Below are 71,445 nucleotides of genomic sequence, written 5' to 3'. Positions count from 1 at the left end.
TATCTCTAAGCACTAAGGGAACTCTCTAGGAAATAGCTTTGGGAATTATCAAGCCTTTAGGGTTTTCTAGCAAAGTGCTTTCTTGATAGAAAACTTGACATCTCTTACAAATGAGCACCAAAGACCTCCTTTTATAATGTATAGGTGATCACTTAGAATTCAAAATACACAACACTCATTTCTCTCATATAAATGAGTATTAATATAGTTTGTAACAACTATATTTCATACCATTTGAATCCTATCATCAAATTGTGTAACAACCCTTTTATTACACTAATAATGTGTGATCAACACATGAGTTACAAGTGACAACAAATTGTAACTCCTCTCCAAGTTACAACATGTAGGTTACAAAAGTGTAGGTTATAAAATCATAGGTTACACATTTATTTACCATACACTTAATATATTATTCACATATATTTATCACATTTTAATCTACTTTATTATTATATTATAAAATAATATAACAATCCCCCACTAGATTAAAATGTGTGACACACTTGTAACACACTTGTAACATTTATTTAATCAATCAAAATATTATATCAAAATATAACATTCCCCCACTTTGATTGAATAAATATACACTTTTAAAGAAGTCTTGCTTAGGTGCATTAGGTAAAATGTCTTTCGACTTGAATTTTACCTTAGTGTAGTTACCACAAAGTTTGATGAAATTTTGGTTGCCGTAGCATTGAACCACTATCCCTTTAATACAAACCGGTGATAACACACACACCCTCGCTAATGCTCACTTGAGACCGCATGTCTTGCTCTTGCACCGTTAATGGCCATGTGCAAAATTCCAATTCATGGACTCTCTAGAGAATACTCCCAATTCTCATAAGAGGCGGCACCACCTCTAGTCCATATAGGTGGAGTTTTAGTGTCTCACCACTCGTTAGACACTTCTTAAGCTTAAGTGAGTTTTCCTAAGCTTAAGCTCCATTAAAAAACCTTTTGGTTTTAACCCTCAATTTTACAACATGTACTCATCCATAGATGGGACAATTGAGTACCACATTCACTCTATTGACTTGTTATTACCTATTGAACTTAAGACTAGATTTTTACTAGTGTTAAGATAGGTTACCATCAATGAGCAAAACGCTAAGGGAGTTTAGGTCCCATCCCTCGAAAATTCATGCTTTAATCTTGTACGGAGATTAAGCGATTTGTTATAACCTCTCACTATTGATTCCATGTGAATCATGCATGCCAAAAATATAGTGTTCATTTTGTGACCACTTTTCTCCTTAAGTACTTAAGCTTTGAAAATTTAATCATAAAAGATTAATTTTCACACAACTCAAATTCTCAATAATTTTGATACCAAGCATATCAAAATTAAACACTAATTTAGACACCAAACATGTCTAAATTACGCTTTATTTTGAGACACCAAACATGTCTTAAACTTTTCACATTAGAGTATCACTCCCACACTTTCACATTTCACTATCAAGGTAATATCTTGATTTTAAAATATAGAATACCACTTTGTCTCTATAATTTCTCTTAAATTTAATTTCCTTCTTGAAATTATTTTCACCAAAATTTGACACCAAATATGTCAATCTTTTCACATATGCACATAGCCAAACTTGATTTAGAATTTGAATTCAAAATCAAAAATATCAACAATGTCTCATCACATTTTGATTAAATTTGTGGTACACCCCCACATTTCTACCATAAAGTGTATATAAAATATCACTTTTGTGTATTTTCCTCTTCAAATGACTCTTTAAGGCCACTTTAAAAATACCATTTGACATTTTTAGTTTTCTCACCAAAACTAAAATATCAAACTCACGTTACTACTCATAAAATAATGTGATTATTTTTGCTCATAATTTTAAGGTTATCTCCTTATTGAGATTAGCCCAAAATTATACCAAAGTTAACAAAATTCTCATCAATTTTGTTCACAACTTTGATCATTTAAGATTCAAAATTGCTTCTCCAATTTTGTTATCTTTTCACTATTTTTGAATCCACATTGATTCACTTTATTTTGAGTCCAAAATTGCTCTTCCAATTTATAGCTCATTTCACTAGTTTGGATCCACTATGATCTTAATTGTTCTTGCTTATGATCACAATGCAAGTCCAATAAAAGTGTAACTCTCATAGTCCACTTTTCCTTATCTCATAATATGAGATGATTATCTCTTATAATCCAATAAAAGATGTAACTTCTCAAAATCCATCTTTTATTATCTCATAAAGTGAGATGTTCACCACCAAATTGAATAAGAATTCAAATCTATTCTTTATTCACAAAATAGATGATAATAATTTTCACATCAATAGTAATAAACACTATTATATTACTATCAACATTATTATCATACTATATAACTCATACATTAATATAATATGCATGTTACTAATCAACATCTTATATGTAACATACACATAATGTCAATATTAAATTCACAAATATATATGTTACATATCTCATATACATGTAACATATATACATATATATCATATACACATAATATATATACATTAATTACACAATTATATATATATATGTATTACATACCTCACATATATATAACATATATATATACATTAATATGCATGATATATATTATATACACATATCTCATATAAATACATAGAAAATAAGTATTTCTACATATTTAATCTCACAATATATATATTATGTCATATCTCATCATATATGTGATACACATAACTCATATACATGTTATATATTATATATCTAATATATATACACATACAAACATGTAATAAATTCAAATATCATATTATATATCACTATATATTATATGATATAAACTCATAATCACATATATGTCACATATATATAACTCATATATATATTATATATATTACTATCATATAAAATAGTAAATCACATAATATTCACCATCATGCTCACCCATGAATGACTTTCACATAAAATCTCTTATCCTTATATTCTCACAATCTTGATTTATCACCTCTTCCATTGAAAAGGGATAAGCTTTTGATTGTTAGAGATTTTATAACAATGGAAGAAAATCAAGATTTATTACAACTCTATTGTAATACAATACAAGGACCAACAAAGAGATTAAATAAATGTTACAACAATATAATATACAATATATATACACTATATATATTATATATAAGAAATGTAGAAGAAGATAAGAACACATGCAATATAAAATATGTATATATATATATAAACACTCACTCACAACCTTGAGTGTAGATTAGTGGGGATCACCATGACTTGAACAAGGTATTACACCTTTGTCCAAAAGCTTATTTCCCCCTATCTCTAAGCACTAAGGGAACTCTCTAGGAAATAGCTTTGGGAATTATCAAGCCTTTAGGGTTTTCTAGCAAAGTGCTTTCTTGATAGAAAACTTGACATCTCTTACAAATGAGCACCAAAGACCTCCTTTTATAATGTATAGGTGATCACTTAGAATTCAAAATACACAACACTCATTTCTCTCATATAAATGAGTATTAATATAGTTTGTAACAACTATATTTCATACCATTTGAATCCTATCATCAAATTGTGTAACAACCCTTTTATTACACTAATAATGTGTGATCAACACATGAGTTACAAGTGACAACAAATTGTAACTCCTCTCCAAGTTACAACATGTAGGTTACAAAAGTGTAGGTTATAAAATCATAGGTTACACATTTATTTACCATACACTTAATATATTATTCACATATATTTATCACATTTTAATCTACTTTATTATTATATTATAAAATAATATAACAGGCATAAGAAAGAACAACCCAAACCACCACTTTAACAAGAGTTTATTTACCAACCTTGGAGAAAAACTTGCCATTCTAACATTCATTTTAGAAGAAACATTTTGAAGCAAGTAATGGATGACAAACTGGTTAACTCTACCAAGACATTGAGGAACACCCAGGTACTTACTAATAAAACTATCATTGTTGAAACCCAACTGATTACAAAAAAACTCTCTATCCCTAGAACTAGTATTAGGGGAGAACAAGATAGAAGACTTGACAAAGTTGATAGCCTGGCCTGTAGCACGCTTATAGATATTTAAAGTCTCTTTAATAACCAAACAAGATTTATTATTAATAGTAGTAAACAAAAGGCTATCATCAGCAAAAAGTAAGTGAAAAATAACTAATGTTGTTCTATAGATAGAAATATATACCAGCAAAATCTCTAGCATGCTCTCTAACATGAATTTCAGCTGAAAGATCTTTTACCACCAGCAAAAACAAATAGGGGGACAAAGAATCACCTTGCCTAATTCTCTTAGTAGAATCAAAACTATCAGAAAAATAGCCATTAATAAAAAACTTAAAGGAAACTGAAGAAATTTACTTAATAATTATAGAAACAAAACTGGAAGGGAAGCCAAAATGGTTAAGAATAGCTTCAATGAAACTCCACTCGACCCTATCTAAGGCCTTCTCCATGTCAAGTTTCAAAGTAGCCCACCCAATATTCCCCTTCTTATGATAGATAGCATTAACAACCTCATTAGCAATGAAAATATTATCAAAAATCAGACGATCCGAAAGAAAAGCACTTTAATTATGAGCAATAAAAGAATTCAGAACAAGCTTAATCCTATTGGACAAGACCTTAGCAACCACTTTATAAAGAATTGAGCAAAGACTAATTAGGCCTAAAATCACGAATTTTTTAAGCATTCTTTTTCTTAGGAATAAGAACAATGACAATATCATTTATTGGAGAAACATCGGAGTCATTATTAAGAATAGCCAAAATAGCCTTACAGAACTCGGGACCAAAAATAGACCAATTCTTTTAATAAAAAAAGAGCCTTTAAATCATCTAACCCCGTGTCTTATCACCAAAAAGATGAAATAAGGCCTCCATCACCTTAGCTTCCCCAAAAGGAGCTTCAAGCAAAGAAAGCTGGGAAGAATTGTGTCTACAAGAAATCCCATCCAGAATGCCAAAAATAGCATCCTAGTTAGCTAGAATGTCTTTCAATTTCCCCAACAATGTCCTCCTCCATACTCAAATGTTAACTACTCTCCGACATAATTTCATTGATGGCATTCTTTTTCTTCGTCAAGGAGGCTTTATTATGAAAATATTTCGTATTTTATCACCCCAAAGCCACCCAATCCGCCCTTCATTGTTGTTTCCAATAACACTCCTCCCTCGACATCAGTTCTTCTAATTTGATTTTCAATATTTTCACCTCATCCATTTGAACTAAAGAAGTATGCTGCACTCAACAATACTTAAAGTTTCTGTGCTTCTTTTATTTTACATACATGCAAAATAAATGATAATTTAATTGTATTTTTGTGTACAGTATTCTCAATTCTTTGAAACTTTATTAGATATCTAGCTTAAATAACAATAATATACATTGTGATAAAAAAAAAATAATCACTCACTTGATCAACTTTTATTGCATAAATATTTCACAATAACAAAAAAATAAATATATTTTTGATATTTCTTCCTTCATCATTTAAGGATAATTTCAATTTCTACAGTTAAATAATCAATTATTCATAATGCAAGAACTCTGTTGAAGTCCATTATCTTCATCATAAATGATCCGCTTGCTCTAAATGATGATCTTCCCATTTATTATTCGTGAGCCTTTCTTTCCCTAATTCTTTTTCCATGTAGATCTACTCTCTTTCATATTTAAAGATGAGCTTTTGTTGTTGTGTTTTACATTGCTATCTATATGATGAGCCCAAAAATTGGTCAATACATATATATATATAAAAAAAAAAAATTGCTTATTTTTAGTTTTAGTTATTTTTTATATGTAATTTTTTTAAAAAAATGGGGGATGGGGGGAGGGGGGCACAACACCCTCTGGCCCCTCCCTATATTCGTCATTACGAAAAAATAATCATGAACCAAGAAAATTCTTATTTGTATAATGAGACTTAGAACTTGGAATGTAATTAGTTTCAAAGATTGCTCCCAACTCTAGGCTTTTTACAAGTTAGTTCCAAAATTATAATTAGAGTAATTTACAGCACAAATACTTAAGTTCAATTAATTCTTAATTGTAAATAAATACTTAAGTTTAATTTTTAGCGGTAACAATACAAAAGTTATAATTCTGGAACTTATGTGGATACCTAGCTATTAATTGTTAAGTAAATTGTCACGTAACAATTCTTAATTGACTAAAGTCATTAAATTTTTTATTTTTTTTTAAAAAAAAAATAATTTAAATATACCACTAAGAAAATGATAATAACTTGATATTTAATGGTCAGGTACCTACAAAGTTCTAAAAATATAACTTAAGTACTAACCGCAAAAAATTAAATATAAAAAATTATTTATAATTAAAAATTAAATTTAAGTATTTATGACGCAGATGATAAGTGTATGAATACATTCATTAATCATGTTTAGAGCATGTAGTAGAACTACCAATAATCTATATCTTATATATGTTGGGGTGCATGTGGAACCACCTGTAATCTATATCCTAATAATAGTTTGATTTCATTAAATTATTTAACTAATTTAATAATTGTGTTTGACTTGTAAAGATTTTAGGAAGTGATCTTAAACAGCAAATTTCATACTATATTGCTAAATATATAACAATTATTAAAAATAGGCCCTAGCATTTAGAATTTCCAAGTATTTTATATCAATTACAAATATTATTATGATATAAAAATTAAAAAATATTATCTTTCTTACACGACCCGTTACCAATAATTTAATTGATCGGTTAATGAAGCGGAAAAATTGAGGACCCGTCAACTTGTTCATTCAGCCATCGAGGTTGAAAAGTCAACCATGCTCCAAACCAATCTCTTTCATTCTCTATATCTAATATCTTTTCTTGTATAATAATAACAATAACACCCAACTTAGATTTACCATTTCACAGTATTAAATCAATCAATCTGTTAGTGGTGGCCAAAAAACATGGGCTCCCCAATTTTGTGGTGGATTTTGATTCTTCAAATGGTGTCAACTTTTTGTGTAAGAAATATATACAAGTTCTGTTCCTCTTAATATGTTCTTTTCTTCTTCTTTGATCTGAAACTGATAAACATGGTAATTACGTACCCAGTGGAGCAATGGAGCAGGCCATCTGTGTTGCTCAGACCCTCCAATCCTTGATCCACATAGTGGAGCAGGCCATGTTGAGAAACTTGGTGGTCTTCCCTCCTATGTTATTGGCTCTCCCTACTCTAAGCATGCTGCTGTTCTCATTTCAGATGTATATGGTAATTTTATATTTTATTTTATCAAGAAAGAATACTTCATTAATCAAAACATGTTAGAATGTGGGAATAGAGATTTTATTTTATTTTATTTTATATTCTCTAACATCCTCTCAAGATGGTGGCTATAGAGATTTTTTGTTTGTTTTTGTTCTGATACCATGTTGAGAATCATGGGGTTCCATTTAGAGTAGAACATTTCTCTTATATATTTTATTATCTTTCCACACATTAACAAACTCACACGCCCACCAAACCAGCAAAAACCTCAACTTACAATGCTTTTACACATATCTATCTACTTGAGTTAACTTCCTCTTATTTACAAAACTCAATGATATAGCTTTTAATTACTGCTATTTATTATATTCCATATTCTTCACCACCAAATTCTTACTTTATATGTTTAATATTGCAGGATATGAAGCTCCAAACTTAAGGTATATATAGTTACCTCTGTAAAGTTTGAGTAGATTACTTTAATACCTGTTAGAATTTGAGATAAGATAAATAAGGTTCTATCTCAAAACTAATTGGCAATAGGAGGAGTAACTCATTCATCTTATACAATTTATTTCTACACATAAACAATGTGAGACTCTCTAACAATACCAAGTCGTGGCTATTGTAAAGGAAAGTGGCTGACAAGGTTGCAGCTGCTGGATTCTTTGTGGCAGTTCCTGACTTTTTGAAGGGAGATCCTTTTGTTCGTGCCGATACTAAAAGACCTATGAGTGTTTGGATTAAAGATCATAGCACGGTTGGTGGTTCCTTCAAGCTATTATTTTGATTCATACTTTGTTGTTGTAAACTATTTTAATACTGTTAAAACACTGAGGCTTGTTCTGAATAAACATTTTGGTTGTTTTAATAATAGGAGGAGGGATATGAATTTGCCAAAGTAGTGATTCAAGATTTGAAAAATAAAGGCTATTCTGCAATAGGTGTTGCAGGGTTTTGTTGGGGTGGTAAGTTTGTTGGGGTGTTCCATTATGAAATTAGATTGTGTTATTTCAATAATCTTGAGCAGCAATGAGTGAGTTTGTTGGTTAAGTTGACAAAAGATAAGTGTTTTGTTTTCAGCCAAGGCTGCCATTCAACTAGCAAAGCGTCACTCTATTAAGGCTGCTGCTATATTACATCAATCTTATGTCACTGTGGATGACATCAAAGGTACTCTTCTGTATTTCATCTTCACCTACATTAACAAAATGGTAAATTGCGGCATAAATACTTAATGTTTCAAATTTTTTACACTTAAATACTTAATGTTTATTTTTGGAAACAAAAATACCTAATGTTACAATTCTCTTACACCGTTACTACCACTTCCGTTAACTGAGAGTTCAAATACATTACATTTATTTTTTATTATATTTTAAAACTTAATATTTTTAATATCAGAATGTTATCATAACAATTTTCACATGATATTGGCACTTCAATTCGATAATCATGTTCCATATACTACACTGGTTCACTCAGTTATGGTAATTTAGTATTTCATTTCTCTTATTTTTTTTAAAAAAAATAAGTAGTATTTAGTTTTTGATATTAAAAATATTAAATTTTAAAATAAAATAAATAAATGTAATGCATTTTGGCCCTCCACGTGTCCATATTTATGAGTTAATAACGGAAGTGGTAGTAATAGTGTAAGAGAATTATAACATTAGGTATTTTTACTTCCAAAAATAAACATTAGGTATTTATGCCGCAATTTACCCTTAAAAAAAACAAGTATTTCTCTTTTATATCTTGACCCCCTAAAAAGTGCTAATCTAATGGTGTGTTTGGTTAGGGAGTAATGAAATGAGAAAAAAAAATTATTTGTTTGTTTGGTTTCATTTTGAAGTATTAAAATATTAACTTGATGCATAATAAATTTTATTTCAATTTCTATTTTCAGTGTTTTAATTCTTAATAACCAAAATGGACCCTAAGTTGCTTGTTATACCCATTATTCACTCACTTAAAAAAAAAAGGTTAACAAGTATTTACATTTTGTTGTTAAATTTTAGCTTATTTTGAATTTGATCTGATGTTTATGCTTAGAAATTAGATTTTGGTGAGGAAATAAATACTAAGAAAAATATAGAGGAAAAAAAAGGTTTAGAGAATAAAAAAAGAATCAATTTTTCATGTTTGGTATGAAAATTTTTGTTAGAATCAAATCTTTCATACAATTTTTGTTTCCACTCCAACTATGAGATTTTTTTTAATATATTTTCTTATTTTTTTCCCCACAAAAATTCAACTTCCAAACAAGGTAAGTAAATTTTTGGTTGAACTTCAAAATTCACTCATTAAAATTAAATAACAAAATAACCAAACAATATATTAGATTCAGTTGAATATTTGTCACCACTGAAACTCCAATTTTGGCATTCTAACTTAACTTGACTCATTAAAATGATCTTAACTCAAAAAATAATAATAATTCATGATTCAAATGCTTTCAGAGGTCAAGGTTCCACTGGCAGTACTTGGAGCAGAGTTTGACCATCCAGAGATTGTCAAACAATTCGAGAAAGTCTTAAGAAGAAAACCAAAGGTACGATATTACTTTTACTTTTCTTCTTTCTTGTCTGCTTAATCATGGCAAGAAATTTTCTTCATTAATGGTGTTTCATTTTGTATATAGATCAAGTCTTTTGTGAAGATATACCCTGGAGTTCGACATGGATGGACTATAAGATATAATATTACAGACACATATACTATTAAGAAGGCAGATGAGGCTCACCATGACTTGATACAGTGGTTCAGTAAATATGTTAAATGAATATTTTTGTAATAAGAACATCAAATGTTCTTTTGCTAAAACTACTAAAAACCAAGTACTTGATATCTCCCAATAATAGCTACAACTTACAAGTGATTTATGTATCCATATTTTTATTTCAAAGACTTGGTTTGGTAGTTTCATGAATGTTAATGTGAAGTTTATACTTATTGGATGGTGTTGAGGAATGATCCCTATAATCACAGTCAGACACAAAAACAAAACCAAAAAGAACTAAAAAGGAAAGCAATAGATCAATCAAACACAATTATAATGTGATTGTTCCAATTCCAAGGCAATGCAGCAGCAGTGGCCTTAGCCCAATCTAATGTCTCATAAGTGACTACACCCTCAAAGTCTCTCCAAGCATCATTTTACTCGATTACAAGAATGTCTCACAACTCTTTCTCTCTACAACTCACTCTGTGGTAGTTGGTACATTAAGATTACATCTCTAAGTTAATTAGGTTTAGGGATATTTATAGGGAATACAAGAGAAGAGTGATAAGGGTAAAGATTCTAAAAGAATGAGTCTTTGTACTGATGTGTTGGTTATATCTGGTTTAAACTAACAAATGAGTCTCCAATCTGAGTAGATCGATCTAAGGGGTTTAAGTTTGCTGAAGTCGCATGTAGAACAACAGTACAAGACAAACCAGAGAAAGAAAAGAACAGAGGAAAGAATGCAAAAGCTTGATTGTATTGAATGAGGACTTAGCCTTTATATACAGAGTACATACAGTAGGAATCAAGAAGAAAACAAACTAACTACCTTAACAGAATTAACTGAAAATGTAACTAACTAACAGACATTAGTTAATACTGTTTACATCCCCCCTCAAACGAAAAGGGGTGGTAACCATTTTGAGTTTGGATTTAAGGTAGATAAACCTATCTTTAGACAAAGGCTTGGTGAGTAAGTCCGCGACTTGATCTATGCTTGGTACAAAACGAACAGAGAGGTGCTTGTCCAGAATTTGATCCCTGACAAAATGTAAGTCAATTTCAATATGCTTAGAACGAGCATGGAAGACCGGATTTGCTGCAAGTGCAGCAGCACTCTGGTTATCTACCCAGATAACAGGGCATTGAGAACAAGTAATGTGCAGTTCAGAGAGCAGTGAAACAATCCATTTAATTTCAGCTGCAGTGTTGGCCAAAGCACGAAATTCACTTTCAGTGCTGGACCTTGCAACTACTTGTTGCTTTTTAGCAGACCAGCTGATCAAACTATCACCCAAATAGACCAGATATCCCCCAGTTGAACGTCGATCATCAATGCACGAGGCCCAGTCAGCATCAGAGTAACTGGTGACAGTGAGAGAAGTTGCTGGTTTGATCAATAGTCCCTCTGAGATGGTTCCTTTCAGATATCTTAACAAACGTTTACAAGCTTCCCAGTGAGAAGTTGTTGGAGCTTTCAGAAATTGACTTAATTTGTTAATGACAAAAGCTACATCAGGCCGTGTGAGTGTAAGATACTGAAGTGCACCAATGATACTTCGGTATAATGTTGGATCATCAAATAACTCTGCATCAGTAAGTGATAATTTTGAAGAGCTGCTTATGGGAGTTGAACATATTTTAGCACCTTCCATGTGAACTCGTGACAAAAGATCAGAGATGTACTTTGTTTGGGACAAATACATTCCTTGAGTATCACGATGGATTTCAACTCCTAGAAAGTAATGTACTTCTCCTAGATCTTTGAGAGAAAATTCTCTGTTAAGATCAGTGACTAACTGTGAAATGAGAGAGGTGTTGGGGCCTGTCACCAATATATCATCAACATACACGAGGAGAATGAGAAGAGTGTTACCACGGCCATAGACAAATAATGATGTATCAGATTTTGAGCATTGAAAACCCCACTGAACTAGCCATGTTCGTAGCTTGTCATTCCAGGCTCGAGGGGCCTGTTTCAGGCCATAAAGAGCTTTATGGAGAAGACAGACATGGTCTGGTTTAGTTTCATCGACAAAACCTGGTGGCTGTTGCATAAACACAGTTTCAGACAAGGTGCCATTGAGGAATGCATTACTCACATCCAATTGAGTAACTTTCCAGTTTCCAGTGACAGCAAGAGTGAGTACAGTTCGAACTGTAACAGGTTTCACAACAGGTGAAAATGTTTCCTCGTAATCAATTCCAGGAGCTTGTAGATATCCTTTTGCTACAAGCCTGGATTTAAATCGATCTAGAGAACCATCGGCATTGAGCTTTATGCGATGTACCCATTTGTTCCCAATGATGTGCATTCCCTGTTGGTAAGGGACAAGTGTCCAAGTACCTGCCTTCTTCAATGCAAAGAACTCAGTTTGCATGGAGTTGAACCACTTCGGATCTTTAAGAGCAGCCTGCAGAGATCTAGGTTCAGATGGTAAGAGGGATTCAGGCAAGGGATGTTTTGTTGCTAAATAAGCTTTAGGTTTTACAATACCATTTTTAGACCTGGTAACCATAGGATGGGAATTTGTGATAGGTGAAGAGTCGACAGAAAGAGAGCCTGGTAAATTTTGGACAGTAGTTGTGTGAGAAGTACCTGTAGGTTGGGATTGTGTTTGATTTAATGGTGGTACTTGGGAGTCAGGTACAGACAGGGGATGGGAAGTAGGTGGTGTGTTGGATGGCTGATTTGGTAAAATGTCAGCAGGCTCAGACATAGCAGTGGGAACATGAGGTTCAACAGCAGGAGGAGCAACAACATTCGAAGTAGCAGCAACAACACTCGAAGTAGCAACACCAGCATTCGAAGTAGCAACAGGGACATTAGAACAAGTAGGAATAACACTTGGATTAGATGTGCAGAAAGTTGCAGTGGGAAAATACTGAGTGTTATGGTTAGAATGTACCTGAGTGTCTGTAGTGATGTGAGAATTGCCAGGATAGTGTTGTTCATTGAAAATGACATGCCTGGCAATGTAAATACGACCCTGGCTATTTTCACAAATATATCCTTTGTGAGCAGGGGAATAGCCAAGGAAGAGACATTGCTGTGATCTGAAGTCGAGTTTGTGGGAGTTGTATGGTCTGAGATGAGGAAAGCAGGCACACCCGAAGCTCTTCAAAATTGTGTAGTCAGGTTTGTCTTTAAATAGGCATTGGTATGGACTAATGCCTTGTAAAATGGGAGTAGGAAGTCTGTTGATTATGAATGTTGCAGAGTGAAAAGCATGCCACCAGTACTTCAGACTGAGATTGGCTTGTGCTAGCAAAGTTAGGCCAGTCTCTGTGATATGCCTGTGCTTCCTCTCTGCCCTCCCATTTTGTTGGTGAGTATGAGGGCAAGGGTGAGAAAATAATATCCCCTGATCAGCCAAGAATCGAGCAAATGGCTTGTATTCTCCACCACCATCAGCCTGTACACTTTTAATAGGCAAACCAAACTGTTTTTCTACCATGCTTTTAAAGGTAATGAATTTGTCAAATGCTTGAGATTTGGTTGTGAGTGGATAAATCCATGTAAACCTACTGTAATCATCTAAAAAATGAATGTAATATCTGAATCCATCTTTAGATGGTTCATGGCTAGGACCCCATAGGTCAGTATGTATCAACTCTAAGGGTTGACTGGCTCGAAATTGAGATGCAGAAAAAGAGAGTCGATGACTCTTGCCTAGTTGACATGCACTGCAAAAGTGAATGGTTTTTAATGAACCTGTATGTGGAAGAGAAGGTAATAACTGTTGCAATGTAGATTGTGCAGGATGGCCTAATTTGCAGTGCCATAAGTTGATGTCAATAGGTGTGGAAACATGAAAAACACACTGGGGAGACAGAAAAGAGTAAGAGTCATTTTTATTTATGAAATTGGTATTACAATTGTTGTCTGAATAGGAACATGCAGACACATTATTACATTTAGTAGTACAATTGTATATGCTATGAGATCTATCATGAGTGGCTGTTTGACTGGGCAGATCAGATTTAGGCAAATGAGATGTATCACCAAGGAGGTATAGGCCATCTTTAAGTCTTCCCTTGAGAAGAACAGTTCCTGTTGTCTTGTCCTTGACAAAGCAGCAGTTTTTATGAAATTCAAAGAAAATGTCATTATCGTTAGTGAGTTTTGAAACACTAACTAGATTCTTTTTAATTCTTGGAACATTTAAAACTGAATGCATTTGTAAAGGGCAGCAAGGATTGAAAGAAGGAACAGACACAGATCCAATATGGGAAATGCAAAGTCTCTTACCATCTCCAATAGCTAAGGATTCAGCGCCATTAAAAGGGGTAGATGAGTCAAGATTTGCACTATCAAAAGTGACATGAGTGGTGGCCCCAGAGTCGACATACCATGAACTATCTTCACCAAAATCTTGGATCATAGTGGTGTTGTACGCCTGAGGATCACAGTCAAATTCAACATCAGTTAAAAAGGCACGATTCACAGATGTACCTGGTTTGGGGGTAGTCCAGTTCTTATCAAAACGGTAATGGCACACAGCAGCTGTATGGCCAATCCGCATGCACACTTGACAGACAATTCTTTGATTGGAGAACTTAGGAGGACCACGGCCACGACCAGTGAAAGAAGAATGGGGATTTGGATTGCCAGAATTTGTACTGGCAAATGGTCGAACACCTCCAGAACGACCATTTCCAAATGTTAAGTTGGCCTGCATTTTAGATGAAAGATCACTCATTGCTACATGATGCTCGATGCGACTTTCATGAGAGAGGAGAAGTGCTTGAACTTCTTCAATGGTTAGAGCATCGCTTCTTGATGTGATGCCAGAAACAACTGGATCAAATTCTGGACCGAGGCCATTAAGAACTTGTAAAACAAGATCTTGATCATCCACGGGTGAACCAGCTATGGCAAGAGAATCGGCAAGATTTTGAACTTTTTCAATGAACTCAGAGATGGAAAGGCCGCCTTTCTGGACATGGGAGAACTGACCTTTGAGCTGGAGGCGTCGAGCCTTTGTTTGAGAAGCAAACTTCTGTTCAAGCGCACGCCAGACAGAGTGAGAGGTTGTATAGTTTGCAACTGATGCAAGAATAGATTCGGACATCGAGGAACGAAGCCAAGACAAGAGGAGTTGGTCTTTCTTGCGCCATTGAATGTAAGCAGGATTTGGAGTGTTGTTAACGAGATGTTGAGGTGGGGGAACTCCTGTGAACAAGATCTCGTCGAGATCGTGGCCGATGACAGTAGGGGTGACTTGAGATTTCCATGACAGGAAATTTGCACGATCAAGGCGAACCGTGAGGGAAGAAGACAATGAATTCGAGAATGGATTCCAAGATCCATGTGCAGCGGAGTGTGTGGCAGGGGCCTGAGGATCGGAGGTTGACGACGACATGGTCTTGTGTCAAGACTCCTGATACCATGTAGAACAACAGTACAAGACAAACCAGAGAAAGAAAAGAACAGAGGAAAGAATGCAAAAGCTTGATTGTATTGAATGAGGACTTAGCCTTTATATACAGAGTACATACAGTAGGAATCAAGATGAAAACAAACTAACTACCTTAACAGAATTAACTGAAAATGTAACTAACTAACAGACATTAGTTAATACTGTTTACATCGCAAATATTCACAATTCTCCACTTTGACTTTAGATTTCAATGGACTATAGATGAGAAAAATATCTGTTGCCTTGCAATGCTCCAAGGGATCACCCTTTGATACCAAGCAAGTCCAATGCAGCATTGAACTTGCTAACAACTATCACCTTTGTCGTCATATCAGGTGGGTTTATCTCAATTGCAATCTTGACCTCTTTCAACGATCCTTAGTGACAATATCTCTAAGAAAATGCAACTTAACATCAATGTGTTTGAGTCTCTCATGAAACATATTATTCTTTGCTAAGTTTATTGCCCTTTATGAAAATGTACCCTAAAAGGTACAACTCCCATGGTTAAATGCCTAAAAACATTTGGATGATTCTACAATGCACTCTCTTAAAATTAAAAGGGATGTATTGATGCACTCTCTACGCATTTAGAAGAATTTATTTGTCTAAATTTTTTTCAACAGGTAGAGTACATATATCTAGGAATGTTTATGTTTAATGAAAGTGAATTTCCTTTCAAATCTGATATTTTTAAATACTCATGCACCAAAAAAAAAATCATAGTCCAGACCACTCATTGGAGTCAGCTTCCAAACATCCACTTCACTAAATTTTCCCAACCTAATGTCACCTCTATAGCTGATAACAACTCCAACAATCTATCTACACCTTCCCTTGGAACACCATCTGCCATTCAAAGTCAGCAAGAGGTAAGTGAACACACAAACTCAGCTACTATTAATCTTGAGCACTTGAGTTCTCAACCAAATATTGCAGATCAGGATGCCTCTGAACAAAATATTGAAGAACAGCCTGCTGCTCATCCATAATTATATTACCATCTTAAATTTAACAAAATATTTTGGAAAATTCTATAATGCACCACCTTAAAAGGGATGCACCGATACATCTCTGTTCGTTTTAGTTATCGAAATAATTTTTTTAATCAAATTTTTTTTCATGGTTATGTAAATTATAGTTATTTAAAACATCCTGTAAAATTCTTAAGAAATTCGGAAATAGTTACGAGTGCAACACACTTTTTGAACCCTCTTTTTGGCATGTTAAATTTTTCCAAATTTCTTAAAATTTTGCAGGATGTCTTAAATAGTTATAACGTACATGACTATAAAAAAAAAAATTGACTAAAAAATTATTTCGATTGCTAAAACAGATAGGGGTGCATAAATGCATCCCTTGAAAAGAGGTGCATTGTAGAATTTTCTAATATTTTTATATGTTTAAAATATTTCAATAAAAACGGTTACATTTTATGGATAAAGATAAAGATATTAGGTGATTCTATAATACACCTCCTTAAAATGGGTGTATTGATGCACCCTCTATTTTGTTTGGACATTTAGAAGAATTTGTTTGTCTAAATTATGTTATAGCTATTTAAGATATCCTACAAAATTTTGAGAATTTTAGAATAATTTTTAATATAGAAAATAATATTCAAATAGTTTATTTTACATGTGTATAAAATAAGATAGTCACGCGTACAACACACTGTTTGAATACATTTTCCGAATTTTTTAAAATTTTACGAGATGTATTTAATAATTATAATTTACGTGAAAAAAAAAATTGAGTAACAAATTATTTTGGATATAGACCATATATTATAGAATTTTTCAAAGATATTACCTGCATCATTTCACAGTATCAATCAATCTGTTATCTTCTTTTTTTTTTCTTCATTCTTCTTCTGAAACTGTTATTCCCAAGTACCGGGAAGCTTTGTTACCTGTGTTTTAACGATGTCAGGACCTCAGTGTTGCTCAAACCCTCCAACCCTTAATCCAAACAGTGGAGCAGGCCATGTCGAGCAACTTGGTGGTCTTCCCTCCTATGTCGTCGGCTCTCCAGACTCCAAGCTTGCCATTCTTCTTATTTCTGATGTATATGGTACTTTTTTCATTTCTTATTGATCGCTTGAATGGTTTTTCCCCGGTTTGTGATTCTATTTCAGTATTGTTCTTTTGGGTTTGTTGGAATATTCTTGTTTGACTTTCTTTACTCTCCTTCTGATCAAAATGGGATCTAGAAGAAAAAATAATGCATACTTAATTTGTTATTTAAAGACTGTTCACTAACTTTTTTTCATAATCTTCTTTTTGGGTATAAAAATTTATGCCTTGATCCTTATGGCTTTTAAATAGTGTAATGTATATTCCATCTTCATCATTAGATTCTTACTTTATATCCTTAATATTGCAGGTTATGAAGCTCCAAACCTAAGGTATGTTTAATTCTGTATGGTGTGAAGTACTAGATTCAATTGATATGAGATGAGAATGCTTTGTTGATTAATTGGAATGTTCGATTCAAAGGAAAAACTTTAATAAAGGAGGGTTCAGGCTCATGGAGATGTGATTTGATTTACATATAGCCTTTTTTGTGTTAATGATGCTGTGCCTGTGTACCCTTTTGGAAACTAATACCAGTTTCTGTCTTTTGTAAAAGGAAATTGGCAGACAAGGTTGCAGCTGCTGGATTCTTTGTGGCAGTTCCTGACTTTTTGAAGGGAGATCCTTATGTTCCTTCAGATGCTAATAGGCAGATAAAAGTTTGGATTCAAGATCATAACACGGTTGGTTCAAGTCTTTTGTATTCATACTTGGTAGTCCTTAATAGTTTAAATTCATATTACTAAGTGATACTTATAATTGTTTGTGCATTTGATCCTGAACTAACTTTCTGGTGAGTTAGTGGGAAGTGTGAAGTTTACATGTTTTAGGCTCTGCAAAATTTGGTCTAGATCCAGCTAGGCTGTTAATTCCTACTGTTAATGTCATAATTTATTTCCAACTGTCAAGCTAGTTTACCATTCAGAGGTATAGGAGAATTGAGTAGATGTTATTTTTGTACAAGTCAAAGCCAGTTCCACAATAGTCTCCTCTTGTTGTACCAACTTCATAATACTTGGATTCTGTGAATATGTTTCATTTATGTACTTAATTTACTTAGTCTTGCTTACCTAGCCTTACTGCTATTCTCTAGCATTACTTTACTAGTGTTTTGCTCTCCAAAACCTGTTGTAAACTTTCTTGTATTTGCCTATTTGAAGGCGGAACATATTAATGAGAAAATTATCTCTCTTCTCCAAAACCTTATAATTTTAGTTTTGTTTTAAACTCAAAGACTTCTTCTAAACACTTTTCCTTATTTTAATAGGACGAGGGGTTTGAATATGCCAAAGTAGTGATTCAAGATCTCAAAAATAAAGGTTTTTCTGCAATAGGTGCTGCAGGCTTTTGTTGGGGTGGTAAGTTTGTTTACATACTTCTTTGTTTTCCATTATGTTAATCTATTTCATGAGATCTGGATGAGTTTCTTGCAAATTCGACAAATACGCTATGAACAAATTCAATCACAAGCAGTGACTTTCATAAATTCTATTCTCAGCTAAGGTTGTGATCCAGCTCGCAAAGTTTGACTATATAAAGGCTGCTGTGCTCTTACATCCTTCCTTTGTCACTGTGGATGACTGCAAAGGTATTATTACATAGTGATAGTGTCTTTGAAACAACTACAAATTAAAAGATCATTTTTTATTTACTTGAAATCTTATGTATTTCACTTCTCTTAAACTCCAATTTCGGGGCTTTTCAATCAACCACAACTCGTGAATACTGATCGATTCATTCAACATACTTTCAGAGGTTAAGGTTCCACTGGCAGTACTTGGAGCAGAGACTGACCAGCTCTCTCCACCAGAGCTTGTTAAGCAGTTCGAGGAGGTCTTAAATGGAAAACCTGAGGTATGATTTCATCATTTTTTGTGTTTCGCAGTTTCCTTGATCACGGTGAGATATTTTCTGCATTTAATGGTGTTTCATTTCATTTTCATGTATAGATTGAGTCCTTTGTGAAGATATTTCCTGGAGTTGTACATGGATGGACTGTGAGGTATAGTGTTGAAGATGAAACAGCTTGTAAGAAGGCAGATGAAGCTCACCAGGACTTGATACAGTGGTTCAGTAAGCATATTAAATGAAGGCTTTCGTAATAGGAACCTTAAATGTTCTATGCTAAAACTATTAGAAACCAAGTATGGAGCACTATCTATCTCCCATGTTTTAAATAGTAGCTACAAGTGATTTGGGTTAATGTCAAAGACTTGGTCTTTGTCTTTAGAGTTTCATAAAAGTTATGTGAAGTATTACATCTTAATTAGTACTTGGATGTTCTTGTTGAGAATAATATGATTGTAAGATAGTTCAAATATGATGTTTTATTATTGTTATTTGTTAAAGAGTATCTGTTGTTTTCTACTCAATAAATGAGACACTTTACAAGAAATGACAATGATTTTCTTCTTGGCCCAACCATAGAAGACAAGCTTAGCACTTGTCCTGTGCAAATATTAATAATTTTTTTTAAAATTGGGACTTCTTGTAATTTTGGTGCTGTTTTGTTTAGGCTGCAAAATTTCAAAAATGGAAAAACTCCATGGGAGTTATTTATGTAGGAAATTCAATTTTCTGTTCTGCTATGATAAATTCAAGCAAGGGGAAATTACCTTTAAAAGTTATTACTTATTTAGTGTAATGATGAAAATTTCAAGTTTACATTTTTTTTCCTTTTTATTTTCACTTTATGCTTCATTGGCTCTGTTTGGAACTTGAGTAATAGAAGTGAAGTGGGTAGGTGTATTGAGTCATATATGAGATAGGAACACTTTATTAGAAGTGTATATAATGTGTAACTTTAGCACATGCTTAGAGCTAGCGGGTGTAGTCATTTTATTTTTTTAGAGAAAATTTATTTATTAAGTTATTATTTTTTTATTTAATTAGTTAAAATAGTTTTTAAATGTGTTTAATCAATTAGTAAATAGAGACGATTTCTCATTCGCAATTTTAATAACGTTCACATGATCTTCAGTCTTCACTATCAGAAAAAAGATTTTCTTTTCGTTACTTCATTCTATGTATATTTATATAATGCATTAGAACCAGCGGAAGAAAGATATCATTTTCCTCTCAGAAAAATTATATACAGTTTTATACGATTATATTACAAATGTATTCTGAGCAGTAGTACGATTATATTGGGTGTGGTATTTTGACGGTTCTCTATCGTGCAATAGAGCTACGAGATAGTGTTTTGACTAGGCTGTTTTATCTTGGGGACGGCGAGACTGATAGTTTGCTTGCATAGCTCTCGACAATGTCGTGAACGTCTTTAAGAGAGCGACCTAGTCTGTGACTCAACTCAGACTTTAATTCGGTAAACTCGTTCCTTTTATTTTTTGCAGCAACTTTTTTCAACAGGCTCTGGCAGAGCTTAAACTCTTTACCACCCAGGTTGGGCGAGAGACCACCATGAATGCTACAACACTGCTAGTTTCTAATATCCTGATAAGCCTAATAGTAAATAATTAGGGTTTATATTTATATTATGGGTCAATTAAGTAATAAGTGGGATTATGATTCTGCTAATCCAGTTCAACATAAATTTTAAATTTGCTATAAGTGGGTAAATACGTGTAATTTGTAAATTACAGAGATTTATATAGTATGTATGAATATAATATGAGCTATTTGTGGAATAAAAATATTTTTAAGTTTTGCAACCTTGGAGACTCAATCGGGGGCCAAAAATATCATAACAAGTTTAATTATTAGACTTGACGAGAATATTATGATAAGTTGATGGTATAAGTATTAGAGTTATTAGAAGTATTTAAGATTTGGCCTAATTCCTTAAGATTAGAGATTTCTTAATGATTAAGAAATACTAAATAATTTTTATTAATAAAATTTTACTACTATTACTATTATTATTATTATTATTATTATTATTATTATTATTATTATTATTATTATTAAATTTAAAGTATCTGTATATGTTAAAATTTTGAAAAAAAGAAAAACATAACCTAACCTATTTCTTTTTCCCTCTTCGTGCCATAAAACCACCACCACCATCACCCTTTTTCTTCAAATTTTTAGCCTAAAACCTGCTCTAGTAACAGCTGTGAGCATAGACAAGTTCAAGGGAATAAAAAACTTGAGGTAAGGTTTTACTTTTCCTTAAGTTTCAAGCTTGAGTTATAGTTTTAAGGGTTGAAATTTTGTTCTATGATTGATGGGGTTTAACTGGACCTTGGGTTTTGTTTTTATGATGTTTTAGGACTGTTTGTGATGCTTATTTGGTAGTTTTGATGGCTGTGAGGTGGAAAAGCACCAAGCTTGAGTTTTAAGCTCAAAGCTTGAGCTTTAATGACACTTTTCATTTAAGGACATGGTTTTGATTTCTGTTACATTGGGATAGTTATATGTGTAATATATATGTGTTTTGTGAAGTTTGGAATGATTTGGTTAAGTTTGGAGCTAGTTTGGAGGGTTTAAAGTTAAAGAAAAATCGTGTTCTGGTTGTTCAGAACCGAAATTCCGGATGATACCAACCGGAATTCTGTTTGGTCAATTTTCGGAAAAGCTGAATTTCGTATTTTGGCCATAATTTTTCACTCAGGTGTTCGTTTTAGACGTTCTATATACAGTTTCAAAGCTTGCAACAAGCTCTACAATATGGTGTATATTTTAAGGCCAAAATATAAGTTTTATTTTAGTGTATTTGAACTACAATGTTTGGTAGAAAACCCTAGGTTGTCCTTTGCAACTGTTAAGTAGTGTTTTGGGTAAACACTTATTGGTTTATCATTGTTATGACATAGGGCTCAGGATCATCGATCGTTCTCCAAGCAAGTCGGCCAACATACCTGAACTGGAACTTGAGGTAAGAAAAGTATGATGTACCACATGGCATGATAGGTTCTGGAATTATCGATTGTCTGATTAGGCAATGATAATGTGATGATACTATGGACATAATATGTAGGCTCACCTGATTAGGTGATGCGATATACCTGGCAACGTACTAGGCATAAGTACGGGCATCAGTGACATATGACGAGTATTAAGCGTAGGTACGGGCTCACCTGATTAGGTGATGCAATATTCCTGGCGACGTATCAAGCGTAGGTACGAGCGTCAGTGATATGAAATTGCCTGGTTATAACATAGATTGAAACCATTGTTGGGTTTCTTCCTGGCGACGTATCGGGCGTAAGTAGGGGCGTCAGTTGTTGGAATTATATTTATCCAGGATCTTAGATCTACTCACAAGTATGTTGATTTAACAACCTAATATTGAACTTTTAAAACGATGAACTAAACACATAAAAGTTAAGAATAACTTACAAAGGATAAGAATTAATGTCTCCTTCCACTCGTATCTCTAACCCTTGATTCTCGTCTCGTAGCGTAGTATAATCAAGATCTGAGCCCGAAAGTTCTTCAGTTGGATGTGATCCTTCACAGTCTTCCAAACTATAATGAGGTACTGAGTGATGTGTGTGGGCACTTCTCTCTCACTAGGAATTTCGAAATTCTCTCTTGTTTTTCTCTCTTGATTTCGTGTGACACAATGCAAAGCAAAACCTTGCCCAAGAATACCAAGAGTAGAGAGAGAGGGCGGCTATAAATAGGAAAAGGGAAGGGCACAACTTTCCAAATAAACAGTTTCCTCTTTTACTGTGTAATTGAATAACTGCCTTATTTAGTGTGATCCACCCCTTTCCTATTTAGGCTAGGCTTTGATTAGCAATTATATGGCAATTTAAATTGAAAATAATAATTGGGAAACATGCAAAGGGTGGCCGGCCATGGTGTGTATGGGCCTCACTGGAATTTTGCAGTTTCCTCAATTTTATTTTTATTTCTCTAAAATTGCCATTTTTCCAATTCTAATCTTTTAAATGCCAAAACTAATTATTTAATAACTAAAATAGATTATTAAATAATATTTCCATTTAAAATAATTATTAATTAGACATGCAAAGTCTCTTAATTAATAATTAAACCTAGAAACCCTCCTATTTACAATTTCATCCTTAAACTGTGAGAATTCACAAATTAGACATAGTCTAACTTTTAGAATTATAATTGATTAATCATAAATCAATTACAGAGTCTTACAAACAGTATAGTCTCAACTAGAATGGGGACCATGGATCTATATGTTGAGCTTCCAATAAGTTGAACCGATTTACCAAGTAAATCCCTAACTTATTAATTCCTCGTTGAATCCACTCTTAGAACTTGGAATTGCACTCTCAGACTTATATAGAGCATATCATATGTTTCACGATATCAATATGATATCTCATTTAACCATTATTATAATCTTAATGTGATTTAGAGATCCTCTATATAGATGATTTACATCGAGATGGGACCAATTTACCGTTTACACCCCTCAATGTATTTTGCCCCTTTGAACACTTAGTTACCTGTAAATGATGTTTTAGTGATCTGATATACAGTCACTGAAACAAGAGCTCATCCATTTACTTCTATTTAACTAAGCTCAAAAGGACTCATCACTTTACTTCTATACACCAGTAGAAGCTATAGATTTCCATATTTATGTTCAGCACTCCCACTCAGTTATGCTATCATGTTCCCAAAATATATGTATTATCCTGACCCAAAGGTAGGCTTAACTAATAAATCAAAGAACAAGAATAGCACTCCTGAGATTGAGCCTAAGCATATCAGGATTTAGATTCTCTTAATCTAAGATCAACTTCTGACATTGACTTGGAAAGATACAACGGTAAGTTTACAATATCTTTGACCAAGTTCAATATCACCAAATTCAATGCATACTCCATACATTCGAAACCAGTATACTTTGCCAATGTTCTGGAAAGAACATAACACTTACTCCAAGTGTAAGTATACTTCATCGTTGATTATCACATCAGTGTAAATCCAAAACACTGATGAACAGGGACCAAATCTTTTGAATCATATAATCACAATCACATTCCATTGTATTGACAATACTGTAATTGTGAATAACTATATGTTCTGGATTTAACTGATTTTGTGCATATATCAAGTATATATATTAAACCATAAACATGTAACATACATGTAATCATAATTCACTTCAAAATTCTAAATTGATAACTAATCAGATTGTAATGGGTTTTATTTAGGGCATAAAACCCAACATCAGTGACATATGATAAGTACCAAGCGTAGGTACGGACTCATCTGATTATACGATGCGATATATTAATGCCAAGTTGTGGCACGAGCTCACTTGATTTGGTGGTGGTGGTGCAATAATATTATATGTGATATTGCATTATGACACGAGCTTGCTTGATTAGGCAATGCAAATATATGAGCATATCTATTTTTATGCATATGACTGGTTATATTACCTACTGTTGAATGTTATGGTTTAATCATTTTATGATAATGAAATGTATGATTAGCTATTTAATGTATCCTTCTTTATTACTTTTCTTATTGAGTCTATATGACTCACGGGTGCTCTGTGGTGCAGGTAAGGGTAAGAAAAAATTAAACCAACCATGAGATGACGGTCTTCTCCAACAATGTCATATTGACCCTACCTGCCTGTGTGCCAAGTTGCCAGGAGTTATTTTGGACTGGCTATATCTGTTGTATTTTGAATTGTGTTTTGAATTGCTATTGTATATGGTCTTTTGGTTAAATCTTCTATAATAGGGATCCCCGGAACACCTTTTTACTGCTGTTATAATGTCCGTTTTTAGTGTTTTATTTTAGTCAAGTTTTTATTATTCTCACAGTTTTTAATAATTAATATATTAGTATTAAACTAGTTTATAAAATCACACACGTGGCGTCCCTATAGAATAGGGCGTTACAACTTGGTATCAAAGCAGCCATAGTTTTAAAGGTCCTGAAGACTGGTTGAATATGTACATTTTCTGCGAAGACACGTCGACTCATGGTACAGTAAGTGTTTATGTTATCTGCTATTGCCTTACCTACTTAGACAATCATAGTGTATGATGGGAAGAAGTAGTATGTGAATATTTTATGCATATTCTTATTGATATCGTTTGAATTCTAAATGGTTGAAGGTTTTTGGGTTACAGGATATTAGATCATGCTTCAGCAGTCTGGCCATTTAAATTGCGAGCTGGGGCTCGGGGTAGGTGGTGGGGAAGAGCATCTTCCACCCCCTCAGGACTGGGAACAATTGTATGTTGCCATGCAAGAGACGATTAGGCAGCAAGGGGAGCAGATTTGAGACCTGAAGGAGCAACAGGCTCGTCCTGCACCTATACTAGCACCTCAGGTAGTGCCACAGAATATGGGGGATCATATGGAACCAATTTATGAGCGGTTTCAGGAAACGAAATCTACCTGTGTTTGAGGGTGGCCCAAACCCACTGAAGGCAGAATAGTGGATGAATATGATTACTTCCATCTTTAATTTTATGCGGGTTGAAGATAATGATAGGGTACAGTGTGATATCTATATGTTACGGGATGATGCCCGGATATGGTGGGAGATTGTTTCCCAAGGTTATAATCTGAATACTATGACTTGGAATGCATTCAGGGCACTGTTTTATGATAAATACTATAATGAATCCATTCGTGCTGCTCAGGTTAAAGAGTTTGCACGATTAGTTCAGGGTAGCATGACTGTGACTGAATATGCTACCAAAGGTTATAGGCTGACCAAGTTTGGTCCTGATGAAGTGGCCAGTGATGCTATAAGAAAAGCTAAGTTCATCAGAGGTCTTGAAGAGTATATTGCTAGAGATATAATTATGGCAGCCAAAAAATCAGGGGTCGTGAAGAACTACCCCCAGATTGTGGACTTAGCTCTCACTGCTGAGGGGGCTGAAAGCCTAATTCGTAAAAAGAGTACTCAAAGGAAGGACGTGCGGAAGACCTCATCTTGTACTGGAGTGAGTAAAAGCTTTAGCCCCAATGACTTAAAAAGGAAACCAGATGGACCACCGGTTGTGGATCCAAATAGAAAGTTTCAAGGTAACCAGGGCTTTCGTCGAGGCAGAAATGAGGTTTGGCAGCCTTACCCTGAATGCCCGAAATGCAAGAGACACCACTTGGGTGAATGTTGGTCTAGAGTTTGCTACCAATGTGGAGTAGCAGACCATTTTAAGAACAACTGCCCGCAGCTACAGAAGCCCAAGGCTAAGAAAGAGAGTCATATAGTTCCTGCTAGGGTATTTACTTTAATCCAAGCAGATGTTGAGGCTGCCCTTCATATAAGTCTCACTTCCTGACTCTAACCAATTGGAACTCCATATGTCTTTTGTGAGGGTGGTCTGCTCTATGAGCTTCTCTTGCACCTTGAACATGTCGCAAAACTCGTGCAGGTAGGCTTCAGTGAGCTATTGCCCCTCCAGTTATTCTGGTAGGGGTGGGTGTGACTTCTCATTTATCTTCTGCTCTATTCATCACCTCTTGCCAGAATAGATCCTCATCGATCATGTATCTCTTATGTCGCCTCCAACGGAAAGATGTTCTTTTTCCATTGCAGAAAGCACAAAATCCAGCCATGAAAAAAAATAAAACGAAAGCAGGTCCCCACAAAGTCAGCCCCCATTTTCAAATAAATGGAAATATAGCATCGGGTATGACCCTCAGTTGAAAAAAAGCTATGAAACACATCTGAGACCCTAATTTCCTTGGGACTATGCTTTTATTTCTGTATCTTCTTTGTCAACAATTAAGATTCCCTATTTTTAATTCATACTTGGGAAAGTAGGAGGTCATTTGGCAACGAGAGTGGCTTCATTTTTGAGTTTTCCCAATTCTCGTTACAGATTGTAAAGTGCTTGCCAAAGCAGTTTTTCATAGAAGTGTGCCTAGTTGGCAGATCAAGACTATTTTTATTGAGTTGTTTGATATTCTTAATTCTCCTGTTAATGCTACTATGTTTGGTGTACACTCTTTGGCAAATGGGCAACTAGATTCTCTTTGTTCGATTTTTTTTTCTTCTAAGGAGGTGGAACTTCTTCTTGTTTCCACCACAAACGTTGTGGGTTGAGCTCTGGTCTTTAGGAGCCTTTTTTCTTTTATAAAAGTTTTCATTTAAGCAAAAAAAAATATATATATATATTCCATAACTATTTTCTTTTGGGACAATTCAATTATTTTGAGAAGTCAAATATTTTGAGTAATTAAATTACTAGTTTTTTTTTTATAAGATATACATATATATAACAAATAAATTATATATCTAAGCGGTTCAGTCCAGTTTAACTGCTTGTTATTTTTTACGAACCACAACCAAACTAAGCAGCAATAAGTAGTCCAAATTAACCAAACCACCAATGACAGTCTCACTAATTACAGTCTACGGTGGTTTGAATTGTTGCGGTCCAAATTTTGATCGCTATTGACCAATTTGAATGAACAACTCTATTGCCAATTAATATCACTTTTTTTAGTAAATAATAATAATAATAATGAGTATATGTATATTGCTGAGAATAAGAAGTATTATTGAGTTGATGGGTAAGTTGTTTCGTAACGAAATTTTCAAGGTTTTAAATTTTAAGACAAATTATTCATGCAAATTAGATATAGTTGAATCATTTAAAGTTGTAGTTGTTGTGATACAACTACATTAGAAGTCTTAAGTAGTTGTGGGTAAGAGTGAAAGAGGCCCCACTGTCATTTGTATGGTCATTGTAGATTATAAAGTACCTACCACAAAAGCATATTATTTTCTTTTCCTTTCTTCAAAGGAATTGTGGCTGGGATAGTAACACTCTTGGTGCTAAGAGTACTAACATCAATATCACAACTCTATCATTTAAAATATATCATAAAATTTTTTATTTTTTTTATTTTAACTCAAACTTTTACATTATACCTTACATCAAATTCTTTATTTTTTTTTTCCACATCACTAAAATATTATATTTCAAATATATATTTATATTTTAAATATATAATATTAATTTATATACATATACACATATAAAACAAACAAAAATAATAATAAAATAAATTTAGAGTAATAAATAATGCTTCTCTACTTATGGAGAAGCACACTATTCGTTTCGTTCAAATAAAATATGAAATAACTCACTTTTTGTATGCAATTTTTTTGAGTTTTTTTTTTATACTTTAAAATAGTTTTTTTTTTTTTTTTTGTATTTTTACGGAATTTCACATAGAACCTTCCATAACAACTAATGGAAAAATCTAAATTGCAATCAAAATTCACATAGCAACTCACATAGAAACTACCGGAGCAACCCAAACCGTATATTTAAAAAGAAAAAAAGTTAAAAATAGTATATGAGGTAATTTCTTATTTTTCTTAACCAATCTCTTCTCTATTTTTTTTTTATATAAAAAACTAATGTGAGTGCTCTTATATAATAAAATTTGAACTCTTAATTATTCCTATCAAAATTTTAAGGATGAGTGGTAGGGATACTAATTGAATGAATAGAGAAAAATATTATGTGAATGAAAGAAAATTTTTAATTTGAATTTAGCTCTAATTAATTTATGAGAAATCTAACAATAGAATTTATTATCTGTAATCTCGGATAAAGTGTACGTGGTAATCTTAGAAGGAGGCCACATTAGATTACGCATTGTTAATATACACCCTCCGCTTCTCAAAGTTAAGGAAGGCACTATAATACCAGATGTTACCCGGAGGCCCTCCCTACTAGAAAATACAGAAAGGACTAAGGGATTCTCTTTAATAAAACTACTATCAAGAGGGAATATAAGTCACAAAGTGCTCAAGGATGGTAGCGAATCAGTTTGGTCTGGGAAAGCCTTAGCCAGACGTTCCTAGAACTCACTTGTGTATGCCTTATCCGGAGCTACACCTAACGATTGCATACCTTCTGACACCAAATCAGATCTTGTCCCCTACGTCAAATCTTGGTAGTGCATGTACGTGCTCTAGAGCTCCTTTTTGTCCAATGGTTGGTCTAAATACCAATTTTGCAAGGTAAAACCATTGTGCGACATGTGTCCTTAGTCCCACGATTTGTGTTGCAGTAGTCGTGCACCACACAATGAGGAGGTTCCCTATCTACCAACGGTTAAATCACCCAGTTGTAAACACCAGCTAATAAAACGCGTCGAGTAAGAAATCCTAGGCGGGTGAAGGGTATGTCCTCACCCACACATGTGCCTATAAATACCCCTATTTTTCATGTGTAAAGGGTGAACAATTTTTACTTACAAAACATGTACCAAAATTCCTATGAGTTTTCTTCTTCAAGAGAAACAAAACTAATACAAAGTTAATATTCATACTATATATATTTATAATACTTAAACAGTCGCCGACAAGGCTAATACAACAGACTCGTGGACTAGGGATTGTTAACGCCCGAATCACATAAAAAACTATTTGTCTATTATTTGGTATTTTATCTTTTTCTTAAGCTCTAAATAATTGATTTTTAAAAATCTCGGTAAATATTTTGGTACTTTCATTGAGAGCTAAGGAAAGTTTACTTGTTGCTGCATTACTTCAACCATGGTGAATACCTGAAAGAATATAAGCAAGAAAACTCTATTGGACACTGTTATTTATGGAGAAGGCAGACTCCCTCGCCTCTGGCCCCTTGACATGTGGTGTTGAGAGGAAGGCACATCCAATGCCGAGAATAGAGGCGAGGATGCTAAGAACATATTTAACAGCCTTGAAGATGGTTTTTACTATGACCACGACCCAAACTTGCTACGAGTGACCAAAGAGTTAGAGGTTACTCAAACGGTGTTAGCAGAACAGAGGAAGCTCACTGCAAAAATGAAAAGAATGATGGAACGCCTTTAAAACAAGTTTGATGACTTGGAAAATTTTGATAATGAACCTTCGGTGGAGGTAATGGTCAAAAAATGTGCTCATAAACAAACTAAAGTTGAAACCTCGAATCCTCGCAAGGATAAAGTTAAAGGCAAGGTAGGTGAGCCCCCACAAAAATCTACCCCTAAACCTCCTCAAAAAGAAACGAATCTGGTCAGCCAGCCCTCAAGGACATAGAAGGCCACCGATGCTTTTGAGCCTGGACGCCCTTCTAATCCTAGAGGCAAAACCGTGCCAAGGGGACAAAATACATGGGTACCTAAGCTTAAAGGGAGAAGGAACCACCCTAGTGATTCTGTCAATCAGGACGAAAGGACAACCGTGGGACATTCTGAGGATAGCTGGTCCACTGTAGACCTCTAACGACAATTAGACGCCAAGTACAAGAAGTATAAAAGTGAAAATGCAAGGCCACGTGGGATGACCTTAGAAACCAGTGATAAGATGAGGGGACGGGATCTTCCTGAGAGTGACATAAAGAGATTGGAGGAGCAGATAGCTGCTCTGATCAAGTTGGTCAAGAAACAAAATAGAGCCCTCTCAAACTCAGAAGATGAAGACCCAAAACCTTGTGTAAGGAGGATCGCGGTGACCCCACTTTTAGAAAACTTTAAAATACCCCACATTGAGTTATATGAGGGAATGACTGATCCACGAGCACATTTGGCCAAGTATAATAAAATGATGCAAGTTGCCTGGGTCAGTGACGACGCCAAATGCTTATGCTTTTCCTTGACATTGACCAAGTTTGCAAAAGATTGTTGTTAACGATTAGCTTTAGGATTGATTGATAGTTGGAAGGACATACAATCGGTTTTTCGCAAATAGTTCATTGTTGCGTGTGACAAGGACATGGAAGTTGGTTCTCTTACCAATGTCAAACAATAGCATAATGAAAGCTTGAAGGCTTTTATTCAAAGGATAATGGAGGCAGCTGCCAAGACTAAGGTTAGCGATGACATAAAATTAATGGCCTTCCAATCTGGATTAGTTGTTGGCTCTCTACTGTGGGGAGAAATGCAGAGAAAGAGAGCTAAAACTTTGAGTGAGTTTATGGTAAAGGCCCAAGGCATCATCAACCTTGAGAATGCCTACATACAAGCCTTTAGAGTCCCTCTAGCTCTAACTCCTTCCACGACAGCTCCTAACTTCACACCCCAAGTTTCGGCTCCAGCCTTGACTCTCTTAGGAGCCGAGTTTTCTCCAACCAATTACAAACCTACTACTTCTAGTTTTTCCCCTACGTAGACCCATTTTTTTGGGTACAAGGCAGCACAGAGTAGACGTAGAGTAGCTCCTAGACAAGCAAAAACTGAGGTCCCGAATTCTAATGTAAGCCATTCTTGGAGAAAAAGAGAGGGTAAGAGCCACATTCGCAATGATTCTTTAAAAAAAAACCAAGGAAGGAATATGATCCAAAATACACTAAGTATACAAGTCTAATAAACACTCGTGAAAACGTCTACAAAGTGACCTGCAATATGGTCCATTACACGAAACCTCCACAAATGTCACATGGAGGAAGGAATAGACGTGATCAAAACAAAGAATGCAAGTATCACGGGGAGAAGGGTCACACCACAAATGAGTGTGATTATTTCAAAGATGAAATTGAAACATTGGTCTGAGCAGGAAATTTGGGACAACGGGTCTGAATCTCGATCATCTATCTCGGACAGGGGGTTGTACATGGACACATGATCGTCCTTGGACAACCGAACGTTGTAAATCCTCCACATGGGGTAGGACGTTCTTAAGCTCCAGGAACATCATTGCCTGCACTCCCTGCACTGCCAGCCTTAGCTAGGGTGGCCTTACTTGCTCCAAGATCGGGAAGCCCATATCCTCTCGGATTCGCTCCACCTCCAGTGGACGGACACATGACAACAATCTTCAGTGGATCCCATCTCGTCAAAAGTACTCGAAACGCACAGAAAAGATACTTGAAAGAGGTAAAAAAAAAGGGGAAGTGTGTGCGCTAGTGCAATCTCCCACACAACGACCCAAAATGATGAATTTTCTAATCACCTTTACTGAGGATGATGCCAAAAATGTGTGCTTCCCCCATAACGATCCTTCAGTGATTAATGCACAGATTGCCAACAAATGAGCTTCCAGGGTTCTTGTGGACAGTGGGAGCTCAATTAACATCCTATTCAAATTCGCATTTCAGGAGATAGAGCTTACCGAGGTAGATTTAACCTTTTGCCCCATTCAATGGCAAGCTTCAATGGAGACGCCTTAATGTCGATGGGGAAAGTCCAGTTACCTATCACCCTCAAAGGAGAAAACAATGCAAATGCTTTCAAGCACTCAACTTTTGTGGTGGTAGACTGCCCGACCGTGTACAATACAATACTAGGGCAACCAACCCTTGTGGATTTTGGGGCGGTGACTTCCATCAGGCATTTGTGCATGCAGTTCCCGTGTGATAACATATGTATTGGTATGATTAAAGGCAATCAGAAGAGCGTAAGAAATTTCTACAATGTCTCCACACGAGCTGTGTACATGGTCCGGGAAGAGACACCTACTGCTCTCAGAACGGAAGACCTGATGGACATTGGAGCCATCCAAGAGGATTTTCAAGACGAATTGGATCCCAAGATTGGGACTAAAAGGAATTTAAAACCAATGGAAGAGGTGGAGGAGGTAAGCATTAGTGATGAAGACCCCACAAGGACTGTAAGAGTGGGAAGAAAGATACCTCCATCCATAAGAGAGAATATCATAAGCACGGTCAAAAGGAACCAAGATGTCCTCGCAAGGAGCCCTTCTGATATGACCGGGATTGACCGTAACACTATTTGCCATGCTTTGAACATTTGAGAAGATGCAATGCCAGTCCACCAGAAGATGAGACCTTTAGATCTGGTAAGGGCTAAAGTTGTGAAGATGGAAGTAGATATGTTGACTGCCAATGATTTCCTCCAGGAAGTGTTATATCCAGTATGACTCGCAAACCCAGTATTGGTTCTGAAACTCAAAGGCTCATGGAGAATGTGCATTGAATTTACCAACCTGAACAAGGCCTACCCAATAGATTGCTTTTTGCTTTTGTAGATACATCAGATGGTAGATGCCAAGTCCGAGTACAAGTTACTCAACTTCATGGATGCCTACTCTGGATATAATCAAATTAAAATGAATGTCACAGATGAGGAACACACCAGCTTCCAAACTAACAAAGACGTTTATTGCTACAAGGTGATGCCATTTGGGCTTAAAAATGATAAAGCTACATATCAACAGATGGTCAGCCCAATGTTCAAAAACCAACTAGGGAGAAACATGGAGGTGTATGTAGACGACATGTTAGTTAAATCTAAGACCTCTGAAGGACATGACCAAGATCTCAAGGAAGCCTTCGTGGTAATCAGTAAGTACGGGATGAAGCTAAATCCCAAGAAGTGTACCTTTAGAGTTTCCTTTAGGAAGTTTCTAGGGTTCATTGTCAGCTCTCGTGGAATCGAGCCAAATCTTGAAAAGATTAAAGCCTTCATCGACATGCCTTCTCCAAAGAAGCACAAGGATGTTTAAAGTGTTACTGGTCGAGTTGCCACATTAGCAGGTTTATATCAAAGTATACAAATAAGTGCATACCGTTCTTCAACGTATTGAGAGGCAACAAGAAGTTTGAGTGAATTGAAGAGTGGGAAGTTGCTTCTAGAAATTGAAGGAGAATCTAACTCAAGCTCCCATTTTATCGAAGCCCGTGGAAGGAGAAGATTTGTATTTACTTGGCAGTGTCTGATCATGCTATTTGTAACGACCGCCTTAGTAAATTGGATTAGAAAAGGCAATTTGCACTAATTTCTATTATTTTATTATTATTTATGGATTTAATTATTTTGGACCCCAATATTTAGAAATAAATATTAGAGTTGTAATTTCTCAATTTCGGAGATTTTATTAAACGCTAGGGGTATTGTTTGATTAATATGTGAAATATGCAATTTTTGTAATTTTTGCTCGGCGGCAATGGAAAATGCGATGGATGGCTAGTTTGATCACATGGGTAAGTTTAGAACCTTATTTCTTAATGGGAAATATTTTAGAGAAAATAAAATACCGGGATTAAGCGGGGTTATGGAATTTGACCACTTTACCCCTAACTTTTGAGATACCTTAGTTTTATGTGTAAGGGCAATTTGGTCATTTGGTTATATGATGTATGGGGTGGCTGCCTATTAGAGTGACACCTAGCAAGCCTTTACTTCAGCCAAGGTTAAGGTATTAACCTTTATTTTTCATTTAGGGGAATTAAAATAATAAAATCCAAGAAATATCAAAATTAAGAGAAACTCTTCTCTTCCTCTCGTTCTCTTCGTGCAGCACCAAACCAAGGGGGAGAACCTTTTGATCTTTAGTATTTTTCTGAAATTCAGTGAGGATTCAAGGTTCTTGGGACTAAGGTAAGCCCTTGTAGCTTTCTTCTTTATTTATTTTAAGTTTTATTGGTTTGGGTGTGTGATTTTGTGAAATAGGGGCTGTTAGGATTAGGTTTGCTTAGGGCTTGATTTTCTAGGTTCATTTGAGTTGAATATAGCATTGAGCAGCTGGTTTTGATGTTTGGATTTAGTATTGAGCAAGTTTGAGCTTTAAAGCCCAAGGTTAGAGCTTTAATGGCATCCTTTGATTTAGTGGGTTTTTCTGTGAATTATTGGTTGGAAAATGTTGTGAATACATTGTATAGGTACCCTGGAGAGTTTGGTTAAGTTTGGGATTGAATTGAGTTAGGGGGGTTGGTTTTTGTGTTCCCAGCACAGAACCGGTCGACCGGTTCTAGGGGACCTGTACCAACCGGTCGACCGGTTGGTGTCCAGTTTTTGGACTTCCGGTTGGGACCGGTCTGCCGGTTGGGAGAATTTTCCGAACCCTAGTTTTTCCCAATTTTGAGATATTTAGGGTATTGCCATGTGGTTTATTGATAGGGAAACTTTTAGTTTCAAGTTTAAGTCCCCGAGTAGTGATTTAGCGAGTCACTCATCTGTGTTACAATTAATGTGATTAGGGCATCCATCTAGCACGAGAATTTCCGTTCAGGTCGGCCAGCACATTTGAATTCGGAAAACAGGTAAGAACTGTATATAGCGTGTTATATGAGATATATGCATGATGTATGTATGATTGTATATGTTTTGGGTGATATCATAGCGGCACAACAATTGTGTCGGTTCGACAGTACAGGCATCGTACTGGTTAAAAGTGATATTCACCCCAGAGAGTATTAATTGGCGCTATCATAGCGGCACAACAATTGTGTCGGTTCGGCAGTACGGGCACAGTACTGGTTAAGAGTGATATCATGGCCAATTGTACTCTTGGGTGCCATTGATGCTATCATAGCGGTATGAACATAGTGCCGGTCCCGCAGTGCGATCATAGTGCTAATAGTGGGTGATATCATGGTCAATAGCACCAACCATTAAGAACGTTCTTAATCAGTTGATAAGCCTTGTAAATAGGTGTATGGGCGCCTAGTTACAAGTCGAAAGTTGTATGATATGTTATATGCTTTTCTTACTGAGTCTGTTGACTCACAGTTCTACTTGAATGTGTAGGTAAAGGAAAGGGGTTAACTGAACTGGAGTGAACCTGAGCTCGGATGGGATTGTACATGTTAAAGCAGCGCGACCTGGAGTGTTCGGTCTCGGGACATCTGGGAATTATATTTTGATAGTCGCTGTGCGACCTGGAAATGTGTATTTTGAGATATTACTTTTAAAAAGTTTGAAAACGGGATCCCGGCACTTGTAAATATTTTAAAATATTATTAAGTTTATTAATTAATATAAAAAATTTAATTTGACACGTTTTTCAAGAAAACTCTTCGATTAGCGAAGATTGCACTGTAATTGAAAAAGTACTGTAGCGTGCCTTAGCATTAGGGCGTTACACTATTAGTGTTATACTTGTGCAAGAAGAAGAAACCATTCAGCTCCCGGTCTACTACGTAAGCAAAAGATTGTTGGGTGCAGAATCCAAATATCCAATGATCGAGAAATTGACATTTTGCTTACTAACCACGTCTCAAAAGCTAAGACCATAATTCCAAGCCCATGCCAAAAAAGTACGAATGAATTATCCCCTCTGTCAGGTGCTTCAAAAGCTAGAGTCCTCCGGTAGGTTGCTAAAATAGGCCATAGAACTTAGCCAGTTTGATATCCAGGGTCAGCCACTGGTATCCATCAAGGGTGAAGCCCTTGCTGATTTCATAATAGAGTGTTCTAGCTTAAATGATCTTCCGAAAGACCCAGTTTTGGAGCTTCCCACCTGGAAGGTCTACATAGATGGTGCATCCAACAAAAAGAGAGTTGGAGCAGGGGTTATTCTGATTTCCCCACAAGGGCACTCTGGAGGCGAAATAACGGTGGTGGCTTCGTTGCTCAAAGTGGTCGAAAACACAAGACTCAAATATGATTCACAAACTAAAAGAATTATGATTCACAGTAAGATATGAGGGGGGGAAAAGTTTAGTGTTTATTTTTATTTAATTTTCATCATTTCTACAAATATCAAACATCTCCACTTGTCTAAGATATCATGCTGCGACTGTGAAAGAGAGAGAGGTCGAGAGACAGTTTGATGCAGTTGCTGTGAGGGGGAGAGATGATGGAGAATGACTGTGGCCGTTGACTGTCCCGGTGTTGCGATTGTTGTGAGGGTGAGAGACGAGAGAGCCCAGAACTTAGATAATAGGATGGAGAGAGAGAGCAGCAGGGTTCATGGGGTTTGCTTTGGGCTTGGAAGACAAAAGGCTGGTATGGTGAAGGCCTACCATCGGGGGTAGATCACAGAGAGAAAGAAGGCCTCTGTCAGGGATAGATCGCAGAGAGAGAGAGAGAGAGAGAGAGAGAGAGTCGAATACTGAGGGAAGAGGTTAAGTTTGGGGCTTCGAGTTTCATAATGTCCCTTTTATATCTTATTTATTTATTTATTTAAATAAATAAAATTAAAGAAATTAATAAATTAAAAAACTAATATGCCTTATTTATAAAAATATATATATATAGTGACGCGCGAGGCATGATTGGGTACACATGTCCCAACCCACCTAGTGCGTCACTATATCATAATACTAAATTTATTTAAAAATAATTAAATATAAGACTATGATATAGTGACGCGCCAGGCAAGTCGAGACATACTTTTGCAGTCCCTCTTGACATGACTCTATAGGTCAACATTTTTAACCAAAAAAAATTGTAAAGTTATGAGTATTACTCTTTAGTAACCCTTCATATTTTTAGTGGTACACATTACAGGAGACTAATACCAAAAGTTTAGAGTCTTATTATGCGGGTCACCAAAAATCACTCTTAATTCTTTATTGACCTGTATTGTTGTGCGGGTCACTAAAGAGTGTCACTAAAAGGCTAAATTGTAATAGTGATCGTTGTTTAACCAAAAGTAGAAGCGAAGCGAAGCTAAATTTCTCCTAAAGTAGAAACATAAAAAATATTTTTTCAAGATAATCTTTACACTAAACTTTAATTCAAGAATAAATGTGTCAACTTTGATAACGTTAGCTGCAACATAAGTGTCCACTTTAAACTTTCCCTTTCACTTGGCTTCCTGAGATTCCTTAGCCCTTGGTTGTGCTTGGTTCTTTTCTAATTTTCCATATCCTTTGTTGGACTTGAGTTGAGAAACATAGTGAGAAGATTCATTCTTCTTCTTTTTTCAGCTTGCTTTCCTCAGCTACACATTGAGAAATTAGATCATTGACACTCCATACTATTACAAGTATTGTAGGCTATCTTGATAAGGCTAAAAGAGGTAGGAAGTACATGAAGAGGACGATGAATAATGTAAGAGTGAGGAAGAGAAATATTATGATCTTTTAACTTGGACTTAACATTCAAAATTTCCAAAATAAAATTTCGCACTCCTTCGATTTATCATACTGAATGGTTGTCATTTCATCCATAAGATGTCCAGTTTCGATATTTTCACCAGTGTCATGTAGTTTTTTCTCTACAACATTGAAAAACTCTTTGACATTCGTAGTGTCTTTCAAACCACTCAATAGATATTCAAGAATGAATCTTTTCATAGCAATGGGGCTAAGACGATTTGGCTTTTCCCATTGTGCATGAAGAGTTTTATGGACAACAATGTTGATATCAGTAAGATCAACATATTTTTCTTCTCGCATGCATAAGTCTAAATCCATTATGCCTGAAGTAATTTTTACATCTCGTTTCCATGCCTTAAAGTTGGACACATTCATAATTTGGACGGAAGCGTTATTGTTGTTCACAGAAAGGAGACTGAAAACCCAAGAAAATAAAACTTGATTAAGCTATATGAGCAATGCAATTAGAAAATATTGTAGAGTTAACTGGTTATTATAAACTCCCCTTTGGGGTGAGAATATAACACACACATGATCTACCTTCATGAAGTTAACAATAAAGAAAAAATACATATCAATTAAGAATTTATTACCTTTGGACAAATAAATTTCTTAAAGAATATATATTAATTCAAGCAAAAAATAATAATAATAAATATATATTTAAATTATTATCTTTGAACAAATAATTAAAATATACATATTTAATATTAACTCACTTCATAAAATGTGAAGTAATATATGTGAAATTACGCTTGGGCAAGTAATTACACATATAATCAACCAAAAGAAATAATATTTTCTACACATATAAAATTTAGTGATAAAATAATCATTAAAAATTAATAACTTTCAACTAAATTTTCATAAAAAAAGATATATTAATTGTATATAATATATTGATAATAAAAAATAAAGTGTTCACCATAACACATTAGTTTTGCATTAAACAATCAAGTTTTATAATTTTAGAACAACAAATAATGAAAAGATGTAAAAGAAAGAGTATTGGTGGAGACTACATAGTCAAGATAAATCAAAATAAGAGAGTGACTACGTCTAACAGAATGAGAAAAATCCAAAAAAAAAAAAATTCTATGATTTACTGATTTCGAAAAATAAAACTATTTCTAATAATTTTTTAACTGTATAATTATCATTAAATTAATAATAATTATTATACGAAGTAAAAAAAAATAAAAATCATCAAAAAATTAGAAATTAAATTCTAATAATATTAGAAAAAAGAATCGTCAAAAATAGAGTTCGAAAACTACCGTACTCTCCCTCACTCTCTAGAAGTCGCGAGTGAGCTTCGTCCCATTAGTTATTTTATATTTGACTTACGGTTAGATTTTAAAAATTTATTAATTTCTTAAGATTTAAAAAATATTTAATATGTCTTATTTTAGGGGACTTGGCTCTCAACGAGCTCCGAACAATTTAGGAAGAGAAATAGAGATTGGACCATCTTATCAGCGCTCCATTTCATTGAATGAAGTAAAAGCATCCAATGATCATCAAGATCCTATTTCTTTGTGTAAGATAGAAGATGTAATCTCGGGTGACTTACAATATCATTCTTCACTTGATGATAATGTTATCCAGCACACTCGAGGCTTTGGTCCCAATTTCCAAGCTAAAGTTCTTGGGGATGTTTACAATAAACAGGATGCTGATATGGATTACCAAGTCACTGTGGACTTTTATCCAAGCCTTCATCGTGTTTTAGCAGAGAAAAAGGCCAATAACAATTTTTTCTTTCATGGACATGCTGTATTTGCGTCATATCTTATCGAATGGACAGACCTTATTTTGCGCACAAATCGAGATACTTTGAATCAGGCTGAAATTTATGGAGCTGTTTATATATCAAGATATCCATTCAACTATAAGAGATCTTTTTGGCGAGCTTTTTCTGAACTCTGGGGTCCTCTGTCTAACACATTTCATCATAGCAGCGGTGAGATGGGAATATCTTTGTATGACTTGAAGGTTATTGGAGGGTTACCTATTTTAGGAATTCCTTATGAAGAGTTCATACCTCTTAACAAAAAATTGGTTGGTGGCACTCCATATCATTCTACTACTGCAGAGCTTTTAAGGCTCCACACTCAAATTTATAACTATTTGAAGAGTGTCAAAGTTTGTGCCAAACCAAATAATATAAATATATCTTGGGATCAGTGGATAGAATTTTTCTATAGAGGGAAAAAGATGTTTCAAGGTGTGAGACGAAACTCGACTTGTGAGGCCGTAGGAGAAGACGACCAAAGGAAAGGTAAATCAAAAGTTAATCTTCACTCGATAAATGTATCCCAAAACAAAGGCTGCAAGACTACCCTCTTTTGAAATGTTCAATGAACACCCTTTATTAGATGAGGGGTGTAGGACGCCTTTTTCCTTCCCAAAGAAGGCTAGAAGCGATAGTGTAAGGGTTCCCAAAGCAAGCCCTAACTCATTCCGAAGAGAACATGGTGACTGGATGTTTCTCCAAGGATACCGACCAACAAGGGTCACTTCAACTGTTAAGCCTACCTCCTACACGGGCCCTGTAACTCGATCGAGAGCTCGTGCCATGCGTACAACTCCTATTCAGGAATCAGTGAATCCCTCTTTTCAAAAAGTTCAGGAAGAGGGGTGTTGTACATCTGAACACTCTTTTGAAGACACTCGCTTTATTGAACACAGTGAGGGGGTGTCTGCTGATCTCATTACTCAGTTCGAAGCACTAACCATTGACAATGATAAAAATATGCCAGTGTTAGTAACTGGAACAATCAGTAATGAAGAGAAGATTCAGGAACTGCAAAGATTATTGGCTGAGAGGGATGTTAAAAAAAACCTAAAACATCTTTTTAAAATTTCAAAATTTAAACTATATTTAAAATATCTAGGTTTTATTTGAATTATTTTATCAAATTAAATTAAATATATTATAAGATAAATGATATAATATAACCCACTATATATATTACGTATCATTTTCAAATCTTATAATTTAATAAAATTAAATTAATGAAATAAACTAATTTTAAAATAGATATTGTTAATAATTATTATTTTAGGAATAAAATAATAAATGAATGATAATTTTCATAATTATATGTCAAAATATCTCATTTTAAGTCTTTTTACATTTTTACAATAATATCTAGGTTATTTAAATATATATATGATGATTTATAAATTTTTAATATGTAAAATAATATATTATTATAATAAAAATTATTTTTCTATCTAATGAATTATAAATAATAAATTATATTACAAAATAATAAATTTATGAATTTGAAACTATTATGGGGAGAATGTTTATGAAAATATATGAGTTAATTTCAATTTTTTTGTAATTTAATTTACCATATAAGATACTTTATAATAAAATATTTCAAATTAAAATGATAATAATATCTTTTAACTCAAAATATATCTAATATTAAAATATCTAAAAATTAATGGGTTTTTCTCAAAATTTGATTTCTAATCTACTAATCGATCCAATTCGGTGTAAAAATGACTAAAAAAGTAGATCTAATTGATTAGTCCGAAACTTTGAAGAACAAAGTTTAACCCAATATTACATATATCTTGTCCAATTCGAAAAATTAATCATATAAAAATATTGTAAAATAATGGAAACAAGATATTTACAATCAATTTCATATTTGAATCACTAATTTCAAAAATTAAATAAATAATTTCAATACAATTTTATGAGGAAATGTTACTTTAAACATCAAATTCTCTCTCTATACTTAATGAAATTAAGCATGTAATGTATCAATAGAAATCTTATAACAAGAGGAATAAAAGCTCTAAAGTTTCAAAATCAATACATAAAAAATTCAACATAAATAATAATGAAAGTAATATTTAATTTGAGAAAATTAAGATATACATATCAATTGTTACACAAATTATAGGTCATAAATCATATACAACAGGCAATCTAATACCACATGTTAGAATAATTAATAACAAACCTAAGATACTAATTTGTATATAATAAATAACACGATAATAATTAGTATATACATTTGATTGATCACATTTATCATAATTTGATAGTACAATACTATTAATTAAGTTTTTCTTCTGAGATCTCTAAATCTGAATCAGCTTTTAATTTTTCTGATTATCAAAAAGTATAAAATTGTGATGAGATAATATGTATTTATAGAGTTAGAAATGAGACTTAGCTACATAACTCCAGTTGGATTGGACATGCTCATCAAATACTGCAATTAACTAGAAAAGTTCACACTTCTACTTCAACTAGACTTTATACACACAGATGCTAGACCCATTAACTATTGACCACTAACAATATGGGCTAACACGGTAAATAACTATCCAATCATTCCATATTTTATTAAAACCAATAAAAGTTAATGTATGCCCAAATAAAAAGTCTAACATGTAAATTAAATGTTACCCACGATGTGACGTCTCGATTGTCCCTCAGAGTGGTTTCACCGTTTGACAAACAATTATCATTGCAAACTAGAGGCATGTGTTGTCAAATGATCTTTTTCATCTAAATAATGAGTACAGTCTCATATACAATTGACACGTAGACTCATTTCTTAACGGGAAAGGATGATGTGTCAAGGATATAAGCCCTTATAACTTAGTTATACTCGCATGATAGAAACATGTGAGAAGGTTGTGACCGAGACAATGGTCTTCACACGTTATGCATCACATAACCAAGTTCGATAAAGTGGGACAAAGAGATAAGTAAGCATAGTACATCGAGTATGTGCGATGACTTGATGCTTCTCCTCCACACTCATGTGAAACTTGCACTTTTACTTTAGTCAGCTTGTAGGCCCAAAATACGCGGTACCTTGTTAGTTTTCGCGAGTTCACATGTTATCAATATACCAATGACCAATATGTGACTGAAATCGCACTCGTTCTAAACTTAATTAAAGAACGATCGAAAATTTTCTTCCATTTACTTTATAAACATTTTTATTTCATTTAAATGTAAGTAATGATTGTAATGAATTTCTTTAGCCAATTATGTAATTAAATGATCATTTTGATGTCTATATAAGAGGATAATTAGACACGAAATAAACAATCATAAACTCTCTTTTAAAAGTGGACGAGATAAATTGAGCTCTGGCTGAAATCACTATATTTTTTTTGTATTTTTTAAATATTTATTGTTTTCATTCAATTATCGTTACTTTTCCTTGAGTATTCGTCATTCAAGGTAAATACTCACAATATTGTTGGTGAGTATTCTTGCATAATTTGAATACTTACAAATTTTAATGTTGTCTATTTTCCTCCCACAATAGTAACCTACAATATATTGTTCCTATAAAAACATACAATATATTATAATTATTATTTATAAAATAATAATAAAAAAGGAGTTTACTTTAGTTTATATTTCTTAAACTAAATATAAAATCATTTACTATTTATGTGGAAGTGCATGCGACTATGATTACTACCAATGGTGGCGGTCCCCGAAATCAACGGTCGCGATGATTTTATAGATAAGGAACGGTAACGATCTTTGTGGTAGTGGGACAATGGCTCAATGGGACAGAGAAAGGTTTATGCGCTTATCGCTGATCGCTTCACCGAGAATAGAGTTCACGCGCCTCACGTGCAACTGTAACACACGCTTGGCTATTCTTTAATGCCATTATACTACGTGGCGGTTTTCACTTGACTATGTCGGGTGTGGGTCCCACTAGACTTTGCCTCTCTGTTATACAGAACACACAGCGCGTGGAATTTGGCGGTGCCCATTGTCTTTATTAATATCATTTTCTTTGAGTAATTTAATATCATATTATTAATGCCCTTATTCTATAGTGTTCTTACAAGAATACCATTTTATTTATTTTTTTACTTAGTGAGCATTTATAAAAAGGAGTATTTTGTAGCTAAACATAGGGCTCTACAAAAAATTTTGTAAACCGCCTAAACCGAATAACCCGCCCAAACCGAACCGAAAAAACCGATAAAAATTACAAACCGAAATAACCCGAAAAAATTACAAACCGCCCAATCTGTTAATTGGGCGGGTTGAAAATAGGTCCAACCCGCCCAATTAAACCGACCAACCCGACCAACCCGATTTTACACTTTTATTTTTTTTTAAAACTTTTTAGTTTTTATTATATATAATATAAATGATTAAATATATAATAATATAAAGTTATATACTTAATTATTAGTTTTAAAGTCATATATATGGTATTGTACTTTGGTGGAATGTGATATTTTTAATTTATTTTTAAAATTTTTGTTAATTTTGACTTTAAAACTAAAAAAAAAAAAAATTGTCCGGTTTGGGCGGGTTAACCCGACCAAACCGCCCAAACCGTTGGTCGGTTTATAGAATTTTTTTTTTTTAAATTGGGCGGATTTAACTTAAATTTTAGCAACCCGAACTTTAGATTGGGTTAGAAAATATATAGGATAAACCGCCCAAACCGACCGATGTACAGCCCTAGCTAAATACTTTTAACTATTAGTTAGTTTATTTTTTTTTTTAAATAAAAATTATATAATTTATTAATTAATAAATTCGTTCAAAATAATAGAATGCACTGCAGAGGAAACTGAAGTATACAACCTGTAAAGAAATAAGAGTCTTTTGTCAAGCAATGAGCAAACTTATTTGCTAAACACTTTTAACTATTAGTCAGTCTATTTGTTCTTAATCTTTTACACTTAAATTTTAACGTTAAAACTCTCTAAACTTTTGAATTGATAATAAATTTAAGGTATTATTTATTTTCTATAATTAACAATTAATATAAACGGCTTATATGTACACTTTTATATATATGTCACATTTATATTGGTATACCGAATATTATTATTTAAAAAATATTTCAAAATTTATAATATATTATTTATTTTTTAAAATATTTTATATTTTATTTTTATAATTTATTTGATTTTAAAATAAATTTTGAATTTTTTTTAAATAAATGACACCTTAAATTTGCTACAAGTTCAGTAGTTTGGAGGGTTTTATTACCAAAATTTGATGCAAGTGAAACGGCAATAGGAGAGTTTAACTGTTGGGATTTTATGCCCTAAATAAAACTCATTTCAATATAATCAGATTTACTAATTAATAAAAGATTAAAAATCATTTTATGTTGCATGGTTCACTTAATTTCTTTCATGATTATATGTTTAATGTATAAATTCTATTAAATTCAGAAAATATAGTTATTCATGATTATAGTGTTGTCAACACAATAGAATATAATTATGATTATCATGTTTCAAAGTTTATGTCCCATGATTTGTCAGTATACTGGATTTAGACTGACATGACAAACAACGATATAGCTTACTTACACCTTGGATAAGTGTTATGTCATTTCCAAGACTTAAACAAAGTATGTTAGGATCAGATGTATGGAGTATATATCAGACTGGACTGATATTGAACTTGGATAATATTATAAACTTACCGTTATATCTATCTAAGTCAATATTAGTTAGTTGATCTTAGGTCAATAGATCTTAATCCTGATATAGTTAGGTTCGATCCCAATTGTATTATTTATGTTCTTGGAGTTGTTCATTAAAGTTGACTAATAGATTGATCAAATATTTACATCTTAAGAACATGATAGTATAATTAACTGGGAGCGATAATCATAGATATGGAATCTATAGCTTCTATAAATGTATAAAAGTGAAATGATAATTTCCTTCGAGCTTTGCTTAATAGAGATAAATGATTGGGGCCTCATTTTAGTAATTATATTAGTTTAAGGATAAAATACATTGAATGGTAAAATAGTAAATTTGTCCATATTTGATGTAGATCATCTATATAGAATCTTTGACTATTTGGATTGAAACAATAGGCAATTCAAATCACATCTATTTTTGGTAATAGTATGTTCTATGTAATTAAGAGTTCAATTCTAAATCTATAGTAGAGTTAGGAGGAATTAATAAGTTAGGAAATTTACTTGATAAAATTTGGATCTACTTATTGTTAGCTTGATTACATAGGGTCATGGTCCCCACACTAGTTGAGATAATACTGCTTGTAGACTCAGTTAATTGATTTTAATTAATCAAGTATAATTCTAAAATTAGAGTATGTCTTATTTATAAATTTTCACTAAGCAAATGCTTAATTGTGAAGAAAAGAGATTTTATGGTTTATTTATTAATTGATAGACTTTGTAAGGTCTAATTAATAAATAAGTTAAATAGCAATTTTATTTGATAGTTAATTATAATTATTAAATAAATAGTTTTGACATTTATAAGATTAAAATTAAAAAATATAGCATTATTGAAAGTAAAGATGAATTATGAAATAAAGTGACAAAATTGTAACTAGTGAGGCCCACTACTATGGCCGACCACTTAGTTGATTTTTGTCTATTATTTTATCTTTTTTAATCCATATAATCAAATTATAAACCCTAGAAGAAATACTATAAAAGGAATAAGATGCTCGCATTCTAATCCAACCTTCAACCTAGTTTTCATTCTTTGTCAGACAACTAGTAAATGAGAGTCTCATTCCTTAGTATTTCGAACCTCTCATATTGTTCTTCATCAATTTTAAGCCTTTAGTGATAGAGTACCATGCCCACTCATAGCAAGTCAAGTACTCAATCATAGTGTGGAAGACTATGGTTAACCAAACTGGAAGAGAGAAGATCCAGGTTCAGATCTTGATAATGCTCTGCTACAGAAAGGAATCAAGGGCTAAATATCTGAATGGGACGAGACATATTATTCTGATACCACCAATGTAAGGTTTTCTAAACTTTATATGTGTTTATTTCATCGTATTAGGATATTCATATTTAGGATGTTAGATTGTAGTTATTTATCAAATATACATGTTAATAAATCTAGATCTTAGTAAAATAATTTCCAACATTAACCGCCAAGAACTCTTATAAAACGAAATAAGCAGTCACATGAATGTGTTTATATTACTTTGAAATCAAAATAGAATGTTTTAAATTATAAAATTATCCTTGATAAATTTTTTATAAGTATATAGAACGTTTATAAATAAATAAATGAGAGTAAAAATAATAAGAAATTTTTACATCAAAAATACAAAATGCAATCTTTATTACACTAATATCACTACACGACTATATCAACTTTTTTACTCTTCTTCTTTATTTTATTACTATTTTACCACATGCACACTCATTCAAAGCATCGGTACACGTGCTGACCTATGACCCCTATCAATCAACCATCCATCATTTCTCTCTCTTTTTTTCTGTATTTTTATTTTTTTCTTCCATTTCTTTTCAACTTTTTTAAATAGTAACCTCCATAGCTGAATATTTCCTTCTCTACAATCCCCTCTATTTTTCCTCTTTTTTTTGTTCTTCAATTTTTTTTTTCAACTCCCATTAACTGAATCTCATAATCATTTTTCATCTTTTAATTTTTCTCTTAATCCATATATAGATATGTCTGTAACTTGTTCTTCATCAACTCCTTCCCCTATTCAAACAAAAAATTTTAAAATGGAGTTGAAATCTTTAGCTAATAGGAACAAGGGTAAACGACCTGTTGTTAAGGAGGATGACTCTGATTTCGCTCCTCCATTGTCAAAAACATGGGCGAGCTCCTCTAAAGAAGAAATCAAAGGTGGCTGTCCATGAAAAAATTCCTCAAGATGATGCTCAAAAAAATAATCAAGATGGAGTTGGTCTTCGGTATAAGGTTTGATTTTAGTTTCTTTTTTGTTTCGCCCCTATTTGAAATTTGTTTGTATTTTTCATTTGTGTGTCTTGTGTTTTTCGCTTGTACTATTCTAGGTTTTTTAATTTAGTATTTCGTTTGGTTTTGTTTGGTTTCTTAGGGCTTTTATTTTTTTAGTTTAATTTATTTGTTCTTTTTATGGGTTTTTCATTTTCGTTTGTTTAGTCTTAATTTCTGTTTCATTTTGTTGTCTTTTTTTCTGTTTTTGTTTTTCCAGATGTTTTATTGTTTTTCATTTTAGTTTCTTCATTTGATCTATTCTCAGTTTGTATTAGTTTTTTCATAGTTTTTTAATAGTGTAAACACGTTCTGTATGTGGTTTTTTTAATATGTTTTTGTCTAGTTGTTTCATGTCCATTTTTATATCATAAATGGGTAACAATTTGATTTAGCATGGATGTTGATGTTCAAAGAGTTTTTTCTGTATTTTAGTTTGTTTACAGTTGTTTTGTAGTTTTATTATGGTTTTGCTACTTGCATAATATATAAACTATCATAAAACGATAATGCAACTATAAGGCAACCAAAACAAAAAAATAAACAGACTTATACGTAACTTGTTGTCCCTTAATTCAAATTTTCTCTTCTTATTGTGTTTTTTTTAAAAAAATATATTTCACATTGGAAACCAGTAATCAACCAAAATGCAACTGTATATAAAGTAGATCTATTATTCGTAAGGTTTTTTTAAAATTTTCACATCATACTTTGTTTTGGATTTGGGGGAGCTCCAGATCTGTTTGTTACAGATCTACATTTCATGAATCTGAATTTCGATATTAGAGAGAGTTGTTTTGATCGAATAAAACCGAAAACAATTGTGTAATTTTAGTTTCTTCCCAGTTTTTCTGGTTTTTTTTCGTAGATTTCTGTTTAGATCATTCCAGGTCTTCTTTTCCAGTTGATTTCGCTGGAATTAATGGTTGTATTTTTCTCATTTTGGTTTCATTTTGGTTGTTTTGCTGTTTTGAAACGATCGAGGTATGTTCATCTTCATCGTTCAATCCGTGCGGCTGAAAGTTTAGAGCATGCAGTATTTTTGTAAATATTTGTATGTGGGCTGTATAAATGTTAAATGGGCCGGCCCATAGTAATTTTGTAATTTTGTTTCCCTTTTTGTATTTTCCTATTTTTTTCCCAAATAATAATTTATAATTTAAAAAGGGATGGGAGTTACAAACCCGTGAGTTAGTGGGATTACCTCTCCCATTCCTCAATAAAATAGAGAAGCAAATAAGTTAACTAAACTCATTTCTTATTCTCATTCCGTAATCTAATATATAAACACACCTTAGTATTTATTTATTTTTTATTTTTTTAGGAAAAAAGTATTAGCCACAAATACTAAGAAATACTAATGATACATTTACCATACAATATTCAGAATCAGAATAATTTAATATAAATATTTAATAAAATAAATAAAAAATAATCATAATTAATATTTATAATATGTTGTTTACTAAAATTGGTTGGAAATAGATTAATAATGATTTATCTTGTTTACTTTATCATGGAACGTAATCAGAATATTTAAATTGACTAAATTATATTTTATAGTTAAACTATAATATGTGATAGTTATTTTGCAAGACATATTTTAAAAGGTAAAATTGTTATTGTATAATTAATATTAAAAAATAAAACAAAAATAAAAAACATTACACATTTCTTACAAAAATATTTATTAGTAAACAAACAACCAAATGTGAGTGATAATTCATTAAAAATAGCATATGGTATCAATAAATTTTGCTAGTCTCGACTCTTGTCTAAACCAAATTTAGCTAAAGTGTGGCAAGATCTACCCATGTCACCATAATATTATCAACTTTTCTATTGTATATGGTATGAGATAATTACATAATACATTAATTTTTATAAATTTTTTTATATTTTTACGTTTAAAGTATTTTTTTTTTTACATTTTTACAGTATTCTATAAAAAAATAAAAAAATTACATAGAAGTAATAACAAAAAACAACAATAAAACAACAACAAATAATAAATTAATAAAAGTATAATAAAAAATATATTAAAAGACCGTATTTTCTGTAAATAAAATCATAAAAATTATGAAAATATTTAAAATATCGTACAACTATATTTTTGTAATTTTTTTATTATTTTTTTATATTTATAAAATAATCTCTATATTGTAAAGTATATTATTGAAGTCGTACATTCTTTAAAAAAATAATTAAAAAAAATTATTTTACATGAGGGGAATTTTTTATTTTTTTTATATCTTATTTATAATTTTACAGTTTAAAATTTTTATTATAAAAGTACTTTCGTAAAGTTTTCAAATTATAAAAACACACTTTACTCAGCAAAAAGTTATAAAATAACAAAAAATCAACCTCATCAACTATAAATTAATTATAAATAACTATAATACAACTATAAATAAACTATAAAACAACTTAAAAAATAATTTATTGTTTTTACTGAAAAGATATTTTTATAAATAAAAAATTAAAAAAAAGTAAAAATATATATTTTTTTTCGTGATGAAATATTTTTATATATATATTTAAAATTTTTGTTCTATGAACTAATTTTTTCTTTACATTACATCACATCCCATATCATTTAGGGTTCGTTTGGTACGCCGTACTGTATTATATTGTGTTGGATTATATTAGTATTATTTAATACAATACTATATTTGGTATCGACTTGTATTAATAGATTGTGTAAAGTTATAATATACTTTCAATACACTCGACCCCCAACACCAACTACGAGTCAAGTCCGATCTGGGTTTGGTTTTAGGTCCAGGTCCTAGGTCTTGGGTCTTGGCTCCAAGTCGCGGGTTCGGGTCTAGGTCCAAGTCTGGGTTCGGATCCGGGTCCAGGTTCGGGTTCGGGTCTGTTTCTGGGTCTGAGTCTAGGTCCCAGGTCGCGGTCTCGAGTCTTGGGTCTCGGGTTCAAGTGTCTGGGTCTAGGTCCGGGGTCTAAGTCTGGGGTCCGAGTCCGAGTCTGAGGTCCTGGTCCTGAGTGCGGGCCCCAAGTCGCGGATCTTGGGTCTCGGATCTCGGGTCTAGGTTACGAGTCCAAGTCCGGGTCCAGGGCCTGAGGTCTGGGGTTTGGAACTGGGTTCGAGGTTGGGTCTCGGTCCCGGTCTCGGGTTCGGGTCTAGGTCGAAGATTGGTGATGACTCTGAATCCTTTGTAAATATTAATACAAGCTAATACAGATCATTTGTTATGTATTAAATAATACAACATACATTGTATTAAAAAAATTGGTCGTAATAATTAATACAATATATTGTTTTATCTAAACATAATATTATTTATTATTTAATACAACATTTATACAACGTAACAAATGAACCCATTAATATGAATTTACATTATTCAAATTTTGAAATGGTATTGCTGAAAAAAAAAAATTGATATGGTATAACAAAAAAATGAATAATTTTTTAGGGCAAAAGTGTCAATTCGAATTAAAATCCAGCTTATATGATTTATTTTTCAGTTTTAATTAATAGATTATTATTATTATTATTATTATTATTATTCCTGTTAATGTTTTCTCTCTCTTCTCTCCATGTTGTCTGCTCCAAACCTCTAAAAAGCATCCAACTTGAAGTCCTGGATTCACCCTTTAAGCTCCAAATGCGCTTTCAATCCATAATTTTCTCCATTGCGATCTCACATTTCACCTATTGAATTCCCATGCTCACTTCATACTACTGTCTCACAACTTTCTACACTTATATATGTAATACGATCGAGATTATCGCTTTCTTAGATCCTCCGAAGTTGTTTCCTTTTTATTTTTTCTTTCTTCAGAATAATAATTTAGCGGCACGACTTAGAAGAACCCGTATTCCTTTCGTTGGTAGTGTGATCTGTAAACGCTTTGTTTCCAGCTAAATATTTTTCTTTTAGCGAGACAAAAAGTTACGTTTCTTATGAATTAAGTCTTAACATTTCTTGTTTCAGCGAAAAGGGTATCACTCTAGTCCCCAAATCTGTATTGGGTCAGCCTTATTTTTGTCTCTAAACATCTTCATTTATCATTTTGGAAAAAGGGTTTCCATAACTTTTTCATCTTCATTGACTCGTGATTATAAATTAAGTCTGATCAATATATCTTCTTGAGGCGATTTGGGTTTCTGGGTCATTGAGTTTCAGTGAAGTTACGGGTTTGAGTCATCCATTGATCGTTTTGATGCTTTGAGCTATTGATAAGATGCAGGCTGATGATAGAAGAAAGGTAATTTTATTAAGTTAAAGCTGTGTATTTAGTTTACTCATTCATTTACTTTGTTAGTTATTGAAGCAGGATTAAGTAAGTGTTTAAATAAATCAAATTATTGAATTGTAACTGCGATTCAGATCTCTGTCATTGAATCATATTATGAAGATCTACGTTTTATTTTTCTATGCTTTGTTTTCTTTTGTCCATTTATATTCAACCTTTTGTTATGGATTGCCATATGGCTATCCCCTAACACCCACTGCCGAAGGCCCCACTGTAGTGCTCTTGTCATGTAATAAGAATTTGGTCTTTGTTTTGTTGAAATGAAAACGCTTCAAGTTTGAATTTGATCCGTGATTAAAATGTCACCCATGTTTATGGATGGGAAAATAATTTAAAATGGTTTGACTGGGTAAGTGGTTTCTACTAAATCTGTGTTATATATAGTTGGATTGTTTTTTAATGGGGATTTTGTAAATCATAGATTATTACTTATCATTAACATTTTTCTATTCTTTGCCTTATTGACTTTGGGAGTCTTTTAATCTGTTATTTTTCTCTTTCCTTTTCGTGATATTATAAAGATATAAGATTATCTCATTTGAATTTATTTCTATGTTTGTATTTATCTTGTTATAAATTGTAATAGTTTCCTTTTCACTTCAAAGATAAGGATTTCAAATTTGAATAGTTTTTTTATCAGTTTAGAACTAGGATTCCTTAATCTGTTATACATGTCAATATATTTAATGAGTATGGCATAAAAAATTATTCAGTTTTCTCCTTTTAAAAAAATGTTATAGGTTATCTAGCCAGATTGTTTATGTTATATGAAAAGTTTCACATTTAGGTGTTTCGATAATTGGATCAAATTTTCAATTACATGTTGCAGTCAACTGCAGAAGTGGACTTTTTCACTGAATATGGCGAGGGGAATAGATATAGAATAGAGGAAGTGATTGGTAAAGGAAGCTATGGAGTTGTTTGCTCTGCATATGATACACATACTGGAGAGAAGGTTGCAATTAAAAAGATTAATGATATCTTTGAACATGTATCTGATGCAACTCGAATCCTTCGTGAGATTAAACTTCTTAGACTTCTTCGTCACCCAGACATTGTGGAGATCAAGCACATTTTATTGCCTCCTTCAAGAAGAGAATTCAAAGATATATATGTTGTGTTTGAACTCATGGAATCGGATCTACACCAGGTCATCAAAGCTAATGATGATTTGACACCAGAACATTATCAGTTCTTTCTTTATCAGCTTCTTCGAGGTCTCAAATATATACACACAGGTGATAGTCTTATGCTGGATCTTATATATGTCCGAAATTTACATCTCCTTGGTGTATTTTAAAAATAGCAATCCTGTTCTGATTTCTTGTTATCATGGTCTTCTAGCAAATGTATTTCACCGAGATTTAAAGCCAAAGAATATTTTGGCAAACGCCGACTGCAAACTCAAGATATGTGATTTTGGTCTTGCAAGAGTAGCTTTCAATGATACCCCCACAGCTATATTTTGGACAGTGAGTTCTAGCTTAATCAACTAGTTAGCATTCGTTTTTCGAGGACCATATGTTAAAAAACAAAGATAAAAGCATAGATAAATTAGATTGTATTCTTTGAATTATTATTCTAATTTTTTATATTTTCAGGACTATGTAGCAACAAGATGGTACAGGGCTCCTGAATTGTGCGGATCATTTTTCTCAAAGGTGCTGAAATTTTACCTTTCACTTTCTTGGAAGTAGTTTTAGATTGACATCTACAACAATGGTCATCCATACCAGTTATTAAGATTATTCAAGGATTACCATTTGATTTTTATCTTAAAAATCATAACAGTGACTTTTGTAGTTGGATTATGATTGCTTATTTGTTGATTTGCTTGTATTATATTTATGCTTTATTGAGTTATTCTATGGAAAAAAGAGTTGGGGTCAGTTTGGCCGAGTTCTAGTTTATGCACTTTTAGCTATGATGTGGAAATCTGCTAAAGGATGAAGTGTTTAGTAAATTATAAATAAAAAGTGTTTTTAGTTTTTTTTTTTTTTTTTGAAAGCAGTTTTCAGTAAATTCTATAATCAAAGTTCTATGTAAAATGTAAGTATAAAACTAGTAATATGTAATAAATAACATTATAAAACAACATATAACAAGTAACGTGAGAAGCATCTATATAAATAACTACAAAAATAATTGTTTTTAACTTTATAATATTTTTTTTTTGAATAATTTATTTGATAATCTTTTTATATTGATATTTATTTTTTCTTTTTCAAATATTATTGTTTTAAATAATCTGTCATAATCAAATAAATATATATAAAATAATTATTGATATCAGTTTTAGTTGAGTAAATTTTTATAATAAGCTGTTATTTATTTGTTTACCAAACAGTTTTAGCTTTTCTAAAAACTTTTGCAATCCAAGATATAGGCATCTCTATTATGTGACTTGTCTTAATTGCACAGATTCATTCAGCCCTTGAAATCTGAGATGCTTTTTCTTGTAAACATAGTGACTTCATTCTATGATTTTCTACAAGTCTTTTGGTCATTCATATTTCATATTAGCAAGACAAGTGATTCTTTAATTCTTTATTACTAATCATAATCTTTGCTCCATTTTTCAGTATACACCAGCAATAGATATATGGAGCATTGGGTGCATATTTGCAGAACTTTTGACTGGAAAACCTCTTTTTCCTGGCAAGAATGTTGTACATCAATTGGATCTGATGACGGATATGCTGGGAACTCCTTCTGCTGAAGCAATCGCCAGGGTTTGTCTTATTTATTCATTGATGTTCAACTATATTGCTTATCTTTGATTTCGGAGTTGTTTCTGTCTGCAGTAAAGATTTAATTAAATCTATTATTTAGGTAAGAAATGAGAAAGCCCGGCGTTATTTAAGCAGTATGCGGAAGAAGAAGCAAATTCCATTCTCCCATAAATTCCCAAATGCAGATCCACTCGCTCTTCGTTTGTTAGAAAGAATGTTGGCTTTTGAACCGAAGGATCGGCCTTCTGCTGAAGAGGTATGTGTATGTGTGGAGTGGAGTGGAATGGAATGGAGCCAGTTTACTTTCAGTCATGAATGTTTTCTAATGACACAAAGTTATCTTCTTGTAGGCTCTTGCTGATCCCTATTTTAAGGGCTTGGCTAAGGTTGAAAGGGAGCCTTCTGCACAACCAGTAACGAAGATGGAATTTGAATTTGAGAGGCGAAGGATTACAAAAGAAGATGTGCGAGAGCTTATTTACCGTGAGATTCTTGAGTACCACCCAAAGATGTTAAAGGAGTACTTGGAAGGATCAGAGCCAACAAACTTCATGTATCCAAGGTATTGATAGTTTTTAATTGTGTGCACATGACATTGTTTCCAGCACTACATGCATTCCCATTCTTCTGTTAATGTATATCCTTGATTTCGGGACATCTAACTTTCACCCCAATATTATAAAATTTCCCTTTTTGCAAACACACACATACACACATTAGGGAAAGAAGTTTTTAGACCAAAATCCTTTTTTCTTTGTCATTACGAAGTTCTGTGGTGCACCAAATAAATATTTGAAGTTTCATTATTACTACTTGCATGAAAATTGATTGTTACCTCTAATCTCTTTTGCTGGCAGTGCTGTTGACCATTTTAAAAAGCAATTTGCATTTCTTGAGGAGCACTATGGGAAGGGTGGAACGGTTGCTCCACTTGAGAGACAACATGCATCTCTACCAAGGTTTTATATATGTGATTGCGTTTGTGATGCTTATTGCTTCTTTATTATGCTGCTGCTTTTGATCCAATTTTGACAATTACATGCAAACATTTTCATGTAGGGCATGTGTATTATATTCAGATAATTCAGTGCAAAATTCAGCAGTAGTCACAGATGACCTCGCTAAGTGTTCGATCAAAGAAGTTGAGAAGCCACAACAAGTAGACAGAAGTAGTGGAATTCCTGGCACTAGGCTTCCAATTCAAGTTTCTCAAACCATCCAAGGTTGATAGTTTCTCTCTGATTTCCATCAACCTATCAGTTTTCATTTATGTTAATTTTTTTTTTGCCCAAATGATCTTGCAATAATTTTCTTTCAATTTCTCCCTTATTGACAAGCACTGCTGTGTCTGCAAACCTTAAAATTCTTCAGCTTTCTTGTTCCTAAACATCCTTTTTTGTGCAGGAGGAGCTGCAAGGCCTGGAAAAGTTGTGGGGTCAGTATTACGACACAACAACGGTGGCACAGCTGTAGGTACAGAAGCTCTAGAACAACGCAGGACAGTCAAAAATCCACCCGTTCCAACCCCAAACCCTGCAACAGGGGTTTCATATCCTCGAAGAAACCCTCCAATCTGTAAAAATGAGAGGGGAGAAGATGAAGGAATTGAAGGTTCAAACGGGCGAACAAAGCCGCAATATGTCATGGCAAGAAAGGTTGCAGCTGCTCAAGGTGGATCTGGCAGTCAATGGTACTGACTTAGTGGAGGATTGATTCATTCCTTTAGGTTTCAACTTCACATAACCAATGTACAAGGGTTGAATCTTTTAACTGGTCTAAACTAAACTATGATGTTCATCTACACCATGTAGCCCAGATAACTGTATTTGCTAATTTCAAGTGTAGGAAAGTTTAAATGGATCTTATATCTCTGTGGCCCGGTTTTGCTCTATGTTTCGGATTAGAGACACAGTTCAATACAAAGGGCAATGTGAGGAAAGGCTGAACTCTCCAAATGACTAGCCTAGTTCTCTGTTTCATTTTCACATTCTTTGCAATCTAACTAATGTTATTTTTTAGTAAATACTTATATTGGTCACAACACCAGTGATCAAACAATGGTTGTACCCTTTACTCAATATTATTATTTTGTTTTTTAAGTCAATGACCATCTCTGATGTAACTCTGCAATAGGATCAGGCTAGCACTTGGCTGTCATGAAATAAGACCAGTAAACCACCATGTTTTCAAGTACATTATTATTACAATACCACCTACAATGACATTGATTATACATGTTACTATATTTGACTAGGCAGATCATATATGCAAGAATGAAAATGTATGAATGCCATGATCTACTTTTCCTATTTGACATAACTAGCAAAAAGGTTCGGACAAAGCCAAGGGGACAGAAAGTCATCAGATATAATAATGAATGATTAGGCTAAGCAACATAAAACTGCACACAAATTTACGGGGACAAAATGTTCTTCACTTGATACAACAAAGTAAAACAATATTTCACAATTGGAAGCAAAAAAGTTACAAGAAAACCCAATCGAGCCACCTTTCTTTTCAAATGAATTAGCTGTTAGTAGAATGAAAAATGTGTAGGATCCTAACGAGCTCTCTTTATTGTTGCGGTGATGACAATCTTACTTGGTCTATCAATACAACCTCGGCTTCACTCTCCTCCTGTTAACATCACTGCCATCTAACAATGTTAACTTGCCATATCCACAAGTAATAACAGAATGCTCCCCAATCCTCGCAACATATTGCAGTAACTCGGTAAGGACAGACGGGCAACTCTCCTTCAAGTATTCGAATCCATCCGTTTCCATTACAGCTGAAAGCGACAAAAAAAATCACCATTTAGCGTCTATTCGTTTCATCTCTAGTAAAAGGGTAAGCAGAAATCCAAATAATGAGAAAGAAAGTTGAAAAGCAATAGAAAAAATAATGATACACCTAGCATTTACGGATAATTCTGTTTCAACCATGTTCATGTGGGTATCAGGAACTAGAGAAGTCGAGCATAAAATACTTAATCAGCAAAGTTATGGCCCATTATGGGGAGGAAGTTTCCTTATTTAACTATCTCACTATAGATAGCTTCAAATCCAAATTTCTTTCTAATGTTCACATCAATTGGAATCATTTAAATTGCAGAAAGTCTTAAATTATAAATAAATCACGCTCTAAAATACAGAAGCCATTCGCGCCATTTAGAAAGCATTGAAACATTTAAGGCTTTATTAGTCAAGCAACAATACCTTTTAAGTTTTCAGGCGATGCAACGAATTTAAGACACACGTCTTTCAACTGAAAACAATGGTGTTGTTCTGCCAATGCTAATGTAGTTGCAACAGTGTTTATAGAGATATCCTCACAAAGTTTAGCCTCACATAGCAATTTAAGCCTCTCAAGGGCATATCGATCTGCCGCTGCAAGGAGATGCTGAGCCATCATTGTAGAGGCCCATTTCGTGTTCAGACCCACAAGCTCTTCCATGTCAGGAAGTGCATCCCAATATATGAAATGGAGTAATGCCTGCACATAGGGCACCATGACAAAACAAAAGTTAAATCAGAGCCATCTTACTCGTTCACAGAGCTTCTAAAAATGTAACTTAGCAAAAAAAAAAAAAAATCAAATCAAATCAAATCAAACAAACAGCAAAATAACAAGGCAGGGGAGAGAATGCCCAATTTGACATGCCAACAAAATCAATACCCTTATTCTCCCTATTCCAGTTTATAAACGTGGTTAAGGATCATCTAATAATATGGCAAAAAATCTTCATCCAAAGTTAATATATAGCATAACAAATATATACTAAGCTCCTACTATGGTTCCAACTCACACTAAAATATGTCATAAAAGAGGGAAAAAACACATAGACACACATAAGCATGGTATAAATAACAAATAGTATATCCATAATTGAGAGAGAGAGAGATGATTAAACCTTAAATACCGGAGCTTCCATGTCTTCTACTTTTATTCGATGGGTGTTCTTATCCTTAAAAGGACCAAAAAGTTGTGCTCTGAACACCGGAGAGCGAGCTGCTAGCACTAGCTTGTGAGCAGCAAATACTTCCTCATCAACTTCAAAACTCACATCACTTCCCTTTTCACTTTGCAAAAGATTTCCAAAATGCTTACTAATATCTGGAGGAGGCACTGCTATAGAGTACACCTTGGGTCCTTCTGTGCATGACTTAACAACACCAACACAACATTTTATGGAAAGACAGTCGTCTTTGAGGTAGTCTGATGTCTCTAAAAGACTTCTTTTGAAAAAGCGTTTATAACCCCTACAGCATCCAAAGGAAAAATGTAAGAAATAATACCAACAACTGAAACAATACACACTAGAGAATAGCTAGCCACTGCTGTAGCTTCTTCAAAGTTCAATCCATATTCGAAATAGAGTACAATTGAACTGTACGAACATTGAAGTCCGAAATGAAAAGGAAGAAGGGGGGAATTGCTAGAAATGGAAATCTAAGGCTTTGACAGGACACAAATATGTGGTGGTATAGCTTCATCACATATTAACATCCACAACATATAGGTATGACAATTTAGGAAGCCCAAACTAGAAAACACAACCTTAATTGAATCCAAATGCTATAAAATTATAGCAGATGAAAAATCTAACTTAAATTCCAAGTTTCACTCCCAAGAAATTTAACAAGAACATTACCTCTAAGCTGATCAGCTAAGCTCATTGAATTAATCAAATATCATATCTACAATAAAATCACTGAAATTTACTTCCAAATTATAATAATCCAAATGGTATAAACACATACCACATGCTTCCACGGTATTTAAGCGTATAAGGACCACTCTCAAGCGCTCTTTCAAAATGGCTATGCACTTTGTGTCTTCCCCTATCGCTCTGATCCAACAACGTCAATTCAAACAAAGCCCTTACATCAGCTCCCTCGCTAGCTAGCGCGATGAAAAGCGAAACATACGTGGCGTTATCTTCGAGGCTCTTACCGTCTGGGTAAAAGTAAATAGCCCAGGCATACCCACCAACCATGAAAGTATCGGAAGCTATGTACTTTCCAATACCCATACCCTTGGCCAATGAGTAGCCGCTGATCTTAAAATCGTGAGACCCATTTACGGTCTCGGTTAGAGACGTCGATGTGGTGAGCGGTGAGAGATCCGGCGAGGGTTTCGGGTATCCTCTACACCGCTTGATTGTGTCCATCAACAACCCAATTACCGAATTGAGAATCTGGGGTTTCTTAGTATCCTAATATGATCAAATGGGTCGGATTGAATTAGAGAATTTGGGATAGAATTAAAAAAAAAATCAGACCAGATTTTCAATCTAGGGTTTTTCTGAAATTTTGAGAAATTGGTGGGATGGGGATTTCAAATTGGACGAAGCTTATAACTTTCGGTGGTTGGGGTTTTTGAGTTTGAGAAAGTGGAATTTGGAAGGTTTTGGGTGGGAAGATGGAAGAGAGAATCTTCGTCGTGGTGGAACGGAGGAGATGGTGCAATAACGGTGGCTCTGTTTATCTTTTTATGCAATGTTTTTTATTTGTTAAATATGATATAATTCCCAAAATCTCTGAATAATTGTTTTTTTTTTTTTTTTTTTGAAGAAACCAAAAGCTGATTGTTAAAACAGAAAATGTTCATTTTTCTTTAAAAAATAAAAAGAGAGGAAACGTTTACTTTTTGGTTTAAATTTGCTATCAAAAAAGGTATTGTATTAAATTGTAGTTATTTAAGAAATTTAAATTTTTGGTTTTTGTTTTTTTTGAAAAATTTTAAATTTAGAAATTAAGTTAGTAAATGTTTACTTCAAATCTAATAAATTAGCTAATAAAAATTATAAAAATACATTTATTATACTTTTTAAAAAATATATATAATAATAATAAAATTAAGTTACATAATTTTTTTAGTATTGTATATTATTATATTGTAACAAAAATAAATAAATATATTAAATCATTTAAATATATACAGTAGTATTAGATATATCGTAATACTGAAAATTAATATACCGTAGTAGTAAAATTATATACCACAAAGAAATTATAACAATACTAAATTAATACTCAAAAAGTATATATATCATGCTAACAAAATTATATATACTACTATTAAAATATAAATACATACCAAAAAATTTATATATATAATAAAATAGAAACTAAATGTCATATTAAATAAATGATATATTATAGACAATAAAAATTATATACCATATAATAAAACGTATATACCTACAATAAAAAATAGAACAAAATAATATAATATTATTAAAAAAAAATTATATATATATCATATTAACAAAATTATATATCACTTTTATGTATACTAAAATAAAACTAAACATGCATTATCTAAAATAAAAGGAAAATTTACATTCCAGTACTTTAATTCCATTCTTTTTACAAAAATATGGTGCTGTCATTTATATATCAAAATGTACCGTTTTTTATACCGTTATCAAATTAATTCATTTTTTAAAAAAAAAAAAAAACTGAATGGGACGTGTGATGTGTGATGACGTGATCACATCACGTCCTGCACGTCTTCCAGTTTGCAGTGTTCAACTGTTCACGCGCCACTTTTTTTGCATGTGTAATTCAAATTATGGACGGTTTTAGAGGATTGTAATCATTATTTTTTTTTTTTTTATATTGTATTTTACCATTTTTATGGGTTTTTAAGTGTTTGTATAAATAGGTAAAGTTTGTTTTATAAATATTCATTTTGAGTTTTCGTTTCTCTGTTTTTGTTTTATACAGAGTATATGGGTTAGGGTTTCATCTTCTTGGGGTGGTTTATTTTCGTGTTAGCAAGAGTGTTTGAGTGCATCATTTTCGTTTATTGCCTTGTTATTATCATCTGTAAACCTAAAAAATGGTTAAAACTCGTTCTTCAATTTCTCCTTCGCATTCTGTAAAGGTAGCTGCTGATAAGAAGAAAATGGAAAATGTCTCTGATGATGGAGATCGTGATGATTCTGATCGTTCTGGTGGTTCTGGTGGATCATCGGATGGTAGCCGTGGCTCGGCATTGCAAAAGAGAAAAAGAGTTGTTGATAAAGTGAAGAAAGAAGATGTTCGAAATGTGAAAAAGATGAAGCAAGTTGCTGAAGATTTGCCTGAGGATTATGATAGTGAAGACTTGGAGGTTGAAGTTCGTAATGATTTGAAGGTATTTTTATGATTTTTAATTTTTTATTTGGTTGTATTGGGTTTACGATTTTTAGGGATTTAATTTATTTTTAGATTTTATAGTTTATTGTTTTATGTTTTTAAATGTTTTTGATGTTTGTTTGTAATATTTTTTTGGTTTATATGGTAGTCGGTTTTTATTTGTGGTTTTTTGGGTGTTGTTTTTGTTTTGTTATTTTTCATGATGTTTGTAATCTATTTTGTTGATTATAGGTTTGATTATTTGTTTTTAGGTTACTGTTTATGTGTTTTTTTGGTTTATTTGTTAATTTGTTTCGATTTTGTTTATTTAGGTTATGTTTAAGTTTATTTTGTTTTATTTTTGTATGTTTATGGTTTATTTTTGTGTTTTAGATTTTTGATGGGTATTTTTCTTGTTTACTATGGAAAGTTTTGGTTTACAAATATATTTTCTGTTTTTGTTTATTATAGGGTTTGATTATTTGTTTTTAGGTTATTGTTATTGGTTTTTTAGTTTATTTGTTAATTTTTTTTCGATTTTGTTTATTTAGGTTTATGTTTAAGTTTACTGGTTTATCTTTGTATGTTTATGGTTTATTATAGTTTTTTAGGTATTGATGTGTATTTTTTTTTGTTTACAGTGGAAAGTTTTGGTTTACAAATTTAAATGATTATTGTATACTGTGAAGTTGTTTATTGACGTTTATTTTTAGTTTAATGTGTGGATTTCTTTGTATATCATTTTTTTTTACAGGAATGAGATTTATATTTCAAGCCTGGTGAAAAGATTCAGGGAAAAGTGATGTTATTCCCTAATCAAGATAACATTGTTGTCAAAAATATTAATTCCAAGTTGACTAAAGATCAACGTAAGTTGTTTCGTGGTACTTGTTTTGGTTATTTTTTGGATAGCCATCCTGTTGGTTTTCAGTCTCAACTAGTTCATAATGCCTTACATAGGGAGGTATATCAGAAAAATGAAAAAGAAATGTGGTTTAAGTTTGGTGATGAGAATTTCAGATTCAGTTTAGCTGAGTTTGCTATTGTTTCTGGTTTACTGTGTGTTGGTGATGCCGATTTGAGTAAGTATACACACAGAGAAAATGCTTTTGTTGATCGATATTTTTGTGATCGAACGGTATTTATTAGTCTTTGTTGAGCATAGGTTTATGTATAGTGATTTCAAGTCAGATGAGTATGCTGTGAAGATGGCTGTTTTGTACCTTGTTACTAATTGTTTGATTAGTAGCGTTTACTCAAAAAAAGTTCCTGTTGAGATTTTGAACATAATTGGGGTTGATGAGTATGGTAGTTTTCCATGGGGTATACCAGTGTTTGAATTAACTTTGCACAATTTAAAGATTGGTCTGAGGGGTGTTATGAAGGGAAAAGGTGTTGCTAAGCCTCTTGCTAAGGTTAAAGGGAAACATTTGGAAAAGGGTCCTCGATCTTATAAACTTCCTGGTTTACCTTTTGCATTTTTGGTTTGGTTGTATGAAACCATTCCTTTGTGCTTGAAGGCAAGGTTTTGTTCCTATGATTCTGGTAAACCATATAGGTTTTGTAGATGGAAGAGTATTGGAAATCCAAATTCAAGTGAAGTTGAGAAGAAAGTTCTATCTTCAAATAAGGTATTTTTTTATATTTTGTAAATTATTTATTTGTTGTTTTTATTATATTTTGTAAACTAATTATTTTTTTTTGTTTTGCTAGCTGAAAGGAAAACATATTGTGCATACTGAAAATGAAAGGAATGGTTTATTGGTCCTTACTGAAATGGAGTTTATTGGCCGAGAAGAGTCAGATGATGACTTTGATGATGTTCCATTCTCAAAGTTTAATGTTGATAGAGTTGGATCTTCTGGTGTACAGAAGGAGTTTACTGGTGGGTTTGATGTCGATGGTGTGATGCGTAAGATGAAGGAGTTTATTTCTAGGCAAAAGAAGACTGATGAGTCTATTGAAGTATTGAATAATGTGTTGAGGGTAGATTCAAGGAGTTGCAGTTAAGTCTTCAGTCGTATATTGACTAGGGCTGCACACGGGTCGGATTTTCGGGTTTTCGGATAATCGGGTTCGGGTTTTCGGACTTCGGGTGTTTAAAATGTGTAACCGAACCCGATTTTCGGGCGGTCGGGTCCCACGGGTTTCGGGTCGGGTCCCACGGGTTAGCTACAGTCGGGTTCGGATTACCATCCGAATCAATATTTACATGAAAAAAAATAAAGTGTACAGTTTAAATTTCTGGACAACACTGTAAACAAAAAGTAAAATAAAAAGTTGTGTATATTTCACTGACATAGAAAGTACAATAATAACATTTTGATTTTATGAAAGTAAAATAAAAAAAAATAAAAAATAAACAGTAAAACAATTTGAATAGTCATATCAATCACGTGGCATGGGAAGCATGACCTACTTTTGTAGGTGGCAGAGGTAAAGACAATCTCTCTCTCTCACATTTTCTTTTTCTTATTTTATAATAAAAAAAAAATTATACTTCTGTTTTGACTTTAGTAGCACGAAAATTTGTGCTTTGCCAAATACTTCGGGTTTCGGATTAACACCCGAAAAAATATTTGGCTTATTTTAAAATCCGAACCCGATACCCGTGTGGAGTATTTTCGGGTTGGACCCGACCCGACCACACGGGTTTTCAATTTTTCGGTTTTTTTCGGCAGCGGGTCGGGGCGGGTTGCCGGGTTTTCGGGTTTGCGGGTTTAAATGTTCAGCCCTAATATTGACTCAAAGATCAGTGAAGGCTTGGTTTTTTTTATGGAATTGAAGTTTAATGAGTTGAAGGAAGCTATTGAAAATGCTAAAATTTCTAAAGATGGAAATGATAGTCCTGATGAGAGCGATGGCAAGGTTTGTTTTTTGATTATGTTTATTTATTAGTTTATTAGATGTTTCTTTGTTTTTTCATATGTTATTTTGATTTTGTTGTTTTTTTTGTTGCAAGAATGATGATTTAAATGATGTTGAAGTTTTTGATGTGAAAAGTCAAGATGCAATTGAAACTGTTGGACTCGATGAGAATATTCAATATACTCAGGTTATTTTTGTTTTGTAAACTAGTATATTGTTTTTTGTTTATTGAATATTTTTTGTTTTTTGAATATTTTTTTTTTATGTTATTAATGTTTTTATTGTTTAATGGGGTTTTTTTTTTTTGTAGGTTTTTAATGATGATGCTCCTTCATTTGATATTATGAGTTTTATTTCTAGTAAACCTGATTGGTTTACTGAAGAAAAAAAGAATACTGATAAATTGAATGATGAAGAACAGGTTGTTGATGATCATGGCCTTTTAAAGGATGTTGTTAAAAAATCTAAGGATGATGAAGATGATGGTGGAGATGACCAGGCAAGTTTATTTATTTTTTAGGTTTTTCATTATTTAGATGATTTGTTACTATGTTGTTTTTTGTCTCTGTCAAATGTTCTTTATTTTTGTTTTGTATATTTACAGGGTTTGGGGGGTGGTGATGCTGTTAAAGCTATTGGTTCAGATGGGACAAATAAAGACAATGTTGAGGGAAAGAATACTGAAGAAGCAAAAGATGTTGCAGATGGGAGTAATAAAGATAATGTTGAGGGCAGAGCAGTTGATGTAGATGCAAGTGTAAATGATGTTGAAGGTGTTGCTAGTAAGGGAAAGTTGTTTGATAGTCAAGGCACTGAGGATAGTATCACTGTGTTTGCTTTGGAGATTATAAATGAAAAGATTGATGCCTATGAGGGAAGCATTAAAAAGGTTTGTCATTTTTTGTTTACTGTATACTTTTTTTATTTAGTTTATTTTATATTTTGAATCATTTTGTCATGTTTAATTATTTTTATTTTTTGTTTTTAGGATAAGTCTTTAAATAAATTAGAGGCAACAAATGCTGATGTTTTATCTACCTATGGGTTGGACAAGGTTTGTTTACTTTTTTTTTGTTATTCTTGTTTATGTTCTGAGTATTGATTTTTGGTTTACTATGTTTACATATATTTTGTTTTTTTTGTTTTGCATGATATTTTAAGACTGATGTTGTTGGTGTTGAGAAGAAACATGGTTCTCAAGAAAGCTTTTCTGTATCTACCATGGAGGTTGTTAATGATCATTTGGTTTCCTATGAAGACAGTTTGAAAAAGGTTTGTTTTTATTTTATTTATGTTATTTGGTAGTTTGTTTTTTTTTTCTTTTCACTTACTTTTTTTTTTATTTGTTTGTAATTGTTTTGAATGCTAGGGAAAGTCTATAAAATTGGAGGAAGAAACTCCTACAGTTGGAAATAGAGAGAGGAAACCTAGTTCTGTATACAACAGTCTGTATACCACAGAATTTGGTTCAGGTAGTATTGGTAAACCAAAAGGTGGACGTCCTGGATCATGTGCTTTTGGATTTGGCTTTTTCAATGTGATTGATGATGTGCAAGCTAAATCTTTTGATCAGTGGTTTAAGATTGGGTTTAATGATAAAAACAAAGTGAAGAAGTTTAAAGAATGTCATAGGAAGCTTAAGGTTCCATTGGATTTTGTGGTTTGTCAAATTGATGATAAGATGTGGTTCTATGATTTGCTTACTGTTGGGAAGAACTTGTCATGCTCGGTTAGTGTGTTATTATATATTTTTTTTTTGTTTATTGTATATTTTTTCTGTATATTTGTTTATAACTTTGGATTGTTTTATGTTTATTGCAGCATATTGATGTTTGTTTCTACTATTTGAGAAAGAAGTTAAAGTATGACCAGTCTGTGAAAATTTCTGGTAATACTACTGATTGCTTCTTTGCTTCTCAAATTTTTGATTTATATAATGAGTTTGTTGCAAGTGGTGAAAATGTTGATTCGATTAAGAAGGATTCTAAGGCAGCTGCATACATAGCGGGTTTTTATATGTTATGCAATAAACCACCGGGCCGAGCTTGATTTCGTACTAATGCCTCGTTAACGTGATTGTTCTTGCTCATTGGATATTGTGTATTCTTGACATTAAGATGAGATGCTTAAAAGTGTTAAATTCTATGAGGTTTGGGAGGTACAAGAACAACTCAGAGAGTTTTGTTCGTGCATTTGCTGTAATAATTCATATCTTACTGTCACATGTTAATTTTAATGAGGGGAGAAAAGATATTGACAGGAGTAGTAAGCACTGGCAAGGTAAAAAAGATACTGATGCGTTTGATATTGTCGTGGTTGATAATTTGCCACAACAAGAGGATAGGTAACTATCTTTGTTTTTTTTTTTATATTTATGATTCTATGTTATTGTTTATTTTTTGTTATCTGACAATTGCTATGGGTTTATTTTTGTGATGTAGTGATTGTGGTGTTTTTATCATAAAGTATGCTCATTTCTTTATGCATGGATTGATTGATAAGATTCCTAAGAAGTTGGACATTGCATTCACTCGTAAGAAGTTGTGTGTTGATCTGTTTGTTCATGCAAAGAAGAAGGAGTTGGGTGGGTACGAGTCTACTTCGGAGAATCCAGGAAGGATGCCATAGATTTCTGTAATAGAACAACATGTTGGAAACCTAGCTTACATTTTTTTGAACTTTATGTGTATTTTTATGTCATGTTGTTTTGTTTTTAGGTTTATGTTTGTATTTGTTTAAGAAACTGTTTGGAACAGTAATATTTTAGGAGACTCTTGCCTATTTTAATTTTGAAGTAACCTTTTGGTTTACTGGCACAGTATGTTTGCAGTTTTTATGTTATGTATTTCTGTGAGACAATATGTTAATTTTTTGGATTTAGAAATTAGTTTTAGTGTTCTGGCTTTTTTTTATGTGATTTTTGTTTAATTTTGTTTGATCTTATAAACCAATGACATTTCTGTATACCATTATAAGTGATATAAACCAATGTGATGGTTTATTAACCTTTAAAATGGTTGTAAATAAATTACAGTTAGTAACTGTACATATATTTGGTAACTTGTTATTTTTAACATATTATTTCATATAGAGGAGGCAAAAAAAAAACTTACTTGAATCTAAGCGAATTGTAATCATTTTATTAAAAGTTTGTATTAATACATTGAAAAGCTTTATCAACTAACAATTATCATTGTAAATTGTTTTTGTATACTGTCTATTTAGTAACCATGTTTGATGGTTACCAACATTTATTTATTTTACCTCAGGATCTTATGATCTTTTTCTTTTTCTTGGTGGTTTTAGTACTGGGTCATTTTTACATGATCTTTTGTTGTGTCCTCTTTGGCGACATTGACCGCATACCACTTGTGCTTTTGCTTCAAGTCCATTTTTGTATCGTTGTTTCTTTGGTCTTCCGGCAGCTCTCTTATGTTTAGGTGGGAGGACTACAATATTTCTTATTAAATCTGGTATATTCCATGATGTTGCCTCACCTAATGGGAGTATACTGTCTTCATATGTTGCCATAAAAGCTTCTTTCATGTAGTAGTATGAGCAATATTTGTAGCAAGACAGGTTCCTTTTGCTTAGTACAACCATTACATGAGAGCAAGGCATTTCATCATATTCAAATCGTTGGCAGCTGCATGTTTTATTCTCCAAGTTTACTATGTGAGATCTGTTGTTGTCGTGTACTTGGTATACCAGAAGGTTTGCTGTTTCAACCTGTATTAATCAAGTAAACGATTATTAAGTTTACAACAGAGTAAATATGTTTGTAAGCAATTTTTATTTTTCTGTATATATAATTACCTTGTACTTTAAACTCATATCTCTTTGTTTCTTTAATGTTTTCTCAGGTATTTTTGCCAGTGTTGTTGTAGTTTTTTGGGCTCTATTCTTGTTTTCCCAATACCATCTTTGCACCAATGAATGTAGGCATTCTAGTAGAGTTGCGATGGGTAGGTCTCTTACTGCTTTCAAGGCTGCATTGACTGATTCGGCAATATTTGATGTCATTGTTTTGTATCTCCTGTTCATGCCATATAGTCTTGTCCACTTTCCGACACCAATTTCATTCACCAAGTAATCTCTTATTCTTACATCTATATTGTCCAAGTCTTGCATGCTCTTTTCAAAATCTTCTATGTTGTAAGCTTTAGATGCACTATTAAATGCAATCTTGAGCTCATCACCTCCTTTTTTGAATTTCATTTTTATATTCTTCATCAAATGGTAACAACATACCCCATGCATTATATCTGGAAAGGTCTCTTTTACTGCTTTTAGTATACTCTCATGTCTATTTGATACGATGCATTGACCTTCTCTTTCGCCATAAGTTTCCTTTATTTTGTGAAGAAACCATTCCCAAGAGCTGTCATTTTCGGAATCTACTACTGCAAATGCAAGTGGGAATATATGTCTATTTGCATTTTGTGCACTTGCTATCAACAAAGTGCCTCCATGTTGGTTTGTCAAAAAGGTTCCATCTGTGACTATTATTGGTGTACAGTGTTGCCAACCTTTTATTGAAGCACCTACTGCAAAGTATAGATATTTGAATTTGTTATCTTCATCTGTTACTAGGTCTGTGATTGTTCCTGTTTCAAAAGTAACCAATTAGTTTATAGTATAAATACCTATATAGCATATTAGTACTTTATGTTGACGAAGTATTTTATTACCTGGGTTTGATATTTGCATCATGTATAAAATTGATGGTATCTCACTGTATGATTCTTGTGGGCAGCGACGAGCATCCACAATTGCCTTTTCTCTAGCTCTCCATGCTTTTTGGTAAGATATAGAGACACTGTAATCATCTGCCATGTCATCCACAATTTCTGTTGGAGTGTAATCTCTTTTTGGGTTTACAAACTTGTTTTTTATAACCTTTCCAACCAGGTTGCTTGTAGCTTGAGGATGGTCTCCAGAAGTGATGTCCAATGAACATGTATGAGTATGCTCTATTTTTCTTATGATAAACATGTCAATCTTTCCATGTTTTGATGCTAAGAATGTCCAGTTGCAGTTATCATCAATACAGACTAGTTTATAGTCTAGTTTTGATGATCTTTTTACCTTGAAAGGTTGATTGTATCTTATTGAGTGAAGGCTTACTGCTTGTTGGAGGGTTTCCTTGTTTGCGAAAACTTGGCCAATGTGTATTTCAGCAACTTGAGGATTTAAAATTATTTGATTTTCTTCGGAGCTTTCTTCCATCGATTTTTGAGTTTGTTCAATCACATAATCTGCCATCTTTGTTGCATATTCTGTTCTTGTTGGTAGCAGTTGCCTTGTTTGTAAACTAGTTTCCCCATTGTAGGTATAGTTTACTCTATCATTGTGTTCATTGTCGGTTGTCGATGTTGAGATGTTAACACATATAGGATATTTGGTCTCATCATCATTTTTCCTTCGTATTTGTTCATAAAACTTGCATCCACTATCGTCTTTGATTCTTATTGGTGGTATGCCTTCGGTTACTTGAAATTGAAGATCAATCGTATATTTGTTTCTGTCCAAATTCAAAGCTTCGTATACTATGTGAGAAAGCTCATAATGTGAACAATCTGTTGGAATTAGTATACCTTCGACTTCATAATCAACGTATGTTGTTCTGTCAACCCAAGTTCCATTGTAAAAAAGAATCACTGTTCTAACATCCATATTCCTGCGTGATTTGTTTAGTTTAATCATGTTAAGTATTGTATACAGTAAACATTATGTATATACAAAAATAATAAACATGTAATAGGTGTGATGTTCATAAACTAAATTTTATATTTATTATAGTAAGGTTTATATGCAGTTTTTCGAATTAGATGACTATATGTTGAACTATAATGTTGGAGCGATTACAATTACGAAGGTTTATAGTGTACTGTATTTTTTTAAAGTACTTAGTATTGATTAGTTTACTATCAGTTATGATTACAACTGGTAAACTATCTGATTAGTACTGATTAATTGTCAAATAATCATATTTAACAGAATTAACAAACATGATGGATTTTTAGGTGTTTTCAGGAATTGGAAGGTGTAATGTGTTATAAGCAGTAGTATGTATCGTAATGTATAATAGGTACCTTATTCAGATTTAGTTTTCGATGTTGTAGTTGACGGACTTCTTCTTCTTCCTCGAAGCAACGATTTTTGGTTTTCGTTTTTTGTTTGTTGTGATCAGCTCATAGGTTTATTGATCGATTGAATTGTAGGTCGAATTAGAGAGACGATGATTTGCTTGTTGTATACAGCAACAGTTTTGAGAGATATGATGATCGATTCTCTAATTTTCAGATTCGTCGAGGTCTCTATTTTCCGTCAATGGTGTTTTTTCGTTCAAGGTTGGTTTGGTTTCTGTTTTTCGATTTCGTGTATTATTCCTATGGTATTTATAGCTTTCTGTTTTAATCAGTAGAACCACGCGCAGAGATGGCCGAGAAATATGGAATTGTGGGCGCGTCTCCTTCATCGCCGGTGGTTCCAAAATTATTGAAGCTAATCACGGTAAGCTTGATGACGTGTCACGGCATACCCATGGATTGTTTTTATTTAACGTTTT

The 71,445-nt window shown here is 33.1% G+C and overlaps 7 protein-coding genes across 8 annotated transcripts; 5 read left to right on the top strand and 2 right to left on the bottom strand.

Moving 5' to 3' along the window:
* The first annotated feature begins 6,718 nt into the window (after positions 1-6,718).
* On the top strand, positions 6,719-10,203 carry LOC115723158 (endo-1,3;1,4-beta-D-glucanase). The gene is made up of 8 exons (XM_030652590.2): positions 6,719-7,003; positions 7,095-7,251; positions 7,667-7,688; positions 7,882-8,008; positions 8,126-8,216; positions 8,332-8,421; positions 9,711-9,802; positions 9,893-10,203. Exons 1-8 carry the CDS (start codon positions 6,947-6,949, stop codon positions 10,031-10,033), a joined length of 777 nt encoding a protein of 258 aa, XP_030508450.2. The 5' UTR covers positions 6,719-6,946; the 3' UTR covers positions 10,034-10,203.
* Positions 10,204-17,153: 6,950 nt separating this feature from the next.
* On the top strand, positions 17,154-19,869 carry LOC115723159 (endo-1,3;1,4-beta-D-glucanase). Of its 2 annotated transcripts, XM_030652591.2 has the most exons (7): positions 17,190-17,472; positions 17,785-17,806; positions 18,031-18,157; positions 18,742-18,832; positions 18,973-19,062; positions 19,228-19,328; positions 19,424-19,869. In XM_030652591.2, the coding sequence occupies exons 1-7, from the start codon at positions 17,325-17,327 to the stop codon at positions 19,562-19,564; spliced, it is 720 nt and encodes a 239-aa protein (XP_030508451.2). In that variant the 5' UTR covers positions 17,190-17,324; the 3' UTR covers positions 19,565-19,869. The 2 variants fall into 2 exon arrangements, with proteins under 2 accessions (XP_060959795.1, XP_030508451.2); XM_061103812.1 differs by lacking the exon at positions 17,785-17,806 and having other exon boundaries at positions 17,154-17,472; positions 18,012-18,157.
* A 1,526-nt stretch (positions 19,870-21,395) lies between these two features.
* On the top strand, positions 21,396-27,307 carry LOC115723173 (uncharacterized). The gene is made up of 3 exons (XM_061103898.1): positions 21,396-21,587; positions 22,250-22,311; positions 24,937-27,307. The coding sequence occupies exon 3, from the start codon at positions 25,832-25,834 to the stop codon at positions 26,678-26,680; it is 849 nt and encodes a 282-aa protein (XP_060959881.1). The 5' UTR covers positions 21,396-21,587; positions 22,250-22,311; positions 24,937-25,831; the 3' UTR covers positions 26,681-27,307.
* Positions 27,308-51,360: 24,053 nt separating this feature from the next.
* LOC115722802 (mitogen-activated protein kinase 15) lies at positions 51,361-56,983 on the top strand. Its single transcript, XM_030652127.2, has 10 exons — positions 51,361-52,099; positions 52,977-53,385; positions 53,492-53,619; positions 53,749-53,808; positions 54,730-54,879; positions 54,980-55,135; positions 55,230-55,441; positions 55,737-55,838; positions 55,939-56,102; positions 56,284-56,983. Exons 1-10 carry the CDS (start codon positions 52,076-52,078, stop codon positions 56,574-56,576), a joined length of 1,698 nt encoding a protein of 565 aa, XP_030507987.2. The 5' UTR covers positions 51,361-52,075; the 3' UTR covers positions 56,577-56,983.
* A 308-nt stretch (positions 56,984-57,291) lies between these two features.
* On the bottom strand, positions 57,292-60,545 carry LOC115722803 (BTB/POZ and MATH domain-containing protein 2). The gene is made up of 4 exons (XM_030652129.2): positions 59,643-60,545; positions 58,793-59,141; positions 58,098-58,374; positions 57,292-57,670 (listed from the first exon to the last, which is right to left on the bottom strand). Exons 1-4 carry the CDS (start codon positions 60,050-60,052, stop codon positions 57,489-57,491), a joined length of 1,218 nt encoding a protein of 405 aa, XP_030507989.1. The 5' UTR covers positions 60,053-60,545; the 3' UTR covers positions 57,292-57,488.
* A 2,623-nt stretch (positions 60,546-63,168) lies between these two features.
* LOC133031213 (uncharacterized) lies at positions 63,169-66,923 on the top strand. The gene is made up of 3 exons (XM_061104657.1): positions 63,169-66,146; positions 66,244-66,603; positions 66,696-66,923. Exons 1-3 carry the CDS (start codon positions 66,096-66,098, stop codon positions 66,921-66,923), a joined length of 639 nt encoding a protein of 212 aa, XP_060960640.1. The 5' UTR covers positions 63,169-66,095.
* A 1,224-nt stretch (positions 66,924-68,147) lies between these two features.
* On the bottom strand, positions 68,148-70,550 carry LOC115717795 (uncharacterized). Its single transcript, XM_061104656.1, has 3 exons — positions 69,566-70,550; positions 68,691-69,481; positions 68,148-68,603 (listed from the first exon to the last, which is right to left on the bottom strand). The coding sequence occupies exons 1-3, from the start codon at positions 70,548-70,550 to the stop codon at positions 68,148-68,150; spliced, it is 2,232 nt and encodes a 743-aa protein (XP_060960639.1).
* Positions 70,551-71,445: the final 895 nt, after the last annotated feature.

This window comes from Cannabis sativa, chromosome 9 (assembly GCF_029168945.1).
Source record: "Cannabis sativa cultivar Pink pepper isolate KNU-18-1 chromosome 9, ASM2916894v1, whole genome shotgun sequence".
Classification (NCBI taxonomy): domain Eukaryota; kingdom Viridiplantae; phylum Streptophyta; class Magnoliopsida; order Rosales; family Cannabaceae; genus Cannabis; species Cannabis sativa.
Note: the sequence above shows the minus strand (reverse complement) of the source record. Positions and strands in the feature narration are given on the sequence as shown.

Excerpts from the sequence above, each read along its gene's own strand:
- LOC115723158 (XM_030652590.2), top strand. The coding sequence starts at position 6,947 with ATGGGCTCCCCAATTTTGTGGTGGATTTTGATTCTTCAAATGGTGTCA. Across the intron at positions 8,009-8,125 it reads GGATTAAAGATCATAGCACG|GAGGAGGGATATGAATTTGC; the intron begins GTTGGTGGTTCC and ends TTTTAATAATAG. Across the intron at positions 9,803-9,892 it reads TCTTAAGAAGAAAACCAAAG|ATCAAGTCTTTTGTGAAGAT; the intron begins GTACGATATTAC and ends TTTTGTATATAG.
- LOC115723159 (XM_030652591.2), top strand. The coding sequence starts at position 17,325 with ATGTCAGGACCTCAGTGTTGCTCAAACCCTCCAACCCTTAATCCAAAC. Across the intron at positions 19,063-19,227 it reads CACTGTGGATGACTGCAAAG|AGGTTAAGGTTCCACTGGCA; the intron begins GTATTATTACAT and ends ACATACTTTCAG. Across the intron at positions 19,329-19,423 it reads TCTTAAATGGAAAACCTGAG|ATTGAGTCCTTTGTGAAGAT; the intron begins GTATGATTTCAT and ends TTTCATGTATAG.
- LOC115723173 (XM_061103898.1), top strand. The coding sequence starts at position 25,832 with ATGAATATGATTACTTCCATCTTTAATTTTATGCGGGTTGAAGATAAT.
- LOC115722802 (XM_030652127.2), top strand. The coding sequence starts at position 52,076 with ATGCAGGCTGATGATAGAAGAAAG. Across the intron at positions 55,136-55,229 it reads ATCGGCCTTCTGCTGAAGAG|GCTCTTGCTGATCCCTATTT; the intron begins GTATGTGTATGT and ends ATCTTCTTGTAG. Across the intron at positions 55,442-55,736 it reads ACAAACTTCATGTATCCAAG|TGCTGTTGACCATTTTAAAA; the intron begins GTATTGATAGTT and ends TTTTGCTGGCAG.
- LOC115722803 (XM_030652129.2), bottom strand. The coding sequence starts at position 60,052 with ATGGACACAATCAAGCGGTGTAGAGGATACCCGAAACCCTCGCCGGAT. Across the intron at positions 59,142-59,642 it reads AAATACCGTGGAAGCATGTG|GGGTTATAAACGCTTTTTCA; the intron begins GTATGTGTTTAT and ends TGGATGCTGTAG. Across the intron at positions 58,375-58,792 it reads TGGAAGCTCCGGTATTTAAG|GCATTACTCCATTTCATATA; the intron begins GTTTAATCATCT and ends CCCTATGTGCAG.
- LOC133031213 (XM_061104657.1), top strand. The coding sequence starts at position 66,096 with ATGGAGGTTGTTAATGATCATTTGGTTTCCTATGAAGACAGTTTGAAA. Across the intron at positions 66,147-66,243 it reads ATGAAGACAGTTTGAAAAAG|GGAAAGTCTATAAAATTGGA; the intron begins GTTTGTTTTTAT and ends TTTGAATGCTAG. Across the intron at positions 66,604-66,695 it reads GGAAGAACTTGTCATGCTCG|CATATTGATGTTTGTTTCTA; the intron begins GTTAGTGTGTTA and ends TGTTTATTGCAG.
- LOC115717795 (XM_061104656.1), bottom strand. The coding sequence starts at position 70,550 with ATGGATGTTAGAACAGTGATTCTTTTTTACAATGGAACTTGGGTTGAC. Across the intron at positions 69,482-69,565 it reads GATGCAAATATCAAACCCAG|GAACAATCACAGACCTAGTA; the intron begins GTAATAAAATAC and ends CTTTTGAAACAG. Across the intron at positions 68,604-68,690 it reads ATATGAGTTTAAAGTACAAG|GTTGAAACAGCAAACCTTCT; the intron begins GTAATTATATAT and ends TGATTAATACAG.